Source organism: Rana temporaria, chromosome 1 (genome assembly GCF_905171775.1).
Source record: "Rana temporaria chromosome 1, aRanTem1.1, whole genome shotgun sequence".
Taxonomy (NCBI): Eukaryota; Metazoa; Chordata; class Amphibia; order Anura; family Ranidae; genus Rana; species Rana temporaria.
In genome coordinates, this window is record NC_053489.1 from 225729122 (window position 1) to 225801210 (window position 72089).

Here is a 72089-nt window from a genome sequence, read left to right on the forward strand (position 1 = left end):
TTGAGGGCCAAATTGTATATTTTACAGATATTTGTGGGCCTAAAAAAAAAAAGTTATTTATAAATGAATCCCCAGCCATGAAAAAATAAAAATGATGTTCCCATTACAGCCACCCCACACATTTGTGTCCCCATCAGAACTCCTGCCACACACTTGTGTCCCCTCAGAGCCACCTCCCCACACCCATTAAAACCCTTCCTGCCCATGTCTCAATCAGCGCCCCTACATTTGTGTCCCACATCAGATTCCCCCCCACCACATGTGTGTCGCACATCAGAGTCCCCTGCTTGTCTCTGAAAGCTCATGGTCTGGACTGCCATATCTGCCTGATTTCTGTGGATACCAATCAATATGCCATCAATTGTCACCACTGTGCCATACCATCAATTGTTGCCACTGTGCCATCAATTGTCGCCACTGTGCCATGCCATCAAATGCAGCCACTGTGCCATGCCATCAAACGCAGCCACTGTGCCATCAATTGTCGCCACTGTGCTATCAATTGTCGCCACTGTGCCATGCCATCAAACACAGCCACTGTGCCATGCCATCAAACGCAGCCACTGTGCCCATCAATTGTCACCACTGTGCCATGCCAAACGCAGCCACTGTGCCCATCAATTGTCGCCACTGTACCCATCAATTTCCGCCAGTTTGCCCTGTAAAATGCTGCCAGATTGCCCCCTCCCCCCTCCCCACCCGGCAACTTACCTTTCTCGGGTCAGCCATCCTCCCTCCACTGTCCCTCGATGTCTTCTCCCGCCCTCGATAACGCTTCAGCCAATCATGTTACCGGTAACCAGACCCCGTGAACCTGATTGGCTGAGATGTGTGTCAGTGTTAAACTAGGGAGCGCATACCCCCTGCGTCCCCTGGTTAACTATTTGGAAGCCAATTACAGCCCACAGGCTGTAATCGGGAAGCCTATCAGAGCCGCTGGCTCTGATAGACACTTCCAAAAACCAACCAACTGCTGCTATTCAGATGGCCAGCGCTCACCAGGGGGAAGGCCATCTGAACAGTGGGCGGCAGCGGCGACAATACATAGATTCATGCAATGTATTGTTTCAGTGGTGGTGCAGGAGAGAGGGGGCGGCGCTTCTGCACGCACTATCGATGCACTGCCACTGATGCTTACCCTGGCTTCAAGGTCAGAACCCAGTGACTGATTGGAGCACAAGCAATATCTTGGCATGGTCCAATCAGTGTGTACAAACCTGCATACTGTGTTCTATCCAGATCGCTGCCTGCCAAGTGGAACAGATTTTCCTTGTTTTAGGGACTCCTTGGATGTACTTTTCTAAAGTGTTGGGTGACACCTTCCCAGTTATGACTATTCCATTTATCTTTTACCTGGTGCTAGACCATCTTCAAAAAAACTTTTGACACTGTTTTAGTCAGATGCCAATGAACCTGTGCCTGCTGCACAGCCAGTGTCAGCTCAGCCTGTGCCCAATACCTCAGTTCAGCCTACCTATATCAGCAGCTCCAGTCCAATCTGACCCTGTATTAGCAGTTTGAACCCAGCCTTGCTCAGTGCGGCAGTCATGCCATTTTCTGTGCCAGCTGCTCCAGTTCTGCCTGTCTCTGCACCTCAGTTTGGCCAATCACAATTTCAGTTGTAGGTCTGTCTGCTCCTGACTCGAGTCCCAGCTTGAGATGATGGGATTCAAAGCCGTCGGCGGCGGGGTGGGTGGAGTGGTGGGTGGAGGACTATCATATTGTATGTTCAGTGGAGAGTGGGGAGGGGCTGCCAAAAGAGAGAAGCCGATTGGCTGCCCCTCTCCTCTGCACTGACCACAAGAGTAAAAGAGGACACAACACTTATGGCGGCGGTGGCCATTTTGGTGTAGCCACCAAAATGGCTACACCATGCCTAAAGCATTCCAGAATTTCCCGGGACAAAAAAAATCCTGGAAAAATAAGCGGGACAAACACAATCCAGGACAAGGGTCCCAGGGCCAGATCCACAGCCAGCCAGTGCAACGTAACTTTTTCCATTTAAGTTACACTGCCGCAAAGTTGCCAAGTTAGGTGCCGATCCACAAAGCACTTACCTGGAAATTTGCGGCGGTGTAACTTAAATCCGTCCGGCGCAAGGCGGGCCAATTCAAATGGGCGAGTCCCATTTAAATTAGGCGCGCTCCCGCGCCGGACGTACTGCGCATGCTCCGTCGGGTAACTTACCCGACGTGCATTGCGCTAACAGACGTCGCTCCGACGTCATTTGCTTAGACGGTAACGTAAATGGCGTCCAGCGCCATTCACGGATGTCTTACGCAAACGACGTAGAGTTTGAATTTTCGACGCGGGAACGACAGCCATACTTAATAGGGCTTAGTCAAATAGGACTCAGCCCTATTTTTACACGGCGTAACTCGATGTAAACGACGTAGAATTAGCGCGACGGGCCCGTCGGAACGTTCGTGGATCGCCGTAAGTGTTAATTTGCATATTCTAGGCCGGCCGCAATGGTCTCGCCACCTAGCGGCCGGCCTAGAATTGCATCCTTAAGATCCGACAGTGTAATTCAATTACACATGTCGGATCTTCTGCCTATCTATGGTAAACTGATTCTGTGGATCAGTTCCATAGATAGAAACAGGGATACGACGGCGTATCAGTAGATACGCCGGCGTATCCCTTTTGTGGATAACCCCCCTTAATCCTGGATTGTCCCAGGAAATTAGTGACTGTTGGCAACTATGTAGCATTACCCCCGAAGGAGCTGCTGGTTTGTTTTGGGTGGCATGTTACCTATGTATTTGCGCCGTCTAGGGTACTTAATGAGAGTTGTAGTAAAGGGAATGTGCACACGACAGGTGTCTTTTCTGAGCTTTTATTACCCAGCCGGGTAAAAACGATTAAACAGTAGAAAGGTGAAGGGATAGTGATGGAGAAGCAAACATGGCTTAAAATCATAGGTTTGGACTTTACAGTCAAAGCTTTGTAGCATATCAGAATTTGCATAACAAAAGGTCTAGGACCAGGCCACCTGGTGTGACTAAAAGCTTCAAAGAGAGGAGAAGGAATGGCTTGGCGTTATCTGATTGGACAGGCAAGTGTGGGTGGTTTTGGGTGAGGGGGAATGATTGTTAAAAGCTCATACCGAGGAGTAAGCCTTCCCTTTTTGTCCACCTTTTGGATTCTGCCACATGCTTATGTGAGCTTTATGGCCCATACACACGATGCGAATATCGTACGGAAACGATTGTGCGATGAGGGATCGTACGATAATCGGATCGTGTGTACACTACTTTCGACACCCGATTCCGACAGTGGAACTGATCAAAATCGACGGAGCAAGCTCCTTAATTTTTATCGTTCGATAGCAGAACGCACGATAATCGTGTAATTTTGTACAGCGATCGGACGTTCAAAATTGTGAACTACCGATTGCGCATAACCAGAAGCAGCTAATAACCCCGGAAGGACTATAACAAAACCAATCTGGAAGCAGCACATGTACGCAATCAACGCTCCGAAAGAATGTCCTGCGAACGATACTTCATTAAGCAGACTGTCGGCGCATGTGTCGTAAACGCCGCCCCTTTGTGCCTCGTGATCACACAACACAGTCTGCAACATAGGGCGAGGCAGCAGCATGGAGAAGGGAGAGCAGAGCACGGCTGGGCCTACGGAAAAGCGGGACCAAAAAAAGGCAAACAAGCCATTGAAGGCCACACCGATGACCAGGCAGGAGATGCTGGAGCTTGTGAGCTTTCTTGAAAAATATGATTATGATGGTAAGCTGAAAACTTACCAGAAGCCTAATGCACGGAAGGATCGCATCCTGGAGAAAGTCATACAAGTAATCCTGAAGAAACTTGGGATCCTGCGCTCCAAAGACCAATTAAGAAAAAGATGGTCCGATTTGAAAAATAGGGAACAAGCACAACTTAAAAAAATCCATGTGCTCATTGAAAAAAGTAAGTTTCAATGTGATGTTACGAATGTCTCCTTTTTAAAACCCTTCTTTTTTTTTTGTAAACTGCTTTTTTTTTGTTTTCCAGGGAAAAATAAGCAAAAAAAACCCCAAAGAAGAAATCCTACAGCAGAAAAGGAAAAGGATCCTTTGCTTCAGCGTGCGACAGGTATGTTCAAACAACAGGATTGATTTTGACCTCATGTGCACATACACCCCCTTCCTACCCCGACTACATTTTACCTTCCGGCACTGTGTTGCTGTAACTGGCAATTGCGAGCCCATACAATGTGGTTCCTAATCCAAATTAAGCTTTCAATTGCTGGTATTTGATCGTCTGTGGTTTTTTTTTTTTTTTTTGCCCTACAAACCCAAAACCATGTGTCAAAAAATAAAAGCTAAATTTTACTTTTTGCCCTACTCAATAGCCCATTGTTTAAAACCCCTACAAATGTTTTTGCTGAGTTTAGGCCAATACCCAGTCTTCATCTTTTGCACCCTGAAAAATTTACAAAAAAACAAACTCGCCATTAACCATATAGTGACCAGTTTGACCAACAGTTCTATTGCCTGCAAAACATGGGTCAATGTTTTTTTTTTAAGCTAGGGATGGCGCCTATCAGGTTTTTCTTTGGAAGCTGCAACTTTATAGCGGACACATTGCACCCCTTGCTGTCTCCAAAGAATAAGAAGAGTCGACTGCAGTATGCCAAAAGTCAGGCCCCGTACGCACGACCAGTTTTCTCGGCAGAATTCAGCTTCCGACCGAGTTTCTGGCTGAATTCTGCCGAGAAACCCGGCCGTGTGTACACTTTCGGCCGAGGAAGCCGACGAGGAGCTCGGCGAGGAAATAGAGAACATGTTCTCTATTTCCTCGTTGTTCTATGGGAGCTCTCGTCCCGCCGAGCTCCTCGGCGGGTTCAGGGCTGAACTGGCCAAGGAACTCGATGTGTTTGGCACGTCGAGTTCCTCGGCCGTGTGTACGAGGCCTCATGTGGACAAACCACAGAAGTTTTGGGATTGTGTTCTGTGGACTGATGAAACAAAATTAGAACTGTTTGGGCCCATGGATCAACGCTATGTTTAAAGGAGGAAGTACAAGGCCTATGATGAACAGAACACCTTGCCTACTGTGAAGCATGGCGGGGGGTCAATCATGCTTTGGGGCTGTTTTGCTTCTGCAGGTACAGGGAAGCTTCAGCGTGTGCAAGGTACCATGAATTCTCTTCAGTACCAGGAGATATTGGATGACAATGTGATGCAGTCCGTCACAAACCTGAGGCTTGGGAGACGTTGGACCTTTCAACAGGACAATGATCGCAAGCATACCTCCAAGTCCACTAGAGCATGGTTGCAGATTAAAGGCTGGAACTTTTTGGAGTGGCCATCGCAGTCAACAGACTTAAATCTGGTATAGACCTGGAGGTGGCTCGTGGTCATGGGGACACCCGAATGGCTGTTAGTCATTTCTTAGAGGGATATCCCCCTTCTTTCAGTTTGCAGTACACTCTATGCTTGATGGGTGTCATACACCAGTTTCACCACTGGGGTTAGACACTGTATCGAATATAGGCAGTGGGAATGGGTGTCATACACCAGTTTGACCACTGGTGATAGACACCTCATTGAATACAGGCAGTGTGATTAGGTGTAGTACACCGACGTCACCACTGGGGGCCTCCACCTCGCACACATGATTATGCTGCTCTGTTTGGTCAGAGCTGCACACTTGCACGCCAGCACAGCTGAGTGGGACATTTTTGTCCACACAGCTGATGCTTGTAATGAACGGAAGGCGTGCACCAATGTGCAAGTGAGGGGGGGACCTTGGCAGCTACATATAGCGGCATGTGACATCTGGTAAGCATCCCCATGATTAAATCAGTATGATGAAACATGTCGGGGCGTGGGTACTAAGTTACAACCGCATACCTTAAACTGAACTGGTCGGGCATGGAACGGTCCATCTGTCACCAACATAGTCATCTGAAGAGCGACTCCAGTACACCTTCATAGGGCTGTGAGTAAACCTGGGCTATTTGTTGGTCCGCCGTGACCACTGGTTCACCTGGAGGAAAATTTTCGTTTGTGTTTACACCGTGTGATGTTTGGATTTAATCACTGCTTATGACAAGAGTCATTTTTGTGAGTGCATCTATTGGGAGATTTTTAGTGTTTTTATTAAAAGTTGTATTGCAATATCACACTATTGTGCTCTCTCTCTTCATTATACATGTGGCTGTCATCTTGGAGTTTTTCCTTTTTCCAACGGATCTCCATTTATTTAACTGAGTGCTCCAGTTTCCAAAGAGGGAGTTCCATCAATTAAACTGAGTTGTTCAGTTAAAAAGCCTGTGTGCCTTAACACGAGAGTGTCAGGCCATTTATTGTGGTGAGTTTGCATTCTGATGGGTGGTGGAATCACGCAGTCACTGTGGTGTGGTGAAAGCACTGTCTGAAGATCGTGAAGGGATTTCTTCTGTTCTCCATTTATGAACTTCATTTACGTTCACACAATCAGTTTATGGATTTTTTTTTTTTTTTTGCCAACCTGTTATTTTGGGTGTATTATTGGCACCTATTTTTGACACTGATATATTGTTTCACATAGAGGGTGGATCACTCATTTTTTTTCACTTAATAGTCTAGCAATATTATATGTGTGTTTTTTTATTTGATTCTTTTGAGCGCTGCTTAATATCACATTTGATACCTTTTTTCACATCAGGTAGCACTGTATTTGCATATTACATTTTGATTGTTTAACTTTTAAAGCAGCAGCTCACATATATTTATTTATTAATTTATTTATTTATATTATCAATATCACTATATTTTCACTTATATTCTCCAGTTACGCGCAGTGGGGGTGGCTCAATTAGACGGCCCTTATTTCCACCTTTTTCCCATACAGTAAATACACTATATACAGTTGTATTCAAAATTATTCAACCCCCACTGAAATTGATTGTTTTGGCCAGTTTGACATTGATTTTGATCATTCAGTCATCCTGCTTACAATTAAATTAAAGAGGCACGTGTTGGTCAGACAAATATAACATAACATTTATAATGAAATAACCACAAATGTCTTTTCTGTGCTCACATCATTATCAGTTTTATTCAACCCCCAAGTGACATTTAATCTTAGTACTTAGTACAACATCCTTTTACAGTTATAACAGCTTTTAAACGTGAAGCATAGCTTGACACAAGTGTCTTGCAGCCATCTACGGGTATCTTCGCCCATTCGTCATGGGCAAAAGCCTCCAGTTCAGTCACATTCTTAGGCTTGCGCACTGCAACTGCTTTCTTTAAGTCCCACCAGAGGTTCTCAATCGGATTTAAGTCTGGTGACTGCGATGGCCACTCCAAAAAGTTCCAGCCTTTAATCTGCAACCATGCTCTAGTGGACTTGGAGGTATGCTTGCGATCATTGTCCTGTGGAAAGGTCCAACGTCTCCCAAGCCTCAGGTTTGTGACGGACTGCATCACATTGTCATCCAATATCTCCTGGTACTGAAGAGAATTCATGGTGCCTTGCACACGCTGAAGCTTCCCTGTACCTGCAGAAGCAAAACAGCCCCAAAGCATGATTGACCCCCCGCCATGCTTCACAGTAGGCAAGGTGTTCTGTTCATCATAGGCCTTGTACTTCCTCCTTTAAACATAGCGTTGATCCATGGGCCCAAACAGTTCTAATTTTGTTTCATCAGTCCACAGAACACAATCCCAAAACTTCTGTGGTTTGTCCACATGAGGCCTCGTACACACGGCCGAGGAACTCGACGTGCCAAACACATCGAGTTCCTCGGCCAGTTCAGCCCTGAACCCGCCGAGGAGCTCGGCGGGACGAGAGCTCCCATAGAACAACGAGGAAATAGAGAACATGTTCTCTATTTCCTCGCCGAGCTCCTCGTCGGCTTCCTCGGCCGAAAGTGTACACACGGCCGGGTTTCTCGGCAGAATTCAGCCAGAAACTCGGTCGGAAGCTGAATTCTGCCGAGGAAACTGGTCGTGTGTACGGGGCCTGACTTTTGGCATACTGCAGTCGACTCTTCTTATTCTTTGGAGACAGCAAGGGGTGCGCCTGGGAGTTCTGGCATGGAGGCCTTCATTACGCAGTGTGCGCCGTATTGTCTGAGCAGAAACTTCAGTACCCACATCTGACAAATCTTTTCTCAGTTCCTCAGCAGTCACACAGGGACTTTTCTCCACTCTACGCTTCAGGTAGCGCACAGCAGTCAAAGTCAGCATCTTCTTTCTGCCACGACCAGGTAGCGTTTCAACAGTGCCCTTTGCCTTGAATTTGCGAATGATGCTTCCTATGGTGTCTCTTGGTATGTTTAACATCTTTGCAATATTCTTATAGCAATTGCCCTTCCTGTGAAGAGTAATCAGTGGTAGTCTTTAAGGGGTTGAATAATTGTGTAAATGAAGAATTCACAAAATAAACATTTACTACTGTATTACAAAACCAATTGATGTCATTTTAGTTGCATAGGGTTCTTTAAGAAGTCCTTGTAGGATTTCATTCTGAATACAATTACAAATGTACACTAAATTCCCTAAAACCCTTTACAGCATTGGGGGGTTGAATAATTTTGAACACAACTGTATATCTATATATGTGTGTGTGTCTATATATATATATATATATATATATATATATATATATATATATATATATATATATATATATATTCTAAAATTAAAAAAATCAGTGTTTTGGATCGTGACAGGGCTTTTTGTTTTTTCCTAGGCTCACCATCTAATCCCGCAATGACGAACATACACACAGAGGAAATAATTACAATTTCCCCTACCCAAGATTCCAGTCCTGAAGGTTTGTAAGCCAAATATAGCAATGCTGTGCACCTCTTTTTAAAATGAGATGTTGTATAGAAAATTTCTAATGAAGTTGTATGAAATTTACAGAAAACCAAAGATACCATCTACTTGAAGAGATGCAGACGGACCATTCTGGATTGGAGGTCTGGGATCATTCCCTGAGTGTGAGAAACCAAAACATGGATCTCATTGAGATCATCCCTTTAGTGGAGGATTTAGCAAATGCCAGATCCACAACAGATGAATCTCAGAATATTGTATCCAGCACAGGTAAGTTTTTTACAATGGATTTTGTGGTTTTTATTACATCTGTCCAAAATGGATTATTAGTAATTGGTATCCTTCACAGGTAATCTGCTGCACTGTAGTACAATTCCGCATTCAAAGATGGAGGTTTTGCGCTGTTGTGCCGAACTCGAGAAGATTAAGAGATCAGCTGCAGCACTTCAACAAAAGTTGAAAGACTTCATTGAATTGCTGAACAAAATCTAAATACTGGACCTGTTAAGTTATTTTCACAGTTGTTTTAGATTCTTTTACATTTGTTTGTACACTTTTATGACAAATTTGTCCATAATTGGATTAGCATTTCATGATGCATTACTTTATGTAATCGGGTGTTGACCGCCAAAAAAATTGATCAAACATTACATTCAGCCTAGTTGTCAGAATGACATTAGGCCGTTGTTTTGTTTTTGCTTGCGGTACATACCTTTTTTTTCCACACAGCTTCCGGGTATGTGATCTGTGTCCCTGGTCGTTACCACTGGCGCATGCAGTGCGTCTGCAGTTGCAGAAAGAAGCTGGTCTGCTTGTAGCCTGTATACGGCGCTTGCGCACCAATGTTTTGATTTTTCCGCCAACTCGTGACCCGCTGCATGCACCAGTTGTAACAATTACGAACGTCCAGTACCACAGATTACATACCCAGAAGCGCTGTTACAAGAAATGTTTGTACAGCAAAGAATGGGAAACAAATTAAAAACTGTCATGTTGACTACTTAGTTCAATGTAATGTTGCATTTTTTTTTTTTGTTTTGGGATGATCCCCCCACTTTAAAGTGTAGGAGCACCAAAAAGGCAACTAAATAACAAAAGAACCAGTATACTAACCAAATATAACTGTATGTAGGCCTTCTTCTGTTTCCCTACATGCCTTAATATTGGCTTTTTAACCAGGGCTTACTGGGTTTCATAACTGCAGGATTGGCCGTTACCACTGGCGCATGCATTGTGTCATTAGTTGCTGAAAGAAGATGGTCTGCGAGTAGCCTGTATACGGCGCTTGTGCACCAATGTTTGGCTTTTTGAAGGCAACTTGTGAAGCGCTGCATGCACCGGTTGTAATGATCTCAAACAATTACGAACGTTCAATACCACAGATTACATACCCAGAAGCGCTCTCACAAATACTTGTATGTACGGCAAAGAATGGGAAAAATTAACAAAAACTGTCATATTGACTACTGCGTTCTATGTAATGTATCCAAAGTTTTCTTTTGGATGATCCCCCCACTTTAAAGCGGAGGAGCGCCAAAAAGCCAAATAAACCCAATAAAAAAACAGTATACTAAGCAAATATAACTGGATGTAGGCCTTCTTTTTTATTTTTGCCCTACATCCCTTAATATTGGCTTTTTGACCAGGGCTTACTAATTTTCAGAACTGCGGGAGTGCCCGTTTCTATCCCAGCCTCACGGTTCTGTTTACTGCGCTAATGGGCATTCCTATCCCAGCCTCATGGTTCTGTTAACTCTGGCCGTTCCTAGCCTTTGCTTTAGGTGATTGAAGGTTTATGAAACAGATACCCTGTTGCACAACGCGCATCACCAGATTTTCAATTATAATGGAGCTACGGGTTGCCACTATAGAGCAGACTGCGCAGGCAATGTATAGTGCCGACTCCCAGCAACGCTATTTTTCTTAAATCTGGTGACATGCATTGTGTGACAGGGGACCAGTTACAGAAGCCGTGAAACATCTAATTCAAGGTTTGGAACGCCCAGTACCGGAGTCTGGAGAAACTGTATTCCCACTCACTTTTTTTCCCTTTTTTTTTATGTTGTTAAGATTTTTCCTACAGTATAATATGTTCTGTGTAATTTTCCTATCCATTTCATGGATTTGAAACGGGTATAACAATGAAGCTTTTGTAACGCAAAGTTAATATATTTTTATAAAAAATAAACGACTATAATGCTAACATCTCATGTTGAGTATGGGGTGTAATAGTTGTCAGTAGTTTGTAGTAAATGTGAGTGTGTATGTTACACGACCTCATAATGTTAAAGATGTTTGTTCATAAACATGTACGTCTTAAAAATTGCACAATGTTTGTGTATGTTTCACACATTTTATTTTTTGTATACTATGCATATCATGCCTTTATATGCAAGTTTAGCAAACAACATGCTAAAAACAAAAATAAAAAAAATTTGCACTTCACATGACTCCTTGCATGTTTTTGGGAAGGGGAGGGATGTGGACAAATAAAGAGTACAACATATGTTTGAGGAAACAGAATAAATAAAAACATTAGCAAACACTTTTGATATGTGTTAAATATTTCACAATGTATTGTCTCAACAGAGATCACGCATAAGTTGTCCAATATTTTGTAAAAAAAAATTATAACCTTATACTACAACTCCCATATTTGATTAAAAATTATATGTTGGTATAAGTTGGACCCCAAGGAGAACTGTGAACCTGGCCGGAGGAATATTGCCATTGTCCAGCCTGGTGGTTTGATGCTTGCGGTTGGGCAAAATGCATGGGTGGTTGGTAATTTGTTGGTGGCTGTTCCTCTATTAATTTTGTCTTAGCGCTCAATTCTCCTCTGATACCCTTTGCAAGAACTTCTAAAACCAGTCTCTCTGCAAATTCTTTCTGTTGGTCAGTCATTTTTCTGTGCTTGTTGGCAGTCATGACTCCAAATCCATCAGATTCATCTGACTTGTTCTGCAACACAGATGCAGCCTTATCCAGAAAGGAACATGTAGCCGAATCTAGACTTCTTTTTTTTTTGCTAGTCGGGTGGAAGAGCAGGCCTGGACGTGAAAATGTCTTCTTGTGATTCTTGCTCCTGCTGAAGCAATAACAATTGGACATCAATCGCATTAACATTCTCATTCCTATTCACATTGGGTCTATGATGGTGCAGTTATGTTTCTCAAATATTAAAAACAAATTATTATCTTCATATACTGTACTTTGTTACTTTCAATCAAGGAATATATAATTAGTATTAGTACTAGATAAATACATCTATCTAGATAGATAATTATGTATTTAACTATCTAGATACATACATACTTATCTATCTAGATAGTTAAATACATACTTGTCTATCTATCTATATAAATACATACATCTATCTAGATAGATGTATATATTAATCGATCTAGATAGATAAGTAAGTAAGTACGTATTTATCTATCTAGATAGATAAGTATGTATTTAGATAGATAAATAAAAACATCGATCTAGATAAATACATAAATACATCTATCTATCTAGATAAATACATACATCTATCTATCTAGATAAATACATACAACTATCTATCTAGGTAGATGTATGTATTTATCTATCTAGATAGATAGATGTATGTATTTATGTAGATAGATATATGTATGTATTTATCTAGATAGATAGATGTATGTATTTATCTATCTAAATACATACATCTATCTATCTAGATAAATATATACATCTATCTAGATAGATAAATACATACATCTATCTAGATAAATACATACATACATCCATACATCTATGTAGATAGATAAATACATACATCTATCTATCTAGATAAATACATCTATCTAGATAGATAAATACATACATCTATCTAGATAGATAATTACATACATCTATCTAGATAGATAATTAAAGTTGGACATATGTGTTTGGTGTGAGCCATCCTTGGTGATGGAGCAAATGCTCAAAAGTGCTACAATCATTCCATCATCTATGTTAAAATCACAATTCCCTGTCAAGTTTGGAGACCATCAGACATGTATTGGATCATTACATATGGTTCAACATGCAGAACTCTATCTGTATGCATGAACTGTTCTGCCCTTTTCATCACTGCGATTCACTTCACTAAAGACGCAGTAAAAATATGGTTGTGATGGAATGAAAGACGGGTGTGATCAGCCAAGGGATTACAACTGCAGTTCCATTTCCCCCAAGTGAGTGCACGGAAAAGCGCCCAGCAGTAGGGGCACTGTTCCTTTTATTTCTAAACGTTATGTGGCACATAATGTGCTAGTATGTTGATACTAGCACCTTTTTTTTATTAGGAAAAACCCATCATACAAAAAGAATATCATATGCCTAAATGGGCATTATACACTGACCTGTGATATGGGTAGATCCTCCACATTGTCCTGTTCCTCATCCTCTGAGTTTGGAGATGCAGCAGATGTTCCTGAAAGGCTGCACACTGATGCTCTGGCTTCAACCTGGTCTGTCAGAAAGCGCAGACTTTCATAATACCAAAGCCGTGGTTCATAAATCTCATCTGTTCCTGCCCCAGACGTCTGTGAAACACAAACCTTGTTCAGTTCTTTTTTGAATACGGTTCGTATATTGGCAATTTTATTCCTCACTTAATCAATTGTTGGATTTGGGCAAACCGCTTTACACAGTTCGACAAGTTTACTCAGGGCTTCATGTTTTTTATCACGATTGGAATAATCTTTGGATTTTACTTGCCATAAACAGGGCAGCTGCCTGTACATTTCAATAAACTGTGTTAAAAAATCAGGTGAGGTGAACTTGTCAGGCATGATTCCTGCAAGAGAAAGTTTAAATGAGGTCTGACAAATGGTTAACTTATACAATATTTACATAACATCCAACAACATTGTCAGAACATTTTACCTCAGTTCGTGGTACACTACAGTTCGTAGCAGCGTTCTTTCTGGGAGCGTTCGCTGTTGTTGTGCCCGATTTTCATTCACCACACGTACATCTGCCGTCCGTTTATGATGACTTCACTACAATGCGAACGTAGTGCGTAGGCAACGTCTCTTCGTAGGCTGCGCGCACGGAATGTCTGTTGTACAGTCTGATAGTTTTACCCTATAGGTTTTAGTCAACTGTTGGAATGGCTGTACTATTTATCTAGTTTGACTTTGTCATTGATTACACAACGGGCTTGGTGGGTAAAGCACACTCATGTCATGAACTTGATCCTTGTTTTTTTTTTTTGAGTTTAAATGGTTAGTTCCCACCCCAGGATGTTTGTTATACTCCAAATTAGGAAAAGTCACAGTATGGACCGTAAACTATCTCATTATGAAATACTTTCCCTGGAAAGAGGTGTGTACGATTTTCATGAGCAACACTAAATAAAATGTTATCTTGCCTCCCCATGGTTTCCGGGCATCGCCGCTCCACCACTGTGATTGTCTGTAGTGGCGATATTGTCAGAGACGCACATGCGCACGTGAGACTTTTTTTCCCCACCAAGAACGGTGATAGCCAACCCAGGAGCAGAGGATAGCCACTGTCCATGCCCTGCTACAAAACGAGGCACATTATGAGGGAAATATCACCTCTTTAATATCACTTTTATAGTTAATTACTATTTGGTGTTTGGGATTCTATTTCATATGCCTTTATTTAATTTTTTTTGAACATTCAAAATCTATGTTTTTGACAAAATCCACATAACACAAATTTTGGATTTTTTGTGGGGGTATTTTTTTAGGGGAAGAAATCACAATGTGCCCATTGATACGTCGGCACAGATGGGCACTTAATATATGATACTGAAGTCTACTTAAAGGTGGGCACGGAAATGCATTATTAGAGCAGTTAGAGGTGACACTAGTGACCATTGCTAGGTGTCCACAGTGGGCACTGAGAGGTGGCACTTGTTGGGATTTAAAGTTGGCACATAATGATTTCACTTTGTTGGCACTGGGTGCTCAATATGACGTGGAACTAATGAGCTAAGATGTTGCACCTTTGCAGACACCTTAATACTATATAAAATACAAACAAATACTCATGATTTTTTATTTTTTTTATTGACATGGAAATGTCATGCAAGAGTAAACAAACACATATAAGCATACACTTGACAAATAGTCCTTTTAAAGAGCTGGAGTGTGAACAGTGGATGTGTCCTCTACTAAAAGATCTCACATGTCATTCTGCCATGACACTGCCCCCTGACCTATAAAATAATTCATATAGTCCAGGCGGCATTGACGGGCACTTTGGGATGGCAGCCTGGAATGTGGCAGAGCCAGTGGTGTCAATTGGGTCGGTCTGGCATTGCTGCTATCTCGCACAGCTTGGACTGATGATGTTGTTCCGCGATCATTTTGCTGTTCCGCAGGAAGTTATGTAGTACACAGCAACATAGCACAATTTTGTCAATTTTCTTTAAAGACAGATTAATGGTCGTCTGGAATATACGAAAACGGTTGGCCAATATTCCAAAAGCGTTTTCCACCACTCTATGTGCTCTTGACAACCTGTAATTATATATCCTCTGGTCAGGTTTCGCTGTAGGAAGGGTTTGAGGAGATGGTCTCCTAAAGCAAATGCATCATCTGCCACGAAAACAAAGTTCAGACCTTCCATGGTCTCATTTAGAGATGGGAGATTCAGAGACCCACTTTGAAGTAATTGGTAGAATTTAGTGTGTTCAATCACACTTCCATCGGAATTGCGTCCATTTTTCCCAATGTCTACATATAAAAACTCATAATTGGCATTGACAACGGCAAGTCTTTATAATTATAAAAATAAGAACCAGAATTGGGGGGTGGTGAGATCCTTATGTGTTTCCCATCAATTGCGCCCCCACAATTGGGGAAATTCCATTGGTCTTGAAATTTCTGCCCAACCTCCATCCATTCCACAGCATTTCTTGGAAACTAGGAGGAAAAGGAGAGATAAACAGTCTTTAATTTGGTTTCAGTATGCTAACAATATATGTATAGCTTTTTCAAAACTAGGTTTACAACTGCTGATGGCTTGTTTGTTCTCCTGTATTTGTATGTCTTCTGAACACATGTCACTTTGATGTTAGGGGTAGTTTCAGTGTCATGTGTTTCCTAGTCCAATTAAGCACAAGCCTGCTCATATATGTGGATATTATCCTTATTAATTGTCATCACAAGCAAACATGACAAAACCAGGACACTTTACATCTTCAGGGAAATTGCTGCAACACTTCATTGAGGTTATGGAAACAAGAATGGTAGCGTTGCTTGCAAGTGACCACAATCTGACATGTGTAATTCTAAAAATGCATAGATAATAAACTGCACTGTACCTTTAGATATTCATCCTTCAATGTTAGGATAAGGGCTTCGCAGGTTTCAGGGATGATCTTGCCAAGTGACTGTGGAGATATTCCGGTGGAGAATTTTAAATCCTGCAGACTGCGTCCAGTTGCCAAGTACCGTAAAGTTGCTATGAGCCTTTGATCAGCACTTATCGCTTCACGCATCACAGTGTCCTGCTTCTGAATATGTGGTCTGACGGATGCCAGTAATTGCTGAAAACACTCATCATCCATTCTCAGATAATTTCGGTAATCTTCAGGATTTTTTTCTTGAAGATCCCTGAGCAAGGACATGTGGGAATATTTCTCACGATTCATCAGCCACTGTTTGGTCCATGTCCTTCTACTTTTTTTTTTTCTGGTTAAGGACCTTTTGGATGGCCATGACTCCAATCATTGCAACTGCAATGTTGCTATTTTGTTGCCCAAGATCCATCCTGTCCGAACGACCGTGCCACTCCAAAAGAAAATAAGTTTCGGCAAGAAAGAAAGGATGTGGTGGCCCGAACGAACTACCGTAGTTCGCAGGAAAATACGTAGTAGCCAGAAAGAACACTGGTTCACAAATGCTATGCTGCGGGCGTGGCTACAAGGGGTCAACCGTACATTACATCACAACGCAACAACGTAAGTCCGCAAAGAACGTAGTCAAGTTTCGTTGTACGATCATAATCGGGAGTCTTTTCGGGCATTCTGGTCCCGATGCGACCAGCAAGCGGAAAACATCGTACAATCCGTCGTACGATATTCGCATCGTGTGTATGGGCCATTAGGCTTGTTGCTGAACCAGCTGATGAAACCATGTGTGATAAGTATCTTTGAATTTCCCTTGTATATATATTCTGCAGTTTAATGTGTGAAGTTGGAATATCCCTATTTCCTTGGGAATAAACCAAAGATGTTAATTTTACCAGCAACAGTGTGTGTGTGTGTGTGTTAATAGACTAGCTAATTATAGGCGTAGCCCAATCAATCCATTTATGCAATAGATAGAGGGAATCCGTAAACATCTTTCAGGATAATAATTTAGTTTATATTTAATAGCCTTGTAAATTGCGGCACATTCTACATTTTGGCACCCCAAAAAGATGTGGTAACCCTAAAAACCACATAGAACCTACAGGACAAAAGTGCTCAAATACAAGGCAGCTGATAATGCCACAGAAGCCGGAAGGGCTGTAAGTGTGGTGAGTCTTTTCTATGGATATGCAAAAGGTTTAATTGTTTTGAATGATATCAGGTAAAGGTGGTAATGAATGAGAATATTGAATGCTAGAAGAGCGATTTGTTTTTGTTTTTTTATTCGTGAGTTGTAAGACCTAAAGATAATTGAGTTTGGCTCATTACTCAGTGCAGTGTGGGAACGTTAGTACTAAAAGAATTGTGTATTGTGTGGATTGTATAGTCGTGAAATGGAACTTGTGTATACATATGTTAAAACGTATGCCTCTGCCAGTTATTAATCATGTGCAGATGAACCTCTTAAAAGCCAGTGTAATGTACTATTGTCTCAGGGCCTAATCCACAAAGCAGATGCGCCGACTTAACTCGAGATACGCGGCGTAATTGAAATTTACACCGCGCGTATCTTTGCGCCTGATCCTCATAATGAGTTACGCCTGAAATCCAGGTTTTTCCGTCCTACCTAAAATAATTACACCGGCGCTTCTTCGTGCGCAAATTACCCTAGACACGCCGCTGTTTTGATAGGCAAAGATGCAAATGAGGGAGATAGGGCGATCCACAAAATTAAGTGTGTGCGCCGTAGATTACGCCCTGTGCGCTTCTGTTAGTTTCCCCGAGCAATTTTACACTTTATAAAAGCAGCCCTAATTTTACACCTGCCGTGTAAAGGTCAGCTACAGCAACACCATTAAAGAGGAGTTCCACCCAAATTTGGAACTTCCTCTCAATCCACTCCTCTCCCCCTTACATGCCACATTTGGCATGTAATTTTTTTGGGGGGGGAGTGGGGGCTTCAGCACGAGTGGGACTTCCTGTCCCACTTCCTCCTTCCTGTAGGCGACTAAGCTTAGTCGCCTTCAGGAAGTGGCTGCTGTAGGCGATCGCCTAGGACACGTCACAGGTCCTAGGCGATCTCCTGGCCAATTACACGGCGCGGCGCCGGGCCGCGCCGCTCGCGCATGCGCAGTGCCGCGCCGCTCGCGCTCGCGCATGCGCAGTGGGTGCCCGGCCGTGAAGCCGAAAGCTGTCACGGCCGGGTGCCCACACTGAAGATGAAGACGCCGGCCGGGGAGGGGGGGAGAGGAGCGGAGCCCCGGCCGGCGCGTCGCTGGAGCGCTGGAGCAGGTAAGTGCCTGTTTATTAAAAGCCAGCAGCAACACTTTTTGTTGCTGCTGACTTTTAATAAACATACAAATGGCTGGAACACCCCTTTAAGGAAGAGCTGAGCACACACACTTGCTGGACTACAATCTGTCTGCCAACATGCCAGGGCCATCCATGATCATAACTGCACTAGTGACTTTAGACGCGCTAAGAAGGAGGAGGAGGGCACAGGAGAGGGTTTACCGCAGACGCCTAGATGTGTTTGGCATGACTGCTTCTGAGGTGTATGGCACCTTCAGATTCAACCGTGAAGCCATCCTGGAATTAACCACAATCCTGCAGGATGATCTCACCAGCCCAACACAACGCTCACATGCAGTGCAGCCACTGATCAAGGTAATGGCAACACTCCATTTCCTTGCCACTGGCTCTTTTCAGCGCACAAGTGAACGTGTGGCTGGGATGGCACAATCCTCCATGAGCAGATGTGTGCACCAGGTTGTCCCTGCAATCCTGAGATGCATGGCCAATCAATTCATCAAACCCTCACAGGAGGTCCAGCCAGTGGCGTCACTAGGGTTGGTGTCACCTGGTGCGGTAAAATATGGTGTCACCCCCCCCCCCCCAATAAAAAATTTCAAATATTTTTTACCCTACTGTTTGCTCTCTGTTCTCCTTTCTTCCCCTTTTCTCTCTCTCCCTATACATCTTTCTTGTTCGTTCTATCCCTCCTTCTTTCTCTCCATTTTTCTTTGTCCCCTCCCCCCACCTCTCTTTCTCCAGAACCAGAATTCACATCTCAGGAGCCTATAGGCCAGGGGCGTACCTAGAGCATTTGGCACCCGGGGCGGATCCAATATCTGGCACCCCCCCCACGTTAAAATGTAAAAACACCCCACTGTGCCCCCTGCATACCTCTGCATCCTTCAATATCTTTTTGTTACTACTGTGTACCCCTCTCCACAACTGCACCTCTGGACCACTTTACATTGCACAGCCCCCTGCATCACTGGACCCCTTTACATTACACAGCCCCCTGCATCACTGGACCCCTTTACATTACACAGCCCCCTGCATCACTGGACCCCTTTACATTACACAGCCCCCTGCATCACTGGACCCCTTTACATTACACAGCCCCCTGCATCACTGGATCCTTTTAAAATTACACAGTACCCTGCATCACTGGACCCCTTTAAAATTACACAGCACCCTGTATCACTGGACCCCTTTACATCTCACAGCCCCCTTCACCTCTGGACCCTTTTACATTACACAGCCCCCTGCACCACTGGACCCCTTTACATTACACAGCCGCCTGCACCTCTGCACCCCTTTACATCAGATAGCCCCCTGCACCTCTGGACCCTTTTACACTACACAGCCCTCTGCACCCCTTTACATTACACAGCACCCTGCACCTCTGGACCCTTTTACATTACAAAGCCACCTGCACCTCTGGACCCCTTTACATTACACAGCACCCTGCATCACTGCACCCCTTTTACATTACACAGCCGCCTGCACCTCTGCACCCCTTTACATCAGATAGCCCCCTGCACCTCTGGACCCTTTTACACTACACAGCCCTCTGCACCCCTTTACATTACACAGCACCCTGCACCTCTGGACCCTTTTACATTACAAAGCCACCTGCATCACTGGCCCCCTTTACATCTCATAGCCCCCTGCACCTCTGGACCCTTTTACATTACACAACACCCTGCATCACTGCACCCCTTTTACATTTTACAGCCATTTTACTTTTACATTACACAGCCACCTGCACCTCTGGTCATGTCATGTCGATTTTTTTTAAATCGGGATGGTGTCACCCCTCTAGTGGGTGTCACCCGGTGCGGCCCGCACCCCCCGCACCCCCTAGCAATGCCACTGGGTCCAGCGAATGGACACAATGACTGATTTTTTCCAAATTGCTGGATTCCCACGCATCATCGGGGCAATTGATTGCACACATGTGGCATTACAGCCCCCCCCATGAGACAGAGCACATGTACCGAAATAGGAAGCATTGGCATTCAATCAATGTTCAGGTGATAGTGGATGCCAAATGCCTCATATGGCACGTCTGTGCCAAATTCCCAGGATCCAGCCATGACAGCTTCATATTCCGTCACAGCAACATCTCCAGAGAATTGGAACAGAGCGTGTATGGGGACAGCTGGCTGGTTGGTGAGTGACATGGGTGTCAGGTATGACTGTCCCCCCCCATGATGCAGACATCACGAGGGGCACATGCATGACTAACATCCTCCTGTCTTTTCCCTTCCAGGTGACTCTGCATATGCACTGGGACCCCATCTTATGACTCCATTCCGGAACCCCCAAACCCCAGGAGAGGAAAGATACAATGCTGCACACATAAGTTCCCCGTGGAGTGGTGGAACGCACATTTGGCCTCCTGAAGTCACGTTTCCGATGCCTGGATAAGTCTGGGGGTACCCTGTTGTTATCCCCAGACTTTGTGTGCCAGATCATCGGTGCATGTTGTATTCTGCACAACTTCGCAGTGAGAAGGGGCCTGGAGATTGACATATGTGATGACCTGACCCCTGAACCAGACAACCCCCCCCCCAACCAACTCTACCCGGTCTGCTGAGGGCACAGCAGCCAGGAGACGCCTCGCAGAAGGCATCTTTGCACAGTAAACGCACATTAAACATGTCAAAATGAGAATGTATATTTGCACAGTAAACGCACATTAAACATGGCACAAGAGAATGCATGAATGCACACCACTGTGGTCCCTAGCACAGACACATCACATGCACATCGAATTGGATTCGATCCAAGTACCCCCCCAATGGTACTTGGGAGCAGTAACGCCCCGCCACGGCTCCAATTATGTCACTGTGCATTCATACACCATTCAGGGACCTGGGATCACTTCTCCCTGGTCCTGGGGATCCCTTCTCCACCAAAACTGAGGGTGACACCCTTATTTAATCAGGAATGCCACCCCCCACATTTACACATCATTCACACACATAAACCAAATCATAAGTACAGTATACCAAACAAAATCATAAAAATAAAAAACAAAAGTACCCCTGCCAAATTAATAGCGGCGGCGTTTGCTACGCCTGGGCCGCCCACAGGCACGGCCACGGCCAACCGGAGGATCTTCATGGGGGGGTGTGGTGAGCAGGGGAGGGAGTATCTTCATGGGGGGGTGTGAGCAGGGGAGGGAGTATCTTCATGGGGGGTGGGTGAGCACGGGAAGGAGGAGCCTCCCCTGGTGACTGTCCTCCTGCTGGCCTTCCCTCCAAGGCCACTGCTATCCTTGTGAGACACATTGTGAGGGCAGCCGTATTGGCCTGGCCAGCCCTGGTATTGTCCTGCACAGCCTGGGTCAGGGCAGTCACCTCCTGGGCCACGCCTGTTGTGGCGGTCTTCAGGTCCCACAAACATGTGATGACCGCCAATAAGTTTGTGGCCCCATCACTGAGTGACTCCTTCATTGCACACAGGCTGTGCTCCATCTGGGTCAGAGTCTCTTTTATCTGACCCAGATGGCGGGTCTGCCGGGCATTGTCCCTCTGCAGACTGCCCGGCAGACGCTCGGCCACCCCCTGGTCTCCTGAGTCGCCATCCTGCCTGCTGCTGAGGCTTGTGGCCCTGGAGGAGGGGAGAGAGTGACCCTTGTGGGTTGAGGCCTGTTGAGGGAGTAGTGGGAGGGGCTACCCCTGATTGTGGCCTGACTGCTGGCAGCCTCAGGGGTAGCCTCAAGGGTAGCCTCAAGGGACAACATATCTGAGGCCAAAAGGACTTCCCGGCCAATCTGCAGATCTTCTTCCTCCACCCCCTCATCCTCCTCCCCCTCAACCTCCTCATGAGGGGAGGTTTGGCCACTTCCCTCCCCTGGGGAATCCTGCCCTTCTTGGGACTCATCAGCAGCCTCTTGTCCTTGGGGTGGTGCAGCAGCCTGGCCTGATGGGCCAGAAACCTCCTGGCCTGATGGGCCTGCAATCTCCTGGTCATCTGTGGAGGACACAAAACAATCACAGGTTTGAGGATCCACACACTTGGCACATCTTCCCTTCCCCCACCCACACATGCTAATCACCAGATAGAAAAAACAAAAACTTACCTGGCCTCACAGGAACATCAGATTGATATCCACGCAGGCCCACCACCTGCTCTGGCTGGAAACACCGGGCCACTGCCCATTCCTCCTCACTGAGCCTGATGGGGCAGGCTGGGCCTCCTCCAGTGCCCGTGGTATGGGCATTTATTTGGGCCACCTTGTAACAGACCAGGCTCTTTAGATCGTTAATCTTTTTTTGGATGCCAGCGGGGGTCCTCGTCTCCCCCCCCCCGCCACATTGATCTGATCCATAATCTTTTTTATTATCGCCTTCCTTTGGGCCAGGGAGGTGTTCCGGCTATCAGGGCCATGCAAATATCGCCCATATAGGACGATGGCCCGAGCAAGAATTTGCTTCTCTACCTGTGAAAAATTGAGCTTCCTGCGCTTGGGTGCCATCACAGACACCACTCAGCAACAAGAATCAACTCACAGGACAAACAAACAAAAATACACACACAACAAACAAACAAAAATACACACAGAAGAAACACACAAAAAGCAAAACACACAAGCAGACAGCTACTACAAATTCAAAAACAAACACGCAAAAATCAAACACAAAATACAATCAGAAAAAAACAAACACAAAATACAATCAGAAAAAAACAAACACAAAATACACTCAGAAAAAAACAAACACAAAATACACTTAGCAGAAACAAACACCAACTACAATCTAATACTCCTCCAAAACTTTACTATCACACACAACTCACCAACAAACACCAAAAAATGTTCAGAGCAGAAGCAACCTGCTCTAGGAAGGGTAACACAGGGAAATACTTTTGCAAGGGAAGTGTGTTTGTGTGGGGCTTTTTATGCACAGGGCGATCCTCAAACTAAGTACGCTTGGCCTTTTACCTATCTCACTGATTGCGCCAAGCCAAGTTCTGCACATGCCCAGTGAGCAGCAGATTCGTGCGCGCATGCGCAGTACAGCCGGCCCTTCATTTGCATGGGGTCACGGCTCATTACAATGAAGCACGCCCACTTCCTTCCCACTTGCAATAACCCCGCCTTACGCCTCGGGATTTAAGTTACGCTTGCGCAATTTTATGCGCAGATGCGCTGTGGATACGGCACTTATGACACCAAATTAGGGCGCCGTAACTTAAATGACATAAGTTTTGACTAACTTAATTTGCGCCGCTGTTTGTGGATTAGGCCCTCAGTGTCAGCAACATAATGCCAGATTATTGGGTAAACAGCTAAAGAAAGTAAAGAACGAGAGGTTGGCTAATGAAATTTCAGTGTTGCTCAGAACAAAATTTATATCTGAGCAAATGGGAGGGAAGTGGGAAGCAGAGAGGAGACGTTTTGGGGAGGACATAGAAAAAATCTGTGAAAACCTTCTAAAGATTGCAACAGCATCAAGTAATGAGATGAAGGATTTGCAGGCAAAAGCAGGCTGCTTGTCAGCAAAAAACACTGAGCTACAATAGCAGATTCAGAGGTGCAGCATGGACTGATATGAAAAGCAAACTTTTAGAATCATTGCAAATGAAGTTGTCAGAGATGGAAGAGTTGGTTATATCTTTAGAAAGACAATTAGTAAAGGCACACTCCCAGATTCTTACTAAAGAGCAATATATAGTATCGCTCAATGAGCACAAAGGCACATGTCAATTGGCCAACATCTACACAGTCACTGAGGAAAAGAGCCATGATGAAGCACAGTCAGATATTGCACCTATAGCTGCAAATCAGAATAACAGTTTGATTACAATCCAAGAGAGACTTACGTTATGCCAGATTATGGGTGAATATAACAGCCTGAAATCACCAACGAGTCTGTCTAATAAATTTGAGGCTCTAGTACTTAAAGCGGTTGTATACCCACAACTTTTTATTTTTATTTTTTTACACCTGTAAGGCAAAAGCCATAATGAGCTAGTATGCACCGCATACTAACTCATTATGAAATACTTACCTTAAAACGAGGTGTAGAGAACTTACCTGGTCCACGCCGAGCGAGATGTCATCTTGCCTCGGCGTGTCTTCCGGGTATCGCCGCTCCAGCGCTGTGATTGGCTGAAGCGGCGATGTCGTCACTTGCGCGCATTTGCGCGGGAGATTTCATACCGGCAAGGTCCGAGGATCCCCGCTGCGCATGCGCCGCTGCAATCAGCGGCGCATTGCGAGGGGAATATCTCCTAAACCATACAGGTTTAGGAGATATTCTTCATACCTACAGGTTAGCCTTATTATAGGCTTACCTGTAGGTAAACGTGGTAGAAAAGACTTTACTACCACTTTAAATGCCACTTAATGATAACTTAGCAGATGCAGAGGTGCAGAGGAAAGAGTTGCAGCATATTGCGGACAGTCGTGATAATGGTATGAGTGATTGCAACAAATTAAATTTAGGAGAGGAGATGACCAGATATTGTTCTGTAGTGAGTATCTTGCATTGTATACAAAAGTGTTTAACTGTCCTGACTTATTGGAGGATGATGCAAGTTTCATATACTCAATGGCCAATAAGTGTTCAAAAACTGGAAAGGATCCATGTAGTTTCAAGAACAAAAGCACAAAGTGCACATAATCCCAATGATATAATATATGGACATAGAGGATAGTGGGATTATAACGGTGCTAAGGTAATAAGATATTGACGTAACAATGATTTTAATTATTTATTAAAATATCATGAAATATAAATAAATCAAATGACGAAAAATTGTTTAAAAACATGTATTTTGTTACAAACATCTTAATTTTTTTCTGGGGCGCTGGAAGTCCCAACTTGAGATATACTGATGGTCAAGTGAGATGTTATTTCCCAATATATTTCACCAAAAATGGCTTCATCAGGGGTTACACTATGACCAGAAAATAGACAGCTAGCTCTAACAAAGATAAAAAACAGTGTAAACCAAACATACATATATATATATATATATATATATATATATATATAATATAAACATCAACACATAACATCCTTCCAACATATAGATAAGGGCAAGTGCTGACCTGTAGCCCCAGATAGGAACCACCTAGCTCCTGCCAAAAATGAGGAATCAACAGACGACCCCACACAAGAAGTGTAGAGCCCTGATCCAGAATTCCAATTCAAAGCTCAAAGGGGCAAAGCTCAATCGTAGGGGGAGAAAAGAGGCCCAGCTGTGATTGACAAAAAGCATAATGAATGCTATGTTCCAGGATAAATTAAAAAAAATAAACAAAAAACACCCAGTCTATTTAAACAGGGCTTACTTTGTTTGATAATTACAAGGACTTGCGGAGACAGCCAAATAGCCTGCAGTTTAAAATTCACAAGCTAGCATGTCAGTTCAATAGACCCTAAAAGGAATAAGAAAAAATAAACAATTTGAGTATGTTAGGCAAACTTAACGGCCAAATCATATTAATGAACAAAAAAAAATATATATATATATATATATATATATATATATATATGTATATATATATATATATATATATATATATATATATATATATATATATATATATATATATATATTTATTGTGAGGGATTAGCTCGTGGGGATCACCTTTTCTGAAATCAGTCTGTAAGCAGGCACTTTCTTTTAAGTCTGGCGGATGCCAGATTTTATTTATAAACGGTTTGCAGATTAAAATAAACAAAACAGTAAATTAAATCCTTGCCGTCCAGCGCTAAACTAAACAAACAGGATCTCCTCTCTATACAGTGTGGGGCTAGTCCCTGACACCCACAAAACATGCAGTAAAGCAAACCTTTTCAGTCCAGCACTCAGCGCTCCCCTCACTCAGGTCCCTTCCTGAGTTTCAAGCCAGAGCCCTGTTGTGCTCTCTTCCTGGACATTTAAAGTCCAGCTGATTGTGCACTCCAGTGGACCCAAACATCCGGACCGGAACCCTAGCCAGGCCCAGAGGCTGTAAAACCCGGAATGGATTCCGGTTCAGTCTCTCATGATAGAACATATGCGAGGTGAAATGTACCTATGATCATGTATCGCACCTCGCATAGCGTCACATATCCTCCCCCTCTGCTCAAGCCCCTGCGGCTGAGCACTTGACCCAACCATACAGTGCACACGGGAGAGGGCATCTGCATTATTTTGGAGCTTCCCTGGCCTGTGCTCCACCGTAAATTTAAAAGGCTGTAGAGCCAGGAACCACCTTGTCACACGAGCATTTTTCTCCCTGTTATCACACATCCACTTCAGGGGAGCATGGTCTGTGACCAGCTTAAATGACCTCCCCAGTAGGTAATACCTCAGGGAGTCTAAGGCCCACTTAATCAATCAATCTCACCTTCACTGAGAGCCCTTCACTGGTTACCAGTAAAAGACAGAATCACTTTTAAAGCACTCTGTCTAACGCATAGATGTATCTATGGGAATGCTCCCCATTATCTATGCGAAAAAATAAAAGCTCATAAACCCAATCGCGTTCTGCGTTCCACCAATCAAAATTTCCTCCAGATACCCAAAGCCAGATACAAGTCCAAAGGAGAAATGAGATTCGCGGTCCAAGGGCCTAGACTATGGAACGCTTTACCAACCAGCATTCGGTTGGAGGAGAATCACTTAGCATTCAGGAGAAAGATCAAGACTCATCTCTTTTGATACCAAAGGAGACAGGAACAACAAGCGCCCAGAGGCGATTAAATTCGCATGTGCTGCGCTATATAAGTTTTCATTCATTCATTCATTCATTAATGGCGAGACACTCCTTTTCTACGATGGCATAATTTTTCTCGTGCTTGTTCAGCTTCCTGCTCAGGTATACCACTGGGTGCTCCTCACCATCCCTGATCTGTGACAGTACGGCCCCTAGTCCCACCTCAGAGGCGTCCGTCTGTATAACAAACTCCTGGCTAAAATCCGGGGTTACTAGTACGGGTACCATACAAAGAGCCTGTTTTAACTTCTGAAATGCCCCCTCGGCTTCGGGGTTCCATTTGACCATAACCGACCCCTTACCCTTCGTTAGATCGGTCAAGGGGGCGGCAATGGTGGCAAAATTGGGTATGAAACGCCTGTAATACCCCGTAATGCCCAGGTAGGCCCTCACTTGTTTTTATTGACTGGTTGGGGCCATTTTTGAATTGCCTCAATCTTATTGGTCTGCGGCTTGACCATCCCCCGGCCAATAATGTACCCAAGGTATTTGGCCTCCTCCAGGCCTATGGCACATTTTTTTGGATTGGCCGTGAGACGTGCTTTCCTAAGGGAATCTACGACCACTTGTACACGGAGCAGGTGCGATTCCCAATCTGGGCTGTGGATGACCACATCGTCCAAGTACGCCGCTGCATACGAGCGATGTGGTCTCAAAATTTTGTCCATCATTCGCTGGAATGATGCAGGGGCTCCGTGCAGACCAAACGGCATCCGCTTATACTGAAACGAGCCCTCAGGAGTGGAAAAGGCAGTCTTCCCCTTGGCCGATTCAGTAAGCGGTATCTGCCAATAACCTTTCGTTAGGTCTAGGGTCGTTATGTAGCGAGCCTGTCCCAACCTGTCCACAAGTTCGTCGACCCGGGGCATCGGGTAGGCGTCAAATTTGGACACATTGTTAAGTTTTCTAAAGTCATTACAAAACCTGATACTGCCATCAGGTTTTGGGACCAGCAACATGGGACTTGACCACTCACTGTGAGACTCCTCGATCACATCCAACTCTAACATATTTTTTATTTCTTCCGCCTCTCGCCGGGCCTCTGGAATTCTATATGGTTTTACATTTACCCGAACCCCTGGTTCCGTCACTATGTCATGTTGGATCGTGTTGGTCAGTCCGGGTAAGGGGGAGAAAAAGTCTCCTATTTTTCTGCACGAATGCCCTAACGTCAGTTTGCTGTGCTACGGACAGGGAATCCGTGATGGGAACGTCAGGTATCACGGGTATCCGGTCTGTTGGAAGTGGGGACGTTGCCAGTAAAGTCTCTCGGTCCTTCCAGGGCTTTAAGAGATTTACATGGTAAATTTGGTGTGGTTTCCTTTTCCCTGGCTGGTAGACTTTGTAGTTTACCTCCCCCACCCTTTGGACAACCTCAAAGGGACCCTGCCACTTGGCTAAAAACGTACTTTCTACCGTGGGAACCAGTACCAACACTCTGTCCCCCGGGTTGAAAGTACAGACCTTGGCACCCCGGTTATAGACCCTCCTTTGGGCCTCCTGGGCTCGCTCCATATGTTCCCGTACTAGGGGCAGAACGGCTGCGATTCGGTCCTGCATCAAGGAGACATGCTCTATGATGCTCCTATATGGGCTGACCTGTCCTTCCCACGTTTCTTTAGCAATATCTAGCAGGCCCCTGGGATGCCTACCATACAAGAGCTCAAAGGGGGAATAGCCTGTGGAGGCCTGTGGAACCTCTCGTATGGCAAACATGAGATATGGTAGCAAAAAATCCCAGTCTCTCCCATCCTTGTCGACCACCTTTTTCAACATACTCTTCAATGTTTTATTAAACCTTTCGACCAGACCATCTGTCTGGGGGTGGTAGACAGAAGTACGGAGATGGGAGATTTTGTACAATCTACACAATTCCTTGGTAACCCTTGACATAAAAGGGGTGCCTTGATCGGTCAAGATCTCTTTTGAGATCCCACTCGACTAAACACCTGGACTAATTCCTTGGCAATAACCTTGGCGGAGGTGTTACACAAGGGTATGGCCTCAGGATAGCGAGTCGCATAGTCCAGGATCACCAGAATATGCTGGTGACCCCGGGCAGATTTCACGACCGGCCCCACCAGGTCCATGCCAATCCTTTCAAAGGGGACCTCAATTATTGGTAGAGGAACAAGGGAGCTGCGAAAATGGGGCGATGGTGCTGACATTTGGCACTCGGGGCACGATTCGCAGTACTCCTTGACCTCTGCATGCAAACCGGGCCAGAAGAATCTTTGGGTGATTCTCTCCCTGTTTTTTTCGACCCCGAGATGTCCCCCCATTACGTGACCATGAGCCAGGTCTAGCACCACCCTGCGAAAGGGTTTGGGAACCAGTAGCTGTTCTACCTCTTCCTCTCCATGTTTTATCACTCGATATAACAAATTGTTTTTAATTGCCATGTAGGGAAAGGACACCACCCAATTAGGATCCACCGGTTCCCCATCCAACACCTTAACATTTTCCCTGGCATTCATGAGGGTGGGCTCTCGCAGCTGCTCGGTACAGAAATCCTCCCTCCTGACCTCCAAGTCGGGTACCACATTTTGGCTACTCTCCATGTCAGGGTCAGGCGAGGTTTCCTGTTCGTTACCCTCAGGCTGGGTGCTAGCTTCTAAGTCCTCCGGTTCCCCAGCCATGGCAGGGAATGGTGGAGAATCTCCGGCCTCCTCGATCCCACCAACAGCATGCCCTTCCCTTTGGCAAAACGGGTCTGGTGAGAGTTCTCGCGTTTCCCCAGTAGGGGGAGCGCTATCTACGGGCCTCCCTTCACCCTCCCATAACTTCCAAAAATGAGGAAAGTCCCTCCCCACTAAGGCTTCATGGAGCAGTGAAGGTACCACCCCCACTGAATGTGTTACACAGCCCCAGGGGGGTATCAACCTCAACCACCGCTGTCTGGTAGTCCCGAGTGTCCCCATGGATGCATATTACCCCAATACAACTGAGGTGTAGTTTTGCGGGGTCTACACACGCACTCCTGACTAAGGTCACCACACTACCAGAGTCTAGCAGGGCTGTAAGAGGCTTGCCATCTACTTAAATAACGCACATTTGTTTTTCAAGGCGACTCTGACCTGTCGCAACACATGCGACCTGTGCAAACAGAGAAATGCGTCTTAAGGTTCGTACACACGGTCGGACATCCAACAAAATTTCCCTTGGATTTTTGACTTAATTGATTTGTCCGATCACACCCATAGCATACACACACTCGGACTTTTTCGTCAACCAACACGAACGTAGTGACGTTTTAACGTACGGCCACGCGATTCAAAGAGGAAGTTCAATTTTCGTACGTCCCGCGTTGCGTTCCTTCAGCTACTATATAGTTAGTTGACGTTTCGTGTGAGTGCTTTCCCGATTTCCATTTTCGTGCCTTTTTGCTCGTTACTTTGCGTGCGTTCGCTCGATAACGAGATGTTGCGGAATCCAGCGAGAGAACGGGCTGTTTATGGTCTTGGAGTTCTGGCTATTGCTCAAGCCCGGACCAGGACCAGGAAGAGGAGGACTGTTTGGACCAAAAATTGCTTCATCGGGACACATATGTCATTGCTGAGGGAGCTGCAAGAAAATAATCCGAATGATTTTCGGAACTATCTTCGGATGTCAGATGCCTGCTTCCAGCGTCTTCTAAACTTGCTGTCCCCATATATTAGCAAGAAGGACGCCTGTATGAGGCCTGCTATTCCTGCAGAGCAACGGCTCATAGCCACTTTGCGATACTTGGCGACAGGAAGAAGTCTCCAGGACATCAAGTTCACCACTGGGATCTCTCCCCAGGCTCTGGGACACATAATTCCGGACACTTGCTGTGCCATTATTCAAGTCCTGCAGAAGGACTATATTCGGGTAAGTTGTTTTCTTTGTTTTCACATTTGATACACTTCATGATTTCTCCAAAATATTTTATTAGTACTTTGTCTTATTTGTATATATTATGTTATTGTCTACCCTCTGGTGTGACAGTCACAAAAACCCAAGTCGGTTGCAACCTGATCCTTCCTTGGTTCACCATATCGGTCCCATGGAAAAGGAGAGAGTTCTTACCACTTGCCAAGCTTTAAGCATTCAACATTATCTACCCAAAATGTATTTAATCTGCCACCAGAGGGAGTCAGGAAGCATATTATTTGCTCTGCTTGTTAATTGTTATTCCACAAATGTTTGGATATATTTTAGTGTTCTCTTGCCCCTATAATGTATGTTTTCAAAATGCTGATAATATTTTGTGCTCAAGTATTAACTAATTTTTCTTTGCTTCACTCCACAGTTTCCTTCAAACCCTGAGGAATGGCAGGATGTTGCAGCCCAGTTTGCCAATCAGTGGAATTTTCCCAACTGTGGGGGTGCCATTGATGGCAAACATGTCCGAATTGTTCCTCCACCGGCCTCAGGCTCTTATTTTTATAATTATAAGGGCTTTAACAGCATAGTTCTGCTTGCTATTGTTTCAGCAAATTATGAGTTTTTATATGTTGATGTCAGTATGAATGGTCGTCATTCCGATGGAGGTGTCATGGCTCATACCGAATTCTATCAGCGTCTTACGTCTGGCACCTTACATTTGCCACCTGCGCAGGACAACGTGGAGGGCCTCAACTTTGTATTTGTGGCAGATGAGGCGTTTGCTCTTGGGGAACATCTTTTAAAGCCCTTTCCAATGAGGAACCTCACTCGTGAGCAACGGATATATAACTATAGACTATCTCGTGCCAGAAGGGTGGTTGAAAACGCCTTTGGCATTTTGTCATGTCGTTTTAGGCTTTTTCTGACTGCCATTCACTTGGCGGAATACAAAATAAATCATGTGGTTTTGTGCTGCTGCATCCTCCATAATTTTCTACGGAGGAATGCTGCTAACTACATAGGTTCCGGGCATACTGATGACCCCTCAGGTGGACGTCCAGCTGAAGATGCAGTGATGCCAGCCCTGCAACAAACTAGACCTGCTGTCTCCTCCCAGAATGCCCGTCTGGTGCGGGAGCAATATATGGACTATTTTGTGGGTAGAGGGGCAGTGCCTTGGCAGCAAGATGTCCTTTAGTTTTTTGTGAACCTTTCTGATGTTCCTTTTGAAAACCTTAAATTAGTTTTCAAGATGCTGTTATGTGTGTTTATTACTATTATTTTACTGATTAATGAAATGTTGCTGTGATTACCATAAAATATTTTGAACCAAGCAAATGTTGAATTAGCCTTTCTAAAGTTACAAACAGCTATGTGTATTATTATTATGCCTTTTCTTTCTGCTACACCCCTTTTCCATATGCAAATATACTGGTAGTAGTGATCAGATAAATAATAAGCCACAAAATGTTTGAAAAAATATATTTGTTCAATCCTGCACAATCCAATGTCACTTTTTGGCAGTTTACAAAATCAAAAAACATTGGTAGTTCAGGAATAACACAATTGTGTATTTTTTGGGTTAAATGCTAAACATGCATCTTTTCAAACTCAGCCCTAGACATTGTCAAGTGTTTTTTGAATTTTTTTTTTCCATTTTCAGCTTTCTTCACGCAACAAAAACAAATTTACAAATGTAAATGTCTGTCCAGATGCACTTTTGTTCATTCTGTGTTCCATTTTTGGGTGTGGCAAAAATGCATGCACAGTGGTCTCCATGCGCTCCGTGGGTTGTGGTTGGCTGTAGCTCACAACATGTAGTTATCCTTATCACCGGAAACGGACTACCATGTTGTGAGCTAGAGCCGACCGGAACCATAATGGAGTGCATGTCAAACCCTGTGCCTGCATCTTTGTCGCATACAAAAATGCACACCAAAATAAATGGAACTGCGTCTGATGTGAACTGACCCTTAGCACAGTCTTTAGCAACTCTCCTTCTCCTGGTGCAATCCCAGGGTCAGAATGATAAGTTGTTCCACTTTGGTCCTCGATACATTGGGCATTTCTATATGTGCATTTTTGTCTGATTTTAAGGTCAAGCCCTTAAAAAATTACAAAATGACATTTGTAGGCACCAGGAGAAGAAGAGTGGATAAACACTCAGCTGAGACCCTGAAATCACACATAAAGATAGTCATTTTGTGGTAATGACCAACCATTAAAACTTTTTTTTTGGCGAAAAAAGACACATTTTCCAAAATGTGCGTAGTGCAAATAGAATTAGTGCAAATTCTTTGAATTATCACAAACTGAGCATGTGCAAACAAGGCTAATTACAAATATTTCCATGATAAAACCTTGAACACGAGGGAACATTTGTAATTAGAAAACAACGATAGAAAACAACTAAAATTTTGCTAACAGGTCGTAATAATCCCGGATTCGTCTCTGAACACCAGTGGCAGCCTCCTTGAGATTTTCCAGCTCTGTCATTGCCTGCAGCATATCAGCACTGATCCGACCAATAGTGCATCCTGGTAGTTGGTGGCCTTGGAAAAAGACAAAAATGTATTATGTGTTTGATGGTGAAGTGACTGAGGCAATCCAAAAAAAATAAAAAATTAACAATGGGGTCTATTTTCAGGAAATACTTACCTAAACCTAGACACTCAATTAGTCCTAACAACCTTTTTCATCTTCATAATACACCTACACTACTAGTGAATGTACACACTACAGATAATACTCTGTAAATCTTGGGCCAGGTGCATATCCATGTGTCTTCACATGCATCTACCTAAACACCACTGCCACCTCTCCCTTCTAGATGCTCAAATGTTGAATACACTAAATAATTTGCTATTGTGGTGTAGGCGTGTGTGGTGTGGACCTAGAAACAAGAAACAGGTGTTGATTTTGCAAGGCACATGTTCCAAAAACTTACTGGGGCAAACAACAACCTCCGAAGGCTCATCTTGCATTTCTTGCACTCCTTCACCCTCAGCATATCTGGTGTCTGGGGATGTGCTGTCGACTGGGTCCGGCACTATCCTCCAAATCCTGCAAAGGTTGGTGTTGAGCACACTCACAATCCTCTAAAATGAAAGAATAAATCATCTATGAATCCTCGCCAAAATTACATTATATTAACATAATCACATGTGCTGCTTTTAAAGTTCACCAACCTTGCCCTGGTGAACCAGTTTGCGCCACACTAGTGCACTACACTATGCATTATTACAATAAACGCAATGGTAGGGAACAGGAGTATGATGTCATATAAAATGTATGAAGACATGTCTATATATAGGCCACATTAAACAACTCAGGCAGATGGCACCCATCACTCTTGTTTGCTATGGCAATATGGTTTATATGATGTGAAATCTAGCAAGCGTGACTCTGTGTGACTCTGATCCCCAGGGCCTCTCCTCTACCCATCTCTACCCTGTAAATGCGTCATTAATGGTCAGTGATGAGCCACGCATCTAACATAAAGTGTAATGTACCCCTTAAGTTCAGTCCTGACACCATGGCGTTTGTCCTATCTCTAAACACCCCTGTCACTGGCAAAAGCACATAAGCATTTTTATTAACTTACGTTTTGGGGCAGATTTGGGGCCTGTTGTCTCCCCTGTTCTCTCCCCTGTTGGAGCCCGGCCAAGGGAAGCCTCCCTTTGTCCCCTGTGGTGTCTTTCTCTGTGCCTTTGTCCTGTTGAAAAAATTAGAATACAGTATATTAAGGATTTGACAAAAGTAGCCAAGACATAATAAAAACTTTACAATTGTAATGAACTGCTTTTAAACTTCCATTAACTTCTTCTGTAGGCCCCACCAGAAAAATAACTCATTAAATTTCATCCATCTATAATGTACAGACAAATAATTCTATAATTACATGTACTTACTTCTTTTGATAATGGTGCAGTGAATGGCTTCTAAATTTTCTTGCTCTCTGTGCTTCAAATCTGACCATCGTTTGCGGATTTGGTCTTTCGTTCGTTGGATACCATAATCTCCTTCCAATACCGCGAGGACCTTCTCCAGAACCCAGTCTTTATGGCTGTTGGGCCTATCATAATTTTCGAGTTTACAATCGTAATCGTACTTCTCAAAGATGCGAACCATCTCCACCATCTCCCCCTTGCTCATGGGGGTGGCCTTGTGTTTTCTATAAACGCCTCCACTGCGGGGCCTATTCGTTTTCGTGGGTTCCGCCATCACATTCTCCCTCACACATCCCAGAATGTCGCATGAAGAAAAAGGATTGTGGTCCCGCCCCAGCGTCATGACGCACGTAGAGCGAAGCTTCACGCATGCGTAGGCTATATAAATCAAGAACGAGCGCTCGATGTCACGGACGCATGCACGAACCTAACGGAACGACTCTACGTGCAGCCGAAGGTCTACGCGGAACGAAGGTAGGTGAATACATTGGGACACTAGTGGTTACTGCATGATTTAGCTTAGAGCAAACAGAGATTGTATAAGCAGGTTAGGAAGTTACAGCAAGCACTTATTGGTCGTATTGTATCCTTTATTGCAGATATCTCATCCAAAAAATGCCGAAAGCAAAGGGTGGAAAGCTTAATTCAAAAGCCTTCATCACTGCTTTTATTGATCTCTATAGATCACACACATGTCTGTGGCAGGTCACCAATAAAGACTACTCCAATAAAAATAAAAGGCAGGCAGCAATTGATGAACTGGTGGCAGAAGCAAAGACTGTGTACCCCAGGGCCAACGAGACCCAAATAAAAGCAAAAATTGGGAGCCTGAGGAGCACTTTTCAGAGGGAGCTCAAGAAGATTGAGTGTTCAAAAAGATCGGGAGCTGCAGCAGATGATGTGTATGTGCCCAAGCTATGGTACTTCAGCAGCCTGATGTTTTTAAAGGACCAAACTGAGCCACGAAAACATCTGTCCACACTTGCATCCGCATCAGCAGAGGCCACAGATACTGAGGCTGAACCAACTCAGGATGAGGAGGAGGAGGAGGAGCTCAGCTTGACACAGGTATAGTATTCCTGAAAATATGTGCATTCAGATATACTATGATGTTAATGTGTTGTTATGATGGCAAGAAAAAAAAATGATGCTCCTTTTTCAGACACAGGACGTTGCCAGCCAAGAAGAGGCTGGGCCCAGCAGACAGTCCACACAATGTAGAATCCCTACACTGAACCCTCCTAGGAAAAGGGCCAAGAAGAGGCAACATCTGGATGATGCCACGGCTGAATTTCTAAGTAGGGCCACATCGGTCATCACCACAGCACCCGATAGTGCAGAAGGGTTTGGCTGTTTTATAGCAAACAAACTACGGGAAATTGATGCCGATCAAAGGGAGCTATGTGAGGGGATCATGGTCCAGCTCCTTAGCAAGGCCAGGAAACGGGAGCTAACCCCTATTTCACATGTCTGTGATTTCGAACACACACCTCCAGCCAATGTACAACAGGCCTACCAACAACAGACAGCCTACCAACCCCAGACAAGCTTCCAAGCACACCCAGCCTACCCACACCAGCCAACCTACCCACACCAGCCAGCCTACCCACACCAGCCAACCTACCCACACCAGCCAACCTACCCACCCCAGCAAGCCCACCCACCCCAGCAAGCCCGCCCACCCACCCCAGCAAGCCAACCCACCACAGCAGCATGGGGGTCAGTGGCCAACTCAGAGCCCCGATTTTAGGGGATACTAATTTATATTGAAATATATATGATTTTGAACATATTTTTTCTATTATTTGTAGTTGAGTATGTATTTTTTGGTTTGGCTTAACAAAAAATGCTCGAATTATGGCATAAAATCTTTAGTTTTAATCTATTATTGTTTTTTGTATTGTGGTGGGAGTGTTAAAAAATATAACGCCTCAGCTGATGAGGTGTGAAGTGTGGAGAGTGTTGGCCAGTTTGGTATGCAGAAATATCAGCCTGTTGAAGTACCACAGCCTGGGCACATATATGTCTGCTGCTGCTGCTCCCCATCTTTTGGAGACCACAATCTTCTTGGGCTCCTTATATTTAAGTTAATGCTCAGGTCCCCAAGTTTGGAGATTCTAACCTAATTTATGTATGCCCTGGGGTACAGAGGCTTTGCCAAGTCAACCAGTTCTTCAATTGCTGCCTTCCTGTTGTTTTGTATTTGGATCTGTTATTCTTTTTCCCATTTTTTGCAAAATAAAAGGATGATGCTAAAAACTCGTGGATTATGTGTGGAAAGTCAAATGTCAGTTTGTGAGTAGGCAGGCCCTTTGCTAAAATTGAAGGGACACAAATAGAGTAGTTATTACTTTGCCCAGCATAAAGAATTGTGGATATTTTGTGGTTTGGAATTTCAAAGAAATAACAAAAAAAAGGCTGGATTCATATCCAGAAAATACACTAATCCAAAGTAAATACATTTGTTTTTAATCCGTCCGTATCACCAGTTGAGCAGATGTACATATTAGGACATTCTAAAGAAAAAAAGAATATGCGCTGCTATTTGAGATTTCGAAACTTGCCGCGTGACGAATGAGCATTTTCGAATACGAACGCTAGTATTACTAGACAGATGGCTTCCGGGTGCTCTTTATTTCGGGGCATGCGCATTTAGATTTTTTTGTAAAGTCCGATTGTTTTCTGTACACACGGTCGCACTTTGCACAATCGGACTTTTCGGAACAGAAAGTTGGTCCGTTCACAGACCCAACTTTTTGTCCGATTTAAGCCAAAAAAGTTGGTCCGATGGAACGTACACACGGTCGGAGAAATTTGAAAAGTGCCGGATTTTGAAGTTGGTTGGCCGAAAATCCGACCGTGTGTACGGGGCTTTACCCTATCAACATAATCACATTGCATAGGTTCATCATTTAGAGGGCAATCTGCAGCAATATGGCCTAATGCATGGCAACGAAAACACCGTATTTGCCCTACCCCCAGTCCTTTTAACGGTCCCAAAAATCTTCCTGGCTTCTTTGGCCAGTCTCCAGGTCTAGGACATACAGTCTCATCTGCTGTAACAACAGTCTTATCCACTCTCCCCAAACTCTTGAACCCCGGAACAGTCTTACCCGAACCGCTGGGAGATCTTGCACCCCGAGACACTCCGAAGTGGGGCGTGGGTGGGTTTATTAAGTCCTCGGTAGCACTGTACCTCTCCACTAGGTCCACCATTTGGGCTGCAGTGTTGGGGTCCCCCTGTCCGACCCACCTTCTCAGGGCAGCAGGGAGTGCACGCAGGTATCGGTCCATTACCACACGCTCCACAATCTGAGGGCTGGTCAGAGTCTCTGGCTGCAACCACTTCCTGCTGAGGTGGACCAGGTCAAACATTTGTGACCGGGGTGGCTTGTTGCTGGAGTAGGACCACTGATGCACGCGCTGGGATCGGACTGCCATGGTGACACCCAAGCGTGCGAGTATTTCTGTCTTTAGCGTCTCATAGTCCTGGGCCTTATCTGCTTCTAGGTCAAAATAGGCCTTTTGGGGTTCTCCTGTTAGGAATGGGGCCAATAGTCCCGCCCACTGCTCTTTTGACCATCCTTCGCGGTCAGCGACTCTCTCGAAAGTCGCCATGTATGCCTCAACATCATCCGCTGGTGTCATCTTTTGCAGGTGGTAGGAGGCACGTACAATCTTTGGTTCCGCTAACACCGGAGGTGCGGACCCCTTTTTTAGTTCCACGAGAGCTTCGGCGAGCTGTCGGTTCATCTCCTGCTGGGCATGGTGTTGTGCTGCAGCGGCCTCTGCGACTTGGCGGTTTATCTCCTGCTGGGCAGCCTGTTGTGCTGTAGCAGCCTCTGCGACTTGGCGGTTGGTTTCCCGCTGGGCTGCATTGGCCTGTAGCAGGGCCTTTAACATTTCTTCCATTTTCAGAAAAGTGCCCGCTGAATCCACCACATGTGAGGGATTAGCTCGTGGGGATCACCTTTTCTGAAATCAGTCTGTAAGCAGGCACTTTCTTTTAAGTCTGGCGGATGCCAGATTTTATTTATAAACGGTTTGCAGATTAAAATAAACAAAACAGTAAATTAAATCCTTGCCGTATAGCGCTAAACTAAACAAACAGGATCTCCTCTCTATACAGTGTGGGGCTAGTCCCTGACACCCACAAAACATGCAGTAAAGCAAACCTTTTCAGTCCAGCACTCAGCGCTCCCCTCACTCAGGTCCCTTCCTGAGTTTCAAGCCAGAGCCCTGTTGTGCTCTCTTCCTGGACATTTAAAGTCCAGCTGATTGTGGACTCCAGTGGACCCAAACATCCGGACCGGAACCCTAGCCAGGCCCAGAGGCTGTAAAACCCGGAATGGATTCCGGTTCAGTCTCTCATGATAGAACGTATGCGAGGTGAAATGTACCTATGATCATGTATCGCATCTCGCATAGCGTCACAATATATATATATGTGTATATATATATACTGTATATATATATATATATATATATATATATATATACACACAGATATAGATAGATAGATAGATAGATAGATAGATAGATAGATAGATAGATAGATAGATAGATAGATAGATAGATAGATAGATAGATAGATATATGTAGATATATATATATATATATATATATTGGTCATATGGATGTCCAGAAAAGCACAATACTATCCAAGGTTAGAAAAAGTTAAAATTAAACAATGGCCGACAAAGGGAAGCATGCAACAAGATTCACAAATACCTGTATGCAGCACCAGTATAGTGAGGCTGTCCCTGTATTGCACTCTGATGTCACCGGCCGTGTGCGGACACATACAGCGCTCGTGCGCATGGGCCCCAAGGAAAAGGTGGTAAAAGGACAAATAAGGTGGCTTCCTAAAACAAAAAGGGCAACAAGGCAGCACAAAATCCCTAAGTAAATAACAATGAAAAAAAGGAAAAATTATATTTATATTCATCAAAAGCGTTTAACTGATACTACATAATAAAGACATTAAATATGTATTTATTTTAGATAAACAAACAAACATCCACTTATAATAAAGTACTAAGCATAAACAAAAACAACAACCCCTGAGGGGGGATGGAAAGGGAAGGAGATGAAAAAAAGGGGAAACATGGAGGGAGGTGTCGGTACTAGGGTCCCTTTAGGACCCAGCACAACTTACCTGACACAGCCTTTGCCTGGGAAACAACAGTGATTGGCCAACTCACCTTTAAATCACCTGTATTATCATCCAATCAGTGCTTGTGATAGAGTTACCTTTGTGTGCCACTGTTTGAATCAGTCTGACATTCTGCTCTGTGTATTTCGTGTATGACCTGGCTCGTTTGACCCTGTTTGTTCGCTTCTGATTCGGTACTGTTTGAACTCTGATCTACCTGTGTATGACCCAGCTTGCCTAGACTACGCTTTGCCTGATTCTACTGTAGTACATCCATCTGCAGCGTTGAACTACAAGCACCAGCTAAACGTCCACCTTCATCTGAAGTGGTGAACTACAAGTCCCAGCTGACCTTCTCATCTCAGACCTGCACATGGTATGTGCTCTTGTTCTTTAACCACTTAAGGACCAGCCCATGTACATATACGTCCACAATATGGCACGTACAGGCACATGGGCGTATGGGTACGTCCTCGCCTATTAGCGGGTGGGGGGTCCGATCGGGACCCCCCCCGCTACATGCGGCGGTCGGGTCCGCTCGGGGAGCGATCCGGGACCACGGCGCGGCTATTTGTTTATAGCCGCTCCGTCGCGATCGCTCCCCGGAGCTGAAGAACGAGGAGAGCCGTGTGTAAACACGGCTTCCCCGTCCTTCACTATGGCGGCGCATCGATCGCGTCATTCCCTTTATAGGGAAGACACGATCGATGACGTCATTCCTACAGCCACACCCCCAAACAGTTGTAAACACATACTAGGTGCACCCTAACTCCTACAGCGCCACCTGTGGTTAACTCCCAAACTGCAACTGTCATTTTCACAATAAAGAATGCAATTTAAATGCATTTTTTGCTGTGAAAATGACAATGGTCCCAAAAATGTGTCAAAATTGTCCGAAGTGTCCGCCATAATGTCGCAGTCACGAAAAAAATTGCTGATCGCCGCCATTAGTAGTAAAAAAAAAATAAAAAATAAAAATGCAATAAAACTATCCCCTATTTTGTAAACACTATAAATTTTGCGCAAACCAATCGATAAACGCTTATTGCGATTTTTTTTACTAAAAATAGGTAGAAGAATACGTATTGGCCTAAACTGAGGAAAAAAAATGTTTTTATATATGTTTTTGGGGGATATTTATTACAGCAAAAAGTAAAAAATATTGCTTTTTTTTCAAAATTGTCGCTCTATTTTTGTTTATAGCGCAAAAACTAAAAACCGCAGATGTGATCAAATACCACCAAAAGAAAGCTCTATTTGTGGGGAAAAAAGGACGCCAATTTTGTTTGGGAGCCACGTCGCACGACCGCGCAATTGTCTGTTAAAGCGACGCAGTCCCGAACTGTAAAAACACCTTGGGTCTTTAGGCTGCATATTGGTCCGGGGCTTAAGTGGTTAACTGCTTACATAGTTAGCACACCTGAACTGTTATCTGCTCCTAGCCTGACAGGAGGGAGGGGAAGATAAGAAGGACAATGACAAACAACAGTATAATCCCAAAGTGCAGGACATGAGAAAACATACCTAAAAATCCCCAGATGAAATGGGTGGGTGGAAAAGAAGGAAACCTAAGATAGGTATTTACTAATGGAAAAATTAAATCATTATTAGTATAATATTCTTTATTCACTTAGAGAAAGGATTTGTAACTAATATATTCATTGAGACCAGGTTAACGGGTATCATTTCAATTTTGGAGCCATTTAGTTTCAAGTTGCAAAAGCATGCAGTCAATACCACCACCTCTTACATGTGAAGGTACATGTTCAAGAGCAGTGAATTTAATCATATCTATATCAAAATTGTGCTCATGACCCACATGGCGACTAACTGCAGTAGTCATGAGTCGCTTGTAGATAGGGCCAACATGGGGCCAGATTCACGTAGAGCCGCACAAATTAAGTTACTCCAAACGTATATCATTTAAAGCGGGATTCCACCCGCAATTATTTTTTTTTTTAAAGCCAGCAGCTACTAACAGTGTAGCTGCTGACATTTACTAAGGACACTCACCTTGTCCTACGTGCCCGCGCTGATGGCCCCCCCGATGCCGATCCCACGATCGATGCAGGTCCCGCGCCGCCATTCACACTAGGGGAAACAGGCAGTGAAGCCTTACGGCTTCACTGCCCATTTCCTACTACGCCTGTGTGAGTCTCGTGCCGGCTTGTGAATGGGCGGCTGCTCTCTGAGAACACACACAGTTCCCAGAAAGCAGCGCGCCCCATTCACTAGGAGAAGAAGAAGAAGAAAACATTCCGCGGTGCCGAAGAGGCAGATTACGGACTTCCGCATAGCAACAGGTATTTCGGGTGAGTATAATTTTTTTTTACTTTTATTTTATTTTATTTTTTTAGTACTTTTGGCCAAATGTTGTTTTCCTGGGTGGAACTCCGCTTTAAGTTAGAGCGCCTTAATTTTGTGACGTAAGTGCCGTATCAACAGCGCATTAGCGCCCAAATTTGCGCCAGCGCGACGTAAATACAGAGGCATAAGGCGGGGTTATTGCAAGTGGGAAGGAAGTGGGCGTGCTCCATTGAAATGAGCCGTGATCCCATGCAAATGAAGGGCCGGCCGTACTGCGCATGCGCGCACAAATCTGCACCTCACTGGGCATGTGCAGAACTCGGCTCGGCGCAATCAGTGAGATAGGAAAAAGGCCAAGCATACTTAGTTTGCTTAAATAGCCCCAGACAAACACACTTCCCTTGCAAAAGTACATCCCTGTGTTTCCCTTCCTAAAGCAAGTGTCTTTTGCTCTGTTGTTTGTGGCTGTTTGTTGGTGAGTGTAGTGTTATATTAGATTTATTGTAGTAGGAGGTTGTAGTAGCTGTGTGTATTTTCGGAGTGTTTTTTGTGTCTGTTTCTTCTGTGTTTTTTGTTTGAATTTGTATTACAGTAGGTGAACGCGATATTGTGTCAATCTCGCTCCCTTTCTCGGCGAGATTGAGCACCTACGAGCCCCATCGCGGGAGCCAGCGCCGAGCTGGCTTGCCGCGATGGAGACAGAGCCGTCATAGAAGCGACGGGAGATCCGACTTGGATTCCCGCCAATTCTACACGTGTGCGGCGTTTGTTATGAATCCTGAGGGGGAAGTCCCCGCCGGATTTTTAATAAAAATCCGGCATGGGTTCCCCCCTCAGGAGCATACCGGGCCCTTAGGTCTGTTATGGGTTGTAAGGAGAGCCCCCCTACGCCGAAAAAAACGGCGTAGGGGGTCCCCCTACAATCCATACCAGACCCGTATCCAAAGCACGCTACCCGGCCAGCCAGGAAGGGAGTGGGGACGAGCGAGCGCCCCCCCCCCTCCAGAGCCGTACCAGGCTGCATGCCCTCAACATGGGGGGGTTGGGTGCTCTGGGGCAGGGGGGCGCACTGCGGCCCCCCCACCTCAGAGCACCCTGTCCCCATGTTGATGAGGACAGGGCCCCTTCCCGACAACCCTGGCCGTTGGTTGTCGGGGTATGCGGGCGGGAGGCTTATCGGAATCTGGGAGCCCCCTTTAATAAGGGGGCCCCCAGATACCGGCCCCCCACCCTAAGTGAATGGATATGGGGTACATCATACCCCTACCCATTCACCTGCAAGAAAAGTGGTAAAAACACAAATAAACCACACAGGGTATTAAAATATTTTATTAGTCTGCTCCGGAGGCCTCCCCTGTCTTCTTTAGCTCTTTTACCAGGGTAGGCTTCTTCTTCCGATTTCCGGGGGTCTTCTCCTGCTCTCCGGGGTCTTCACCGCTCTTCTGTGACGTCTTCTCCGCTCCGGGGGTCTTCTCAGCTCTTCTGTGACGTCTTCTCCGCTCCGGGGGTCTTCTCAGCTCTGGGGGGGTCTTCTTCTATATTCGCCGCTCTCCGCTCTTGACTCGGCGCACCCCGGTTCTTCCTCCCGCTGTCCGGTTCCTTCTCCTTCAGGGCTGGCCGCCGCTATACTGGCGGCAGTCAGTCCGCTCTTCTGTAACGTCATCTTCTTCTCTTCTCGTCTTCCGTCTTCTCCAGATGTTGACACGCCGGCCGGCTCTTCTCGCTGCAATGACGTGTGCCCGGCTTGCGTCGGATTTATATAGGCCTCACAGTCCCATCATGCTCTGTACCTACCCATGTGATACCTACCCACGTGGGTGGGTAGGTATATGTGCCAAGTGTGTGAAACCTCCAACCTGTGTATGTTTTGTGTCCTCCACAGATGGCCAGGAGGTTGCTGGGCCATCAGGCCAGGCTGCACCACCCCCAGGACAACAGGCTGCTGAGGAGCCCCAAGAAAGTCCGGAGTCCCCAGGGCAGGGGAGTGGCCACACCTCACCTCAGGAGGAGGTTCAGGGGGAGGAGGATGAGGGGGGAGGTTGTGGATGATCGGATGGACATTGCCAGAGAAGTGATGCTGTGTTGGGATGAGGATTCCCTTGTGGCTGACAGCAGTCAGGGCACCATCAGGGGTAGTCCCTCTCACTCCTCCCCCAACAGGGCTGCCCCCCCAGGGGGCTCCCCTCCTCCCAGGCCACAAGCCTCAACTGCAGGCAGGAAGGCCACCCAGAAGACCAGGGGGTGGCCGAGTTCCTGCCTGCAAATCTGCAGAGGGACCAGGCCCTTCAGACCCGCCATCTGGGTCAGGTCACCCGGACTTTGGCCCAGATGGAGGAGAGCCTGGCCTCCATCAAGGAGTCTGTCAGTGACGTGGGCACAAATACTGTTGCATTCATCAACTGTTTCAGTGAGCTGCAGGCCGCCACAACAGGCGTGGCCCTTGAGGTGACTGCCCTGACCCAGGCTGTCCGGGACAACACCCAGGCTCTCCAGGCCAATACGGCAGCCCTCACTCTGGGCCTGACCAGGATCGCCGTGGCCTTGGAGGGCAGGCCAGCAGGTGGGCAGCCACCCGGGGAGGACCCTCCTTTCCCTGCTTCCCCCCCATGAGGATCCTCCTTCCCCTGCCTCCCCCCATGTGGATCCTCCTTCCCCTGCCTCCCCCCCCATGAGGCTCCCCTGAGGGGCCGTGGTCGTGCCCGTGATTGTGGCCGGCCCAGGCGTAGCTCATGCCGCCGCCATTGAGTTTTTGGGTCTACTTTTTTTTTTTTTTCTGTAATTTTTTTGTGATTCTGATTTGTTTTTTTGTGTGTGAATGATGTATGAATGTGGGGGTGACATTCCTGGTGAAAAAGGGTGTCACCCTCAGTTTTGGTGGAGTAGGGATCCCCAGGACCAGGGAGAAGTGATCCCAGGTCTGTGTGAAAGGTGTATGAATGCACAGTGACATAATTGGAGCCTTGGCGTGGCGTTACTGCTCCCTAATACCATGTGGTTTTCTTGGGTCTAATCCAATTAGATGTGCATGTGATGTGTCTGTGCTAGGGACCACAGTGGGTGTGCATTCATGCATTCTCATTGTGCCATGTTTAATGTGTGTGTTTACTGTGCAAAGATGCCTTCTGCGAGGCGTCTCCTGGCTGCTGTGCCCTCAGCAGACCAGGTAGAGTTGGTTGGGGGGGGGACTGTCTGGTTCGGGGGTCAGGTCATCACGTATGTCAATCTCCAGGCCCCTTCTCACTGCAAAGTTGTGTAGCATGCAACATGCCCCGATGATCTGGCACACAAAGTTTGGGGAATACAACAGGGTACCCCCAGACTTATCCAGGCATCGGAAACGGGACTTCAGGAGGCCAAATGTGCGTTCCACCACTCCACGGGTACGTATGTGTGCAGCATTGTATCTTTCCTCTCCTGGGGTTTGGGGGTTCCGGTATGGAGTCATAAGATGGGGTCCCAGTGCATATGCAGAGTCACCTGGAAGGGAAAAGACAGGAGGATGTTAGTCATGCATGTGCCCCTTGTGATGTCTGCATCATGGGGGGGGGGGGGCAGTCATACCTGACACCCAAGTCACTCACCAACCAGCCAGCTGTCCCCATACACGTTCTGTTCAAATTCTCTGGAGATGTTGCTGTGACGGTATATGTAGCTGTCATGGCTGGACCCTAGGTGTTTGGCACAGACGTGCCATATGAGGTATTGGGCATCCACTATCACCTGTACATTGATTGAATGCCAATGCTTCCGATTGCGGTACATGTGCTCTGTCTCATGGGGGGGCTGTAGTGCCACATGTGTGCAATCAATGGCCCTGATGGTGCGTGGGAATCTGGCAATTTTGTAAAAATCTGTAATTGTCTTCATTCGCTGGACCTCCTGGGAGGGTTTGATGATTTGGTTGGCCATGCATCTCAGGATTGCAGGGACAACCTGGTGCACACATCTGCTAATGGAGGATTGTGACATCCGAGCCACACCTCCACTTGTGCGCTGAAAAGAGCCACTGGCCAGGAAATGCAGTGTTGCCAGTACCTTGATCAGTGGCTGCACTGCATGTGAGCGTTGTGTTGGGCTGGTGAGGTCATCCTGCAGGATTGTGGTTATTTCCAGGATGGCTTCACGGCTGAATCTGAAGGTGCGATACACCTCAGAAGCAGTCATGCCAAAGACATCTAGGTGTCTGCGGTATACCCTCTCCTGTGCCCTCCTCCTCCTCTGTTCCCTCCTCCTTCTTTGCGCCTCTAAAGTCACTAGTATCGTTATGAGCATGGATGCCCCTGGCATGTTGGCAGACAGATTGTAGTCCGGCAAGTGTGTGTGCTCAGCTCTTCCTTAATGGTGTGGCTTTAGCTGACCTTTACAAGGCTGGAGCAAAGTTAAGGCACCTTTTATAAAGTGTAAAATTACTCCGGGAAACTAACAGATGCGCACAGGGCGTAGCCTACGCCGCACACACTAAATGTTGTGGATCGCCTTATCTCCCTCATTTGCATCTTAATTTGCCTATCAAAACAATGGTGTGTCTAGCGTATTTTGCGCACGAAGAAGCGCCGGTGTAATTGTTTTAGGTAGGACGGAAAAAAATAGTTTTCAGGCGTATATCGTTTTGAGGATCAGGCGCAAAAATACGAGCGGCGCAAATTTCAATTACGCCGCGCATCTCGAGATACGTCGGCGTAAGTCCTTTGTGAATCTGGTCCATGGTCTCTAATGCGCTTAAAAAATGGCCTTTTGGTTTTACCTATGTAAAAACAACCATAACTATAACGAATAGAGTGTGTGAGACCATTGGGAAGAATAACTGAGGGACCATTGAGAATAAATTGGCAAATATTGCATTTATTACAAGGAAAAATACCTATCTGGGGTTCTTGTTTATTGCCAAGGGGGTCATAATGACTTTGAACCAACTTGTCTCTTAATGAGGAAGCACGTCGGTAGGTGATGTTAGGGTGATCCTTAAAGCGGATCTCCACTCTAAAGTGGAGTCCCGCTGATCGGAACCCTCCTCCCCTCCGGTGTCACATTTGACACCTTTCAGGGGGGAGGGGGGTGCAGATACCTGTCTACAGACAGGTATCTGCACCCACTTCCGGCCCTACGATACGGGCAAAGGACGGGTTTTTTCCTTCCTTCCCGTCCGTCCCCCCGTTGTATGCTGGGAACACTCGGCTCCCAGCACACAGCGGGAGCCAATCGGCGGGCGCAGCGCGACTCGCGCATGCGCCGTAGGGAACCGGGCAGTGAAGCCGGAGCGCTTCACTTCCTGGTTCCCTCACCGAGGATGGAGGGGGGAGCAGCAGGGTGACGAGCGATCGGCTCGTCATCTGCTGCGATCACCGCTGGACTCCAGGACAGGTAAGTGTCCTTATATTAAAAGTCAGCAGCTGCAGTATTTGTAGCTGCTGGCTTTTAATATATTTTTCCCGTGGCACATCCGCTTTAATATATTTAACAGCTGAACCATCTGCTAATAGCAGAGGCCAAAATTTGTCTAGAATGCCTCTAAATTGCATATGCTGTTTAGAATATTGCGTGATAACCCGAATAGGTTGTAAAGTAGTTTTGGTTCTTATTAGTGGTGCTAAATTCCAGATGATTAAAGATATTCATTTATTTGTTTGGAAACTTATGTTTAAAGTTCTTTATGATAACAAGTCCCCAAGTGATTCCCAACCGTTGTCCTTTGAACAACTTAAATATGATGCTGATGAAATCCAGGCTATTGAAGATCTGATGGAACTATGGGAGGAGGGTCACACTGATGATGATGTGCCTGTGGCTACATCATCTTTGGGCATTTGTGCCCCTGAGGTGACCTTTCCCCCACCTCCATCATACAAACCTAGATCTTCATATTTTCCACTTTTGACTAAAAACGCCAGTATCTGGTCATTTGTGGAACAAACTACCAAAGAAATAGAGAAACTTGATTTTTCCTCTGAGAAATCACTAGACAATCTCTCTTGTAATCAAAAATCTGCACTTAAATCTCTTCAAACTAATAATCAAATCACCATTAAACAGGCGGACAAAGGTGGTAATGTCGTAGTCATGAACACCTGTGACTATGAACTGATGTGTCAGAAAATTTAGAAAAATAAGGAATGATATCGCCCCATATCTCAATCTATTATTACCAACTTTAATTTAGAGTACCACTCTTTGATTACCAAAGCTTTCCACAAGGGGCTTATCAATAAAGATACTTGGAATTATTTAAATACTCAAGAACCTAAGATACCTACTATGTACGCTCTTCCAAAAGTGCACAAATCTATGATCAACCCTCCGGTTAGACAGTCTGGTTGTCAGACTCCTTACGGAGAATGCCAGTGCCCTGGTGGATAAATATCTCCATCCACATGTGAGGTCTTTGACTTCATATATTAAGGATACAATTTATCTATTGCAGACGATTAAAGGTACCTGTGTCCCTCCTAATACTTGGCTAGTTGCCATTGACATTGAAAGTCTATACAATGTGATTCCCCATGATAGAGGAATTGAAGTGGTGGGTAACATTTTAAAAGATAGGGGCAGTTCTGCACATCCATATAACATGTTTATTCTGGAACTTCTAAAATTAATTCTGACACGCAACGTTTTTTTGTTTGGACTCTCCCACTACCTCCAGGTACAGGGGGTTGTGATGGCCCATCGTATGCCAACCTGTACCTGGGGGGGTGGGAGAAGGAATTATTTTCACGAGATGACATATCGATGTACTTGTCCCACGTTTTATCGTGGTACAGGTACATTGATGATGTGCTACTTCTATGGTCTGGCAGCAGGGCAGACTTGACTCAATTCATGACTATCCTGACTGCCAATACTTACAACCTTAAATTCAACCTTAAATTCACCATGGAAGGTAGCCAGCAATGTATTGAGTTTTTGGATTTGAAAATTTCTGGTGACAAAGATGGTCTTTTGTATTCCTCTCTATATCGCAAGCCGTCTTCCGGCAATACTATCTAGTGGTCATCCTTATTCCCTTATAAAAATAAAATCCATATAGTCAATATGTAAGATTAAAAAGGAATTGTGCTCATAAAGAGGACTATGAAGAAGCCGCCAAAAATCTTTACCATCGCCTAAAAGAAAAAGGTTATAGCCACAGAATTTTGAAAAGAGCTTATAATAGAGCTTCCAAACAGGACCGTAAGGAATTGTTTTTTTCTACTAGAACCAAAACTACTTTACAACCTATTCGGGTTATCACACAATATTCTAAACAGCATATGCAATTTAGATGCATTCTAGACAAATTTTGGCCTCTGCTATTAGCAGATGGTTCAGCTGTTAAATATATTAAGGATCACCTTGACATCACCTACCGACGTGCTCCCTCATTAAGAGACAAGTTGGTCGAAAGTCATTATGACCCTCTTGGCAATAAAAAAGATTAGTCGCCATGTGGGTCATGAGCACAATTTTGATATAGATATGATTAAATTCACTGCTCTTGAACATGTACCTTCACATGTAAGAGGTGGTGGTATTGACCGCACGCTTTTGCAACTTGAAACTAAATCCAAAATGGATCCACATTTTAAATGCTACCCGCTACCCTGGTCTCAATGAATATATTAGTTACAAATCCTTTCTCTAAGTGAACAAATAATATTATACTAATAATGTTTTAATTTTTCCATTAGTACATACCTATCTTAGGTTTTCTTCTTTTTCACCCACCCATTTCATCTGGGGATTTTTAGGTATGTTTTCTCATGTCCTGCACTTTGGGATTATACTGTTGTTTGTCATTGTCCTTCTTATCTTCCCCTCCCTCCCTCCTCGTTTCCCCTTTTTTTCATCTCCTTCCCTTTCCATCACCCCTCAGGGGTTGTTGTTGTTTTTGTTTATGCTCAGTACTTTATTATAAGTGGATGTTTGTTTATCTAAAATAAATACATATTGAATGTCTTTATTATGCAGTATCAGTTAAATGCTTTTGATGAAATTAAATATAATTTTTCCTTTTTTTCATTGTTATTTACTTAGGGATTTTGTGCTGCCTTATCCCCCTTTTTGTTTTAGGAAGCCACCTTATTTGTCCTTTTACCACCTTTTCCTTACATTTGAGGCCTTTTTGCGCCCTCGTGTAGTGTGGTTTTGGACTTTCTAGCATCAATGTTTTGAATACAGATAGGATTACTTTTTTTCCATCTATCCTTTATTCCGTGCTGTCACCACCAGGGGCTCTTTGCTCATCGTATGGACACCCAAGGGCTGTCTTATGGTTAGCTCGACTTGCGTCTCTGTGCAATTTCGTCCTCGTCTTTCCATCTTGTTGATTGGCCTGTTTTTGTCCTCTTCCCGCCCCTGTTTGGCTCCTGTTCTTCCTTTGGAGTCCTAACCATTGTGCTGTTTGAGAGCTTCGCAGCTGTCATCTAATCGCGTCACTATTGATGCGATATCAGCGCTGGGCATTATGGGGATTGTAGGCCAACAAGGCCGATCCTCCATTAGGTGCATGCGCACCAGCGATGTATGTGTCCGCGCACGCCCGGTGACGCCAGGCGCCTGGGCGATGTGGGGAAATAAAATGCAGGCAGTTTTGTGCTCTGTTAGGAGTGCAATATACGGGGACAGCCTCACTACACTGGTGCTGCATACAGGTATTTGTGAATCTTGTTGCATGCTTCCCTTTGTCGGCCATTGTTTAATTTTAACTTTTTCTAATCTTGGATAGTATTGTGCTTTTCTGGACATCCATATGACCAATATACAAGATATATATATATATATATATATATATATATATATATATATATATATATATATATATATATGACTTATCAAGCAATAATGACAATTTTATATGATTTGGCTGTCAAGTTTGCCTAACATACTCAAATTGTTTATTTTTTCTTATTCCTTTTAAGGTCTATTGAACTGACATGCTAGCTTGTGAATTTTAAACTGCAGGCTATTTGGCTGTCTCCGCAAGTCCTTGTAATTATTAAAGTAAGCCCTGTTTAAATAGACTGGGTGTTAGTTGTTAAATTTTATAAATTTATCCTGGAACATAGCATTCATTATGCTTTTTGTTCCTCACAGCTGGGCCTCTTTTCTCCCCCTACGATTGAGCTTTTCCCCTAAAACAGCATTGGAATTCTGGATCAGGGCTCTACACTTCTTGTGTGGGGTCGCCTGTTGATTCCTCATTTATGGCAGGATCAAGGTGTTTCCTATCTGGGGCGACAGGTCAGCACTTGTCCTTATCTATATGTTGAAAGTATGTTATGTGTTGATGTTTATATTATATATATATATATATATATATATATATATATATATATATGTATGTTTGGTTTACACTCTGTTTTTTATCTTTGTTAGAGCTGGCTGTCTATTTTCTGGTCATAGTGTAACCCCAAACAGAAAACAAATCAGCGCAATAAACACACAATAACAAGCAGCTGAACACTAGGAGTCAATTAAAAAAATTCCTATAGTTAATATTCAAGAGATAGTGCAGCACTAATCGCAAGTCCATAAAGTAGTGATCCAAGTGATCTTCAAAACGTGAATATAGATAGAAGCATGCGGGTGATGAGTGTGGAATATAGTGAGAAACCTCCACCAATGACAGAAATGGCCGCTCACCTCTAATAAACTCGCTCCTTGAAACAATAAAATGTTCACATTAATGGGGGGCGCATGCGCGGCGCGATGCAAGCAGGACGCGGCTGAGCTGAGCTCCGTCAGACCGGCTCTTCTAGGCTAGAATCCCGGGGCCATCCGATCACAGCAAACACCTAAAAACAGCTCCAGCACCCCCGCGGAACACCCCGGTGCATGCCAGCCAAAAAAAAAGGGCGAAACAGCCGCTCCACCAACTCGCTCACGAATTACCTCCTGGGCCTGGAGCGCTCCATAAGCCCCAAGAAGAAGATGTCTCAAGATGGCGCCATCGTACACGCGGCCTCCGGCGGCCCCAAGCAGCCTGCAGCTCTGCTTCCAGGCAACAGTGAGTACTCACCTCATCTCACTAAATCGGACTTAGATGCCAGCTTGGCTGCAATATATGAAAAGCTGGTGGGCAAGCTGGAGTCAGAGCTCCATAGATCCACCAGTGTACTCTCACAAGAGATAGCCTGTATTGGAGGCCGCACAGATGTGCTAGAAACCAAACATGAAGAGCTATCCCTAGCTCATAAGGATCTCAGAAAAGATTATGAAAATCTAGCTGACAGTTTTTCCTTTATGCAAGCCCATATAGAAGATTTGGACAACAGAAACAGGAGAAATAATATCAGGGTGCGTGGCATACCAGAATCCATCACAGATATTAAGCAAGCCATTACTACGTTGTTCCACAACCTAGTTCCTGACAAACCTCTATCTGCCTTTTCATGTGACAGGCTCCATAGAGCCCTGAGGCCTAAACCTGCCCCAGACAAACCCCCGCGTGATGTTATCATGTGCATGAGAGACTTTATTGTCAAAGAAGAAATCATGAGAGCTTCCAGAAAAGCACATAATATAGATCTTGATGGAGTTAGATTACAAATATACCCTGATATTTCCCCTGCTACACTGGACAGAAGGCGTAGAATGAAGGAGGTCACTAGCGTACTACAGGCTGCCAGAATAAAATATCGATGGGGCTTTCCATTTAAACTCTCCATTCTGCACAACGGTAACACACATGTGGTTTACAACGTCATTGAAGGTAAAGAGCTCCTAGCTAAGCTTGGTCTACTGGAACACTCTCCTCCCAGACGATTCCCTCCCACGCCAAGATCCTCCTCCAGATGGTCCACTCCTGCTTCCAGGCGCTCACAACGAAACCACGACGGATGGAATGGATGGAATCGACTCTTCGACCCGATACACCCTGCGGCCGGAATCCCCCCTTGGGGTGACCCATCTATGCTTAGAGACCTCTACGTGATCAAATAAGAAATCTTGAAGCAGATCTTCGAAATAGAATTACCTTATATTTTTGGTTTTTTGTTTATTTCCTCGCCTACCCTCCTTATTGGAGACTATGACTCTTTTTTTTTTTTTTTATCTCCCCCCCTCCCATATTTTCATTATAGGTATCTCTAATCCTGTTTGGGTACCCCACTCTGCGATGTTCACCGCTTTGACTGCAACGTGAGCTTTTTAGATACTTAACATTTATTAGATTGACTCACCCCTTAATATCCTGGTTCTATAATCTATTAGAACTAAAAAGGATAATCTCCTCCTCCTCCCCCCCCCCCCTTACGGTAATTCTACTTCCTTTTTTTCAGGTTGGAACAAAGATGTTCCCAGTTATAGATCCATGCATATATACTAGACCACCCAAATATTTCATAGTTTATATGGCGCAATTGTATCACCATGCACTTAAAAGTTTCTTTAGTTCATTTTGTTATATAGCCTAGAGCACGTGCTGGCGCTGGTTTGCCCCACTTCTACCCTTGAGTGCTCCCTCTCATCCTGATTTAGAGATGCAGCAGGGATCTCCACTGGTAGATTCAGGACAGTTTTGTCCTCTTGTTCAATTTCTATGGCTGTGGGGCCTTTTTTCCCACAGTCCCCTTTTTCTTTTTCAGTTTTTTGTTGACATTTTTTTTATTATTCATAATGGAAGACTCATTATATTGAATATGTTCGGTATGTTGCTGACAGATATAACTTGTTTAAATGCTTGCAAAGTGAAATTCCTTAACCCACACTATAGACCACCGAATACAAATCTCCTTTCCCCCTCCACAGACGAGGCTTGCAGTCCACACATTTTAATAACTAAATCTACATACTTACCGACCCCAACGGGCAATCTACTTCTCATCTCACCCACCTATCACGGCTACTCGACTATACTTCATAATGGGGCTTAAAATCTTTTCGCACAATGTGCAGGGATTCAACTCCCCACATAAACGCAAAAAAGCCTTCAAACACTATAAAAGATTAGGTGCAGACATCATCTTATTGCAAGAGACACACTTCTCTTCCACTAACCATCCCAAATACTTTGATAGATCCTTTAACCAGGTTCACTATACCACCTTTGCCAATAAGTCCAGAGGGGTTGCCATCATGGTTCGGAACACAATTGTACTAGAAATCTCCAATGTTTACAAAGATGCTGACAGCCGCTTTATTATTTTAAAAGGTAACTTGAACAGACGCTCTCTCACAATAGCCTCAGTATATGCCCCCAATGACTCACAAACATTATTCTTTAACAAATTTTTTGATGTCCTAGACCAATACATCTCCCCACATATGATTATCGGTGGCGATTTTAATCCTGCTGCCCATCCGGCATTAGACAGAAGTAGAGTTGTTCCCTCCTCCAAAGCCTTCACCAAATCCATCAATCGCTCACTTAGTAAATGTCAATTAATAGATGCATGGAGGGCTCACAACACAGGCATCAAAGAATATACTCATTATTCCCACCCACATGATTGTTATGCAAGGCTGGATTACATATTTTGTACTCCCGTCTTGCTGGCTAACTCCCCCTCTGCCACTATACATCCTTGCCCATGGTCGGACCACAATATGGTGGTCTTCGAAACAACTCATATAGGACTTCCTCCTACGACATTCAGCTGGAGAATAAATGACTCATTGCTATCGGACCAACCCACATTTCAAAAAATCTACACACACATAGAGGAATACTTTACAGACAATAAGCCAGATGACTCGCCCCCCACGGCTATTTGGGCCGCGCATAAGGCTGTCTTGAGAGGTCATTTTATTAGCATTGCTGCGGCTAAGAAAAAGACCAAATTGGCGGACATCAAATGTCTCACCAAAGAACTCCATGACCTCTAAAACAAGCTCAGTCTTTCCTCTACCCCAGAGCTAACCAACCTAATTCAAACGAAACGTCTAGCTCTAGACACATTGCTGTCAGAGGACACAGAAAAATCAATGAGATTTTCCAAATCCAAATTTTTGTTACACGGAAACTCTGCCTCCACGATGTTCGCCAGAAAGCTGAATTCAGAATCCAAACCCCCACATCTTTATAAATTAAGAAACTCAAATGGCCATCTAGTTTCTCATCCCCAGGAAGTTATGAAAATCTTCACATCCTTCTACAAAGACTTACTATCTGGCCCTCAATCACACCCCTCCCCTGATTCACTGAAATGGCTAGAAAAAATCCATCTCCCTACCCTCACAGTGGAACAAATAGCTATTTTAAATGAACCATGCTCTGACCTAGAACTTATAGATCTCATAAAATCTCTAAAAACTTCAACTGCCCCAGGCCCTGACGGTTTCTCAACCACATATTATAAAAAATTTGCCACCCTCCTTGTCCCAAACCTTACCAGACTATTTAATCATGTCCTAATGGGAGGACATTTCCCAGATGACATGCTACTAGCCAATCTATCACTAATCCCCAAACCCCAAAAGGACCATTCCTTACCACAAAATTTCCGTCCTATATCCGTCCTAAATAATGACCTCAAACTATTCGGAAAACTTCTTGCCAATAGATTAGCCTCGGTCATCACATCCCTCATTAAAGCCGACCAATCTGGTTTCATACCAGGCAGACAATTGACGGACAACATAAGACTTGCAACTAACATAATACAAGATGCTATCCTCTTCTCTCTCCCGGTCTGTCTATTGAGCCTAGATATACATAAGGCCTTTGATAGTGTCAATTGGTCTTATTTAAATCTTCTCCTTCCCAAATTTGGGATTTCTGATAAATTCATTCATGGATTTAATGCCCTGTATCAAGCCCCTCAGACTAGGATTAGAATCCCAGGACACAACTCAGACTTTTTCCCTCTTAGCAGAGGCACTAGACAGGGGTGTCCCCTCTCCCCACTTTTATTCGCCCTAGCAATTGAACCTCTTGCCCAAGCAATTAGACAAAATGATTTAATTAAAGGATATCGAAAGGACCCCGACCAATTTAAAATACATTTATATGCTGACGACGCACTGCTCTTCATAACAGACCCCATGATATCACTACCCAACCTCCTGTCTGAATTAGATTCCTTCCATAAGCTCTCAGGTTTGTTTATTAACATTAAGAAATGCTCAGCCTTACCAATCAATTACCCCCCAGACACTCTCTCCCTCCTACAAAAGAATTTTAATTTTACATGGTCTTCCACTTCGCTCAAATATTTGGGTGTCAATATTACCCCCTCCTATAAATTACTGTATAATGCAAACTACCTCCCCCTCTTCTCCCATATAAAAACACTGCTTAAAAACTGGTCCTCCTTCCACATCTCCTTTTTGGGGAGGATATGTGCTGTCAAGATGACAATATTACCCAAACTCCTTTTTTACTTCAGAGCTCTCCCCATTAACGTACCGAAAACCCGCATAGCTGCCTTACAGAGAGATCTAAATAAATTCATCTGGATGAATAAAAAACCAAGAAGTAGTTACAACCGTATGCACGAAGCACAAATCAATGGTGGCCTGGGCCTCCCACACCTCTGGTACTACTTTTTATCAGCTAGACTCACACAAATTGCTCAATGGCACTCCCCAGATAGAACCATCCCATGGCTGAGATTTGAATCTTCAGCCCTATCCCCTTTTTCTTTAAAAAGTTTATTATGGTCCAACTCCAAAAAATACTTCAACGCCACAAAGAAAAATGTAATTGTTGCCCACTCTTTGCAGTTGTGGAATAGGATTAAATAACCTCTCAACCTCTCTTCATTGATCCCCCCTCTGTCTTCGTATATAGGGGACCTTAGATTCCCACCTGCATATCCTGACGGCTCGGGGTTCCATGAATGGACACACAGAAAGCTGACGGATCTTAACTCCATACTCTTGAATAAAAAATTCTCCTCTTTTCCCTCATTACAATCAAGATTTAATCTTCCCAGCACTGAGATATCTAACTACAATCTAATCAAAAATTTCTATGCAAAACACTATTCCCTCTCAGTTACATCCTCCCGTACCATATTTGAGGACATTTGCCTTACATCACCCAGAGATCGTGGTCTGATTTCTCGTATATACAAATTCTTAAACAATCTTTATCAACCTGATAAAACCGCCCCCATGCTTAGCTGGGAAAGAGATCTAAACTGCACTCTGCCCATAGAAACATGGCATAAAATGATTGACAATCTTCGTAAAAGTAATCTGGCCACTAACTTCAGAGAAACCCCACTGAAGCTCTTTACCAGATGGTATCTGACACCTACGAAAATCCACACTTTTTACCCCTCCTCCTCACCATTGTGCTTCAGGGGCTGCCCTGTTGAGGGCTCCTATATCCACATTTTCTGGAGCTGTGACCTTCTGGAACCCATATGGCGAGCAGCTGTGAATAGGCTGGAGGCCTCTTCGGGTTGCAAAGTCAGTCTCTCACCCTTGACTTGCTTGCTGTTCGCAGATGTTCACAATATCCCCCCACCATGTAATAGATTGCTCCATTCTCTTATTGGTTCAATTCAGTGGATGATTGCTTGTAATTGGAAATCAAATAATCTACCATGGCCGCAGGTCCTGTCCAGAATGGATATGCTCAATCTATCCGAGAGGATCTTTCACACTCTCTCGGATAGTATGCAAACATATAATGATAAATGGAATTATTGGTTGCTACCTTGAAAAAATGTCCACCTATCCATAACGCAGACTACTCATGTTTGAAGTACACACTAAATATTGATATAATGAATGCCTGGCATTATCCCCCATCCTATGTAACATCACTGCCCTCAGGAATGTCCTATCATTACTGTAAGATCCCTGTATTATGTATTACGTTTTTCAACTTTCACATTTCCATACTGTAAGCGAAATTACTCTGTCTTGTCATTATCTTCCAAATAAAGCTTTTGTAAACAAAAAAAAAAAATGTTCACATTAAAACAGGGTTCTCCTCTAAGGGCGAGAATCCGTTACCTAGGGATCAGGAGTAGGACAGGAAGTGTGGCTGCTTTGGACATGTAACCAAGAACTGTGGCCAGCCTGAATTCACAAGTAAAGGCCGACATTAAACCAAGTTTCCAGGGCAGAGGGATGACCCAGAGACAGTCAGCACAAATACCCAGCAAACCAGAGTCCATGGTCACACCAAGTCTAGTGGTGATTGTAAGTGTTAAAGGACAAGAGGTCCCATGACTAAATAACACGGGATCTAGAATCACTCTCATCGAGTATGACCTCTATGCACAACAGTTAGGGGTCGTGGTGACTTATGGCCCAGTAATTTTAGTGATACCAATTGTTCTGGGTATGAATATACTGTACTGAAGGACTTGGACTTACCCTCCTTGCTGGCCAAATTTGAGCATTCAGGCTGGAGTTTGTGGGTGCTTTGGTCTGTGAGCGGTTAGGTTCAACATGATATGGGCCTATAAGGCCTACCAGGGGGAAGCAAGGAAACATCCTGAACAGCAGAGGCGGCTTTAGGCTTTGTGAGGCCTTAGGCAAAACTTGACATGGGCCCCACTCACACCCATGATGGGAAAAATAATTCAAGGACAAGAGCCTCTTCCCCACAACCCTGGCCAGTGGTTGTGGGGGTCTGCGGGCAGGGGGGCTTATCGGAATCTGGAAGCCCCCTTTAACAAGGTGGCCCCCAGATCCTGCTCTTTAACCACTTGCCTACTGTGCACCTACACCCCCTTCCTGCCCAGATGAAATTTTAGCTTCCGGCACTGCGTCGCTTTAACTGACAATTGCGACGTGGCTCCCAAACAAAATTGACGTCCTTTTTTTCCCACAAATAGAGCTTTCTTTTGGTGGTATTTGATCGCCTGTGCAGTTTTTATTGTTTGGGCTATAAACAAAAGGAGCGTACATTTTGAAAAAAAAAACACTATTTTTTGCTTTTTGCTATAATAAATATCCCATTTAAAAAAAAATGTATCTCAGTTTAGGCTGATACGTATTGTTCTACATATTTTTGGTAAAAAAATAATAAAAAAAAAAATCGCAATAACCGTATAGTGACTGGTTTGCGCAAAAGTTATATTGCCTACAAAATAGGGGACATAATTATGATTTTTTTAAATTTATTTTTTTATTAGGAATGGCAGCGATCTGCGTTTTTTTTTTTGGCGGACTGCGACATAGTGGACACATCGTACATTTTTGACACATTTTTGGGACCATTCACATTTATACAGTGAACAGTGCTATAAATATGCATTGATTACTGTATAAATGTGACTGGCAGGGAAGGGGTTAACCACTAGGGGGTGGGGAAGGGGTTAAATGTGTAGCCTTGGAGTGTTCTAACTGTAGGGGGAGGGGGTGACTGGGGGAGGTGACCGATCTGTGTCCCTATGTACAAGGGACACAGATCGGTCTCCTCTCTCCCTGACAGGACGTGGAGCTCTGTGTTTACACACAGAGCTCCACGTCCCTGCTCAGTTACTGGGCAATCGCGGGTGCCCCGCGGCCATCGCGGGCGCCGGGCACGCGCATTGTGTTCCCAGTGACGCGACGGTGCACGCGCCCCCTAGCGGCTTTAAATGACAGGACGTCATATGACGTCCTGTCAGAACAATATGGTATTCCGCCCGCCGCCATTTGATGGCGTGTGGTACCCTAGTGGTTAACCTCTTTCCCACCGGGCTTGTTTTTCAGATTCGGTCTTTACGAGACTAAAACAGTTTTTTTTGCTAGAAAATTACTTAAAACCCCCAAACATTTTCTAACACCCTAGAGAATAAAATGGCAGTCATTGCAATACGTTTTGTCACACCGTATTTGCGCAGCGGTCTTACAAGCGCACTTTTTTTGGAAAAAAATCACTTTTTTTAATTAAAAAATAAGACAACAATACATTTTGCCCAATTTTTTTATATATTGTGAAATATAATGTTACGCAGAGTAAAATGATACCCAACATGTCACGCTTAAAAATTGCGCCCGCTCGTGGCATGGCGTCAAACTTTTACCCTTAAAAATCTCGATAGGCGACGTTTAAAAAATTCTCCAGGTTGCATTTTTTGAGTTGCAGAGGAGGTCTAGGGCTAGAATTGTTGCTCTCGCTCTAACGATCGTGGCGATACCTCACTTGTGTTGTTTAAACACCGTTTTCATATGTGGGCGCTACTCGTGTATGCGTTCGCTTCTGTGCGCGAGCTCGTCGGGATGGGGCGCTTTAAAAAATTTGTTTTTGTTTTCTTATTTATTTTTATTTAGTTTATAATTTTTTACACTGAAATAAAAAAATTTTTTTTATCACTTTTATTCCTATTACAAGGAATGTAAACATCCCTTGTAATAGAAAAAAGCATGACAGGTCCTCTTAAATATGAGATCTGGGGTCAAAAAGACCTCAGATCTCATATTTAGACTTAAATGCAAAAAAAGAAAAAAAAAATTGAAAATGTCATTTTTTCAAATGACAAAAAAAAAAAATGTTTCTTTAAGACGCTGGGCGGGACTGACGTTTTGACGTCAGTTCCGCCCAGCAGAGCTATGGGGACGGGTGGGGCGATTTTTCCCTCACTCGAATCCCCAGTCAGCTGCCAAATGGAGCCGATCGCCTCCGCCGCTACCGACGGCTCTGGTGAGCGGCGGAGGGCGCGGGAGAGCGGTGGGAGGGGGTGGGACCCTCTCCCGCCACCGATAACGGCGATCTCGCAGTGAATCCGCTGCGGAGACCGCCGTTATCGTGTACAGGACCGGCCACTGAAGAGATGGATATCTCGGTTGTGGCAGAAGCTGCTGCCGTTGCTGAGATATCCATCTTTAAAAAGAGGACGTCTTTTTGACATGGGGCGGTGGTCAAGAGGTTAATACCTAAGGGACGGGGTCACCTGGTGATGTCACCTGCTTAACCCACCCCCTTGTGATATCATTGACTGAGGGCATGCTGGGTCATTGACATCACAAGGGGTGGTGTCAACGATATTCACTGGTTGTTAGGGACGCTGGTGGCCCCGCTCCTTGCCAGGGTGCTTAACGCTGCCTGAGCACAGCAATGTTAAGGTCCCCTGTCCCTCAAATGCATTGGGTAAGTTAAAATTAAGTAAATTAAAGAGCCGCCTCTGCTGAACAGGTTGGGGTTGTCTGCAACATATGCTTCTGGCACCTCTCCAAGAGGTAGTCTGATCTCTGTCCATATCATTTTTTTATCTGGAGCTTTGCCACAATTCCAACAGCATATATGCTAAGAATAAAGTTAAACCTACGGCAGGCAATTCCTTCTTGCAATTTCAGAGCTGCCACCACCCCAGGTGGGTGGCTAACATGCCTTAAGGTCAATTCTGTAGATTGAGACCTAACTATTCACGTGATGAGGATTACTTGTCACAAGGGGACCTTCTCTCTAAAAAAAAAAGAGGATATCCCTCTACCCCGGTTCACAAAGCTTTTTCCCTTTATTTGAGTGATAAGAATATCGGAGGCACTTGGTCTACTTTTTTCTTTTCTTTTTTTTTTTTTTGGAAAATGGATTGTGTTACAGAAACAGGTAGCATCAAATGAATGGTACATAACAATTTTCCTATACAGATCACATTGCATGAAAATTGAGCATAGTAGAGGTTTAGCATTGTAAACTGAATAATGTTGGTATCAAGTCTAGTAAGCACTGGTTGATTTGAAACAATTTTAGCGAATTGCTGTGTCTGGCAAAAGGAGGCATGTTTAAGAGGAACCAAAGGGTCCAAAGTGTTTGACTTGGGAGCAATTTCCGCTCTTTATCGGGCAAGTGCCTAGTGTTTGGCAGATGATATGAGGGTTATTAACTGTATCGTGGGGATGTGTGTATTGACCGTTTTTCATGATGAAAAAAATGCAATTTTTTAAATTGGTCATTAAAAACGACCGTGTGTAGGCTCCAGAGCATTTTTCTCGACGTGAAAAATGGGCATTAAAAATTTAGAACATGCTCTATTTTTTCTCGTAGTTTTTCACGTCGTTATTTTTCATGTTGTGAAAAACGGTCGTGTGTAGGCTTTAATGACGTGGAAAAAAACGTGCATGCTCAGAAGCAGGTTATGAGAGGGGACATTTGCATAATCGGCCCAAAGGGTGTCGCTAATTGAATGGGACTTCCCCTTTATAGTGTTGTCGTACGTGTTGTACGTCACCGCGCTTTGCTCGGGAATTTTTTTTCACGATTGTGTGTATGCAATGCAGGCTTGACAAGAATCACGTACAGAAAAACGTTGTTTTTTCCCATGACATTAAAAATGGTCGTGTGTACGCGGCATGAGTGATTTTTTGGAGAGTGAGGTAAGGAGGTTATAATATAGATTATCATATCTTCCTGCTAGACTGATATGTCGAGAGTAGGATGTGATTTTTACGTTAGGTATGTGTCTGTTTAAGAGATAACGTTTCTGTTTGTGGTGTGAGTGGGGTTCAAGGGTGGAATAGGGAGAAGAGGGGTTGGGTGGATAGAAAGGGGGGAAGGAAAAGGAAGAAAAAAGGGGGCAGCCAGAGTAGGGAAAAGAGTGGGTGGGGGTAGGGGGGTGGGGCGAGCAGGGAGTCTGGAGGGGGTAGGTTGGTTACTATCTCTCTCTCCCTCCGAGGGGGTGGGTGAGTTGGGTTTTGAGATGAGGGTTGCTAATAAGGGGACAATATGGTTTCAGTTATGTGTTATAAAGGATGAGGTTGATCTTGAGGCGGTTTAGGTTGGAATATCTTGTGGGGTACTTGCTTGTGGTAAGTTGGGGGTGATAAGGTCATGGTACTCTGTCGTTGTCAGGAAGTGGGTCCAGCAGGCCAATTTGGAAGAGAATTTTGTGGGTGTGTTATTGGCTATGATGATGAGGCGTTCCATTTCCGCTATCCTGTCGATTCTGGATAACCATTCTTTGATTGAGGGGGTTTGTGAGGCTCCCCAATGGACTGGAATGCACCATTTGGCAGCATTTACCATATGCATGGCAAGGGACCTGAAGTAACTATTGTTTGTAGAGGTGGAGTAGTGTAGGAAGAATTGGGCTGGGGTGAAGTCTAGTGCGTATGTAGTGACCTTAGCGATGAAGCAGTGAACTTTGGACCAAATTGTTTGGATTTTAGGACAGCTCCAGAATATGTGTTGGAGAGTCCCTCTATCACATTGACATCTCCAACAAGTATACGGGAGATCCGGGTAGTATTTGTGGATCAGGGTGGGGGTGCGGTACCAACGCATTTGGATTTTGTATCTGTTTTCTTGTGTGGCGACGTTCACTGAACCTTTGTGTATATTCAGGTAGATTTGTTCCCAATCCTCAGGGGATATGGATAAAGAGAGTTCCGAAAGAGAGAAAATATCCAGTGATAGGCAGTTGTGTGAACACAAAAAGCCTTGTTGATGTCAGAGGAGAATGGGAATACTTGTTTGAGATGATAGAAAGGCAACAGTAACTTAAATAACCACTCATTACAACCAAAGTATGCAGAATATGATCTCTGGATGAACAACACATTGGGGCTGATTTACCAAGCCTTTACTCCATGACTCATGGAGTAAAAGCAGGAGTAGCAGCCGTTTGGTCATTTACTAAAGAAATACGCTGCTAGTGCAGTGTATTTCCCTAGTTACTAATGTGCTCCGTGCACCCAGGAGAGGGTGCATTGTGCACCAGTACAGACCTGGCACACGGCACATTGAAATGTAAATTGCGGGGGTTAGGGCGGGAGTTTATTAGGGGGGAGGTGGGGGGATGCAGGGGAAGTGAAGTGACATGTGTTTGAAAGTGTTTGGCGGGCCGAATTGAAAGTGAAAGTGTTTTTTGAAAACAGATCCCCGTACACTTGCACAGTGCGCCTGAACCTCGGGAGGTTCATTTGCATACTGGGCATGCGTAGAGAGAAATTTCGGAGCTTCCCGTGCGCCTTGTCAGTACGCCGTGAAAATCTTGGTAAATACCAAGCGGCGTACCCGTGATTGCGCTGCGTGACGCGGCGCACGGGAATCTCCGAGCTGTTTTCAGCCATGAAGGGGAACTCCGAGCCAAATTTCAAACTTGAAATCGGAGCGGGTCCCCCTCCAGGGCTACATTGGGCTCTTAGGCTTGGTCCGGAACGTGAGGGGTTAAACCCGCGCCGATTCGGCGCGGGGTTCCCCCCCCAGATCCAAACCAAGCCCTCATCCCAAGCACGCAGTCTGGCCCGGACAGGAATGGGGGTGGGGACGAGCGAGCGCCCCCCCCTCCTGAGCCGTACCAGACCGCATGCCCTCAACATGGGGGAGTGTGTGCTGTGGGGGAGGGGGGCACTGCCCCCCCACCCCACAGCACTCTTGCCCCCATGTCGATAGGGACAAGAGCCTCTTCCCGACAACCCTTGCCATTGGTTGTCGGGGTATGCGGGCGGGGCTAATCGGAATCTGCAAGCTCCCTTTAATAAGGGGGCCCCCAGATGCCGGCCCCCCACCCTATGTGAATGAGTATGGGGTACATCGTACCTCTACCCATTCACCTGGGGGAAATGTAAAGTAAAATAAAACACCACACAGAATAAAATATTTTATTAATCAGCTCCGGAGCCCCCCCTTTCTTCTTTAGCTCTGTCACAAGGGGGGGGGGTTTCTTCTCTCCCGATCTTCTGCCGGGACCCTGGGCTTCGGTGATTTCTGCCGGGGGAGGGCGCCATCCCTTGGTCCTCTCCGGAGCCTTCCGCCGGGTGCCCTCACCCCATTTAAGCTCTTTTACAATAGGGGGGGGCCATCCGGACTTCGGCGACTTCTGCCGGGGATGGCGCCTATCCCCCGGTCTTTTCAGTGCCTTCCGCCAGGGTTCCGGTCTTCCTGGTCTTCTGCCGGGGGTGCGCCAACTCCCCGGTCTTTTCTCTGCTCCCTCTTCTGCCTGGCTCCCCCGCGGAGCCAGGGCTTTCTTCCGTTTTCTTTCTTCTCTCTTCCTTCTTCTGCCTGTCTCCTCTGGGAGCACAGGGCTTGTCTGCGCTGTCTTCTCCCTTCTCTTCCATTGGATGTTGACACGATGAGGTTCCGCGCTGACATTCCCTGGGCATGATGGGAATGTGATGTCACATGGGTTGAGGTCACATGGTGGCATTGCCCTATATAAGTCCATGCCCGCTGCTCAGACGGCATTCCAGAGTGGAACCTCGTCGTGTCAACATCGAATGGAAGAGAAGAGAGAACACAGCGGAGACAAGCCCTGTGCTCCCGGAGGAGCCAGGCAGAAGCGGAAGGCATCGCAGAAGCCCGGAGGGTGGCGCCCTCCGGCGGAAGAAAGCCCTGTGCTCCGCGGAGGAGACAGGCAGAAGCGGAAGGCATCACAGAAGCCCGCGGGTGTCGCCCCCCGGCGGAAAACACCGTAGAAGCCCGGGACCCTCCCCCAAAGGCAAGGAGCCTCACTGGTGAAGGGGGTCCCGGTGAAAGACGGCGCTGAAGACCCCCGCAGAAACCGGCGAAGAGCGGGACCCTCCCCCAAAGGCAAGGAGCCTCACTGGTGAAGGGGGTCCCGGTGAAAGACGGTGCTGAAGACCCCCGCAGAAGCCCGGGACCCTCCCCCAAAGGCAAGGAGCCTCACTGGTGAAGGGGGTCCCGGTGAAAGACGGCGCTGAAGACCCCCGCAGAAGCCCGGGACCCTCCCCCAAAGGCAAGGAGCCTCACTGGTGAAGGTGGTCCCGGTGAAAGACGGCGCTGAAGACCCCCCGCAGAAGCCCGGGACCCTCCCCCAAAGGCAAGGAGCCTCACTGGTGAAGGGGGTCCTGGTGAAAGACGGCGCTGAAGATGGGGGGGGCGGTAGGTGAACCCCCCCCCGCAGAAAGCGACGGAGCCCTCCCCCATAGGCAGGAGCCTCATGGTGAAGGGGGCTCCGGCAGAAGACGGCGAAGCCCGGGGCCTAATGGGGTGGTGGTGGGGGGCCCCGGCAGAAGACCCTCGGCAGACTAATAAATTAATTTATTAATGTGTGTTGTGTTTTATTTCTTTACATTTTTTTCCCCAGGTGAATGGGTAGGGGTACAATGTACCCCATACTCCTTCACATAGGGTGGGGAGCCGGAATCTGGAGGCCACCTTATTAAAGGGGTCTCTCAGATTCTGATAAGCCCCCCGCCCGCATACCCCGACAACCACGGCCAGGGTTGTCGGGAAGAGGCTCTTGTCCTTATCGACATGGGGACAAGAGTGCTTTGGGGTGGGGGGGCAGTGTCCCCCTCCCCCACAGCACACACTCCCCCATGTTGAGGGCATGCGGTCTGGTACGGCTCAGGAGGGGGGGGGGGCGCTCGCTCGTCCCCGCCCCCATTCCTGTCCGGCCAGACTGCGTGCCTGGGATAAGGGCTTGGTCTGCAACTTGGGGGGGACCCCATGCTGGTTTTTGGCGTGGGTTTAACCCCTTATGTTCCAGACCAAGCCTAAGAGCCTGGTATGCACCTGAAGGGGAACCCACATTTTTTTTTTGGTCTGGAGTTCCCCTTCATGAACAGCGATCTGTCATTTACCCATGTCAGTCCCACCCCCCCTTCAGTTAGAACACACCCAGGGAACATATTTAACCCCTCCCTCGCACCTAGTGTTAACCCCTTCCCTGCCAGTGGCATTTTTATAGTAAGCAATGCATTTTTACAGCACTGATCGCTAGAAAAATGCCAATGGTTCCAAAAAAGTGTCCGATGTGTCCGCCATAATGTCGCAGTACCGATAAAAATCGCTGATCGCCGCAATAACTAGTTAAAAAAAAAATATAACAAAAATGCCATATTTTGGAGACTTTTGCCAAAACCAATCAATAAACGCTAATTGCGATTTTTTTGGAACCAAAAAGATGTAGAATATGTATCGGCCTAAACTGAGGGATTTATTTATTTTTTAGAATATATATTTTTGGGGATATTTATTATCGCAAAAAGTCAAAATTATTCTATTTTTTTTTTAAATTGTCGCTCTATTTTTGGTTATAGCTCTAAAAATTCAAAAAACGCAGAGGTGATCAAATACCACCAAAATAAAGCTCTCTTTGTGGGGAAAAAAAGGTTGCCAATTTTGTTTGGGAGCCACGTCGCACGACTGCGCAATTGTCAGTTAAAGCTTTACTATTGAAAACACTGGGGAATTTCCAGTACTGAATGTTGGCCCCATTGAAGGAGTGTTTTCAATAGTAAAGCGTGACATGTAAGGTATCTATTTACTCGGCGTAACATCATCTTTCACATTATCACCAAAAATTGGGCTAACTTTAGTGTTTTGTGAATTTTTAACCACTTGAGCCCCGGACCATATTGCTGGTCAATGACCGGGCCAGTTTTTGTGATTCGGCACGGCGTCGCTTTAACTGACAATTGCGCAGTCGTGCGACGTGGCTCCCAAACAAAATTGGCAACCTTTTTTTTCCCCACAAATAGATTATTAAATGTGCGTGTTCAATTCTGTCTTTAACACTTCCCCTTCAGGCTGGAAAGCATCAGATCAGGGGGAAAAAAAAAGCTCTCATGCCATTGCAGCTTGGTTCCTACATGTGTGATGAACTGAGTCTGCTCAAACACTTAGAAAAAAATTATCCTTTCTTTTTAAAAGGTGAAAAACACTTGGATGCTCATAGAGCGTGGTTTGGGTTAATACTAGGTGTGCGCAATTACAAGCTCACCCAAACTAGAGACTGCAATTTGTTCATGTGATTTCAATTGCTTCATTACTAGCACTGTTATAAAAAGCATGGATCGATCAGACCTCAGCTGCCCTCAGAAGGGGCAGGCTGGCAGAAATTCTGTTGCTAAACACAAATGTGGTTTGTTGCATGTGTTTTTTTATTTTGCCAATGGTTTTTGTTTATTTTTAAATGATGTTCACTGTGATGTATTTGTCTATGCGGCCTTATTTTATGAAAAATGTGTCAAGATGTGACTTTAAAAATATGTTTATTTTGATTATTGAAATGTATTTTTGTTTGTGTGTTTGTTTGTCTTTTTTTGCTTTCCTTGTTTTGTTGACCAATAAAAATTACTTTAAAATTTGGAAGTTTTTTTTTGTTACTTTGTCATGCTATATTTTGACAGCTGCAGCTGAAATAGGTTTGGGCCTAACAAATTATGTGTGATTTTTGTCTAAGCTTCTTTCCTGGTGTGTAGGCATGAAATGTTTGCCATGTTTAATCTCGAAATTAAAGACAAACTAGTAAGTATTTTCTTTTTTCTGCAGTGGTCCTCAGCCCTCAAGTACCCCCGACAGGACATGTTTTGTGGATTTCTCTTATCAAGAATTGCTGTCCAGACTGTCTTTTAAAGCACATGTGCAAGATGAAGTAAAACCTGCAAACATGGCCCGTGGGGGGAGGGGGGTTTGCTATTGGTGGACAGGCTTGACGTGCTGATTTACAGCACTGTGCTTAAAACTAGCGCAAGGAAATCCTATTCTAATTGTGGGTGTTTGAGGGAAGCCAAGTGAGTGTTAGAACCCCTGCTTTGTTTTTTTTTTGGGGGTTGAGCTTTGTGTCCCTTTTCTTAAAATTGGCTTCACTTCCTGTCACACAGCTGAACAGGAAGTGAGGTTAAAACCCTACCAGTGTCTTTTCTTGGGGACACAGGTCAATCTAACTAGTGTCCCCATTAAGCAAATTGCACTCCAGCACTGCTGTGTACACCCCAAATCATGGGTCTTCAAACTACGGCCCTCCAGTTGTTCAGGAACTACAATTCCCATCATGCCTAGTCATGTCTGTGAATGTCAGTGCATTACAAGGCCTCATGGGATGTGTAGTTCTACAACAGGTGGAGGGCCGTAGTTTGAGGATCCCTGCCCCAAATGATTATTTAGTTTGGGGTTTAGTAAAGGCAAAGCCACTCTGCAGTACAAGCATAGTTGCTGAAAATCAGAGAGGAAGCACTGATGGTTTTAACATCCAATCCTGTAGAAGCAAAGTTGTTTTGTTTTCTTCCTTTCTTTGCACTTGTAGTGTAAAGTGGATTTGCCTTTAGTAAATGGACCCCAAAGTCCAAGATCCCTAATAATTTGGGGTGTACACAGCAAAATGCTAGAGTGCAATTTACATAATGGGAAACTATTTAGATTGATCTCTGTGTCCCCAAGAAAAGATATTAGTAAGGTTTTACCCTCACTTCCTGTTTGGCTATGTGACAGGAAGTGAATGAATTAGAAAGGGTGAAGACACCTCACAAATGTCACTATCAGGGGTGCAGACATCCCCAAAAAAATGAGCAGATAATACTTATTTGCAAATTAATAATTTTTTAGTTAACATTGGGTGGGGTGCTCTAACACACACATTCATACATATTAGCCACGCTGTATCCTGGCCTATTGGCATGGTTATATTTTCTTAGGCCTCTCAATAAAACTCTATGAAATTTGTGCTTAAACTAGAACCAGGGGCGGACTGACAACTCATGGGGCCCCCGGGCAATAGAAGATTATGGGGCCCCTCTGGCTTACAGATGGCCACCACGCCAGGAGGCAGTGCAGAGGCGGGGCAGCTAAAATCTTGGGATATTCACATTAAAAGCATGTCAGTTTCGGACATATCAGGGACAGATCTAAAAAAATAAAAGATTTTTACATACTGTCCTTGGTTTTACTGAGCCTGGCAACCCTGATGGGGGGCCCCCTAGTGGCATGTGGCCCTCGGGCAGTGCCCGAGTGACTCAATGGTCAGTCCGCCCCTGAATAGAACTATAATCAACACTTTTTATTTTCTTTAATTTTGGATAGAGTGAGGGAGGGTTATAGGCCCTGTCAGTTTATTTTGTATTATCTGTGTCCAATTGGGGAGATTTGCCTTCACTTCCTGCCCCATAGCCAAACAGGAAGTGAGAGAAAAACTATGCAAATTAAGGGAGTCCAGTAACCCCCCCCCCCCCTAGAACTAGTGTGTGTGTGTGCCCTGAAAATTCCTGGGCGGGTGATACAAAAACAGGGTGTGGCTTTGACAGGAAGGGGTGGGTCATTTTTCTATTAGGAGGTGCAGAAATGTAGTCAGGCCTAGGGCAGCACAAAACCTAAATATACTACTGCATATTAGGGCTTATTTAGACCGGATCCGATTTACAGCATGTTTTTATATTGTGGGAGGAAACCCACGCAGGCACAGGGAGAACATGCAAACTCCATGCAGATGCTGTCACGGGCAGGATTCGAACCAGCGACCCTTTTGCTGCTAGGTCAAAGTGCTATACACTACACCACTGTGCTGAACGAACATGATTGCAGCTGAAAGCATGAGATCTTTTTTTTTTTACAATACCATGCTTTCCAGCCTTATTGACCCCGCCTCTCTCCATAAAGAGGACCTGTCACACACTAGTCCTATTACAAGGGATGTTTACATTCCTTGTAATAGGAAGAAAAGTGATCCAAAATAAAAAAAAAATGACAAAAAAGTGCAAGCAGAAAAATATGAGGTAAAAAAGGCCTAGGGCAGCACAAAACCTAAATATACTACTGCATATTAGGGCTTATTTAGACCGGATCCGATGTACAGCATGTTTTTATAGGGTGGGAGGAAACCCACACAGGCACAGGGAGAACATGCAAACTCCAGTGGCATGTGGCCCTCGGGCAGTGCCCGAGTGACTCAATGGTCAGTCCGCCCCTGAATAGAACTATAATCAACACTTTTTATTTTCTTTAATTTTGGATAGAGTGAGGGAGGGTTATAGGCCCTGTCAGTTTATTTTGTATTATCTGTGTCCAATTGGGGAGATTTGCCTTCACTTCCTGCCCCATAGCCAAACAGGAAGTGAGAGAAAAACTATGCAAATTAAGGGAGTCCAGTAACCCCCCCCCCCCCCTAGAACTAGTGTGTGTGTGTGCCCTGAAAATTCCTGGGCGGGTGATACAAAAACAGGGTGTGGCTTTGACAGGAAGGGGTGGGTCATTTTTCTATTAGGAGGTGCAGAAATGTAGTCAGGCCTAGGGCAGCACAAAACCTAAATATACTACTGCATATTAGGGCTTATTTAGACCGGATCCGATTTACAGCATGTTTTTATATTGTGGGAGGAAACCCACGCAGGCACAGGGAGAACATGCAAACTCCATGCAGATGCTGTCACGGGCAGGATTCGAACCAGCGACCCTTTTGCTGCTAGGTCAAAGTGCTATACACTACACCACTGTGCTGAACGAACATGATTGCAGCTGAAAGCATGAGATCTTTTTTTTTTTACAATACCATGCTTTCCAGCCTTATTGACCCCGCCTCTCTCCATAAAGAGGACCTGTCACACACTAGTCCTATTACAAGGGATGTTTACATTCCTTGTAATAGGAAGAAAAGTGATCCAAAATAAAAAAAAAATGACAAAAAAGTGCAAGCAGAAAAATATGAGGTAAAAAAGGCCTAGGGCAGCACAAAACCTAAATATACTACTGCATATTAGGGCTTATTTAGACCGGATCCGATGTACAGCATGTTTTTATAGGGTGGGAGGAAACCCACACAGGCACAGGGAGAACATGCAAACTCCATGCAGATGCTGTCACGGGCGGGATTCAAACCAACGACTCTTTTGCTGCTATACACTACACCACTGTGCTGAACGAACATGACTGCAGCTGAAAGAATGAGATCTTTTTTTTTTCCAATACCATGCTTTCCAGCCTTATTGACCCCGCCTCTCTCCATAAAGAGGGCCTGTCACACACTAGTCCTATTACAAAGGATGTTTACATTCCTTGTAATAGGAAGAAAAGTGATCCGAAATCAAAAAAAGTGACAAAAAAGTGAAAGAAGAAAAATATGAGCTAAAAAACACAAAAAAATAGAAGCTCGCACTCAGAAGCGAATATGCATGTAAGTCCCCACATATGTAAACACCATTCAAACCACACATGTGAGGTA